Source organism: Cupressus sempervirens, chromosome 2 (assembly GCF_028749045.1).
Source record: "Cupressus sempervirens isolate cs-2001-9-10 chromosome 2, ASM2874904v1, whole genome shotgun sequence".
Lineage (NCBI taxonomy): Eukaryota > Viridiplantae > Streptophyta > Pinopsida > Cupressales > Cupressaceae > Cupressus > Cupressus sempervirens.
Window position 1 is genome coordinate 437709102 of NC_143119.1, and position 72089 is coordinate 437781190.

The 72089-nt window shown below is 34.3% G+C and overlaps 1 protein-coding gene across 1 annotated transcript; it reads right to left on the reverse strand.

The window, feature by feature from the left end:
- Nucleotides 1-29835: 29835 nt before the first annotated feature.
- On the reverse strand, nt 29836-52266 carry LOC149572957 (protein STRUBBELIG-RECEPTOR FAMILY 8-like). Its single transcript, XM_089814087.1, has 16 exons — nt 52128-52266; nt 50521-50653; nt 50344-50415; nt 50088-50153; nt 49899-49970; nt 49726-49797; nt 47278-47349; nt 47105-47170; nt 46930-46995; nt 46477-46781; nt 33624-33901; nt 31203-31474; nt 30985-31120; nt 30721-30860; nt 30484-30640; nt 29836-30309 (listed from the first exon to the last, which is right to left on the reverse strand). The coding sequence occupies exons 1-16, from the start codon at nt 52219-52221 to the stop codon at nt 30175-30177; spliced, it is 2136 nt and encodes a 711-aa protein (XP_089670213.1). The 5' UTR covers nt 52222-52266; the 3' UTR covers nt 29836-30174.
- Nucleotides 52267-72089: the final 19823 nt, after the last annotated feature.

Consider the following 72089-nt stretch of genomic DNA (forward strand, 5'->3'; position numbering starts at 1 on the left):
ACAAACTCTTGAGGGGGAATAAGTCCACCTATTATTGCTCAAGAAAGAGTGGAAGACCCAATTAGGAGCCTAGTAACTCCAAAATATGACAACCAAGAATTTTGGAAATCCTCTATTGACCCACAAGTGGTTGATGTGATACATGTGATGTTATTTTATTAACAAGTGAAAACTCAATATCCATAACTTGGGGCAAAACACATAATAAAAATAATTTGATCTTTATGTCTACTCGTATGTATATGGGGTTGTCTTAAGGTAGATGTGTATTTATTTGTTTGTGTGTATTTACCTAAGATATGGTCACACTTATGTGTGTCTGGGGGAATTTACTTGAGATTTGATGCTACTTGCTGTTGAGATAGTGGGTGTTACACAAATTGCATAATATTGTTATATTTTATTATTTTATTTTATTATGTAATGTTGTGCCTAGATGGACGTGCAACATGTAAAGATTCTCATGGAATATTCTTGATGAGTTGTATTGTAACATTGTGATGATATTTCATGTAATTATTTAATATTGGAGAAAAGAATTAAATGCCCAATATTAAATGTGGGGTTAGTGGGTTAGGTAGCACATGGTTTTAGAACATGGTTTGTGTAATACCACTTAGTGGTTTTTTGGGACTTGCTACTAAATAAGCAGCCACAAGGGTAGTTGTTGTAGAGTAAGAGTGAGAAAGGCAAGAGTCGAGCGGGACAAGGCTTGATAGGTTAGCCAAGGGAGCATTTGTGAAGGTTGAAAGCATGGCATGGGATGTGTGGATTCATGCTTGTTCACATAGTTTTCTCGGTTGTGGCTATGGCCATGAAGGCTTTCATGGTTGTATTGCAATGGTAATTTTGCAGAATAATATATGGTGATGGATGCTTTTGGAGGCTAAGTTTTTCCCTCAATGAGGGTTTCCCAAGGTATATCTTGTGTCACAATTTTGTGGGTATGTTGTCTATTCTCTTGCATGTGGATTTTAATTTCGTGTTTATTTCATATCTATTATGGGTTATGTGGAAATGATTATATTCTTTATTGCCAAGTTTCCTTACACTTGGGCTATTGAGAGAAGAGTAATGACACTCCACCTTAAGTCCCTACACTACAACTTTATAGAGTGGAGTGGTAGCCTTGACCTACTTCAAGTATTTTCATTGTGTTTGTACTCAGACTATTAGATCTTTCTTGAATCATGTATTTATTTGATACTAGAGTAGAATTTTTTCTCACATGTTTTCCTCATGTCTATAATTGGGTTACTATCTCTATGAGCATAGTAAGGTGGAACTCGGGGTTCTACATGGTAAAGTGCAAGTGTACTTTACCATTGATGGTGACCAATGTAAATTTGATGGGATTCCTCCACTATCAAATACTCCAAGCATTGAGTGCTTCCTACTATGTATCACCTAGTTCATAGTTGCATGTGTACACTTATGCTCTTTCAAGTTATGTACTTAGTATGGTTTCCTTTAGGTACATGCACATGATTTTTATTTACATGTGGTATTTTATTCTCATAGTGTTGTTTATTGTTTATGTGATTTTTTATGAAAATCAAGTGAATATTACCTCATTTTTTGTCTATCTGATACTCCTTAATATAGAGAAAGCTTGTACTTTGTGTTGTGTGTTGTTGTTAGCAAGCCTACCTGATAGTAGAACCAATATAGCCCCATTATTTACATATTTCTAGGCCAAAACATAAAAATAGAACTATTTTAGAATTGTTGACGTGGAGACTAACACTTTTGAGCCTTAGACCAATGCTTTCCCCCCATAGTTTGGTGCATGTGATTATAAGAATTGTGTTGCTAAGTATAATATTAGGACATGTAATTCTGAGAAAAAATCTTTTGGGCCTTAGATTAGCATGTGTGGCATATCCTTTAGCATATAAACATTAGCACATTTAAAATAGTGTACATTTTTGATATTGTGGCAACTAATCATGTAGTGGGTGTTGATGTTGTCAATTTTAGAGGTTTTCCTAAAACGTGTTATAAGCAGCTGAGATGCATAATGCATTGTAATGTTGGTGTACATTTTTTCTAGATAATTGAAAGGTTGTTTAGGCTATGAAGGTGGACATAGCCCAGATTTTGGGTAAACCATGTTAAATCTATTTGTTATTAGTGTTCTTTTTGTTTTCTTCTTCTATTTCTGCATATAACTATTTATTCTTATATTACTTCAAATCTATCATACCCTAACAATTGGTATTAGAGCAAGGTTTTTTTTGTAGATTGACAAGACTTTCAGATTTGAGTGGGAGAAATGGAGGATTTTAGATTCAAGATTGAAAAATTCAATGGCTAAAATTTCTAGTTCTAGAAAATGTAGATGGAAGATTACCTGTATCAAAAGGATCTATGTAAGCCATTAGAAGGAAAAGCCAAGAAATAGGGAACTATCACAGATGAAGACTATTCAACTTTGCCTTGCACCATCTATAACTTTCAACATATCAAAGGAAAAAATGATAGTAGACCTGATGGAGACATTGGCTACATTATACAAGAAACCCTCAACTTTGAATAAGGTATTTCTATGAAGCGTTTATTTAATATAAAAATGAGTGAGGGAAGATCTATAGAAAATCATTTAAATGCATTTAACACAGTTATTGGTCAGTTGTCATCTATAAAAATTTCATTCAATGAAGAGGTTAGGGATCCCTTAATCTTATGTTCTTTACTAGAAAGATGGAATAGCTTGGTTATGGTTGTAAGTAACTTTGTCTCTGGTTCAAATATTTTGAAATTTGATGAAGTTTTTGGTGTTATCCTAAGTGAGGAAATGTGATGGAAAAGCACAGGTGAAACTTCACCTCATTAGGTTCCACTTTAAATGTGAATAATAGAGGAAGAACAAGGAAAAAGAAAAATTGCCTTCACATGACAAGTCATGAGAGAAGTCAAAGAAAGGACATTCTCAATCTAAAGGAAAGAAAGATTGCTAGTACTGTGGAAATCCTAGTCACCTAAAGGATTGTTGGTCTCAAAAAAAATAAGCAAGGAGACAAAAATGAAGATGACAGTAAGGAAGCTAATGTTGCAAGTAATACTTTACAAGATTATTTAATCTTTTGTTTGGATAATGTTAATGATTCCTAGTAATAGATCATGGGGCTTCATTCCATGGTACACCGAATAGAAAATATTTTCAAGATTATGTTCAAGGTGATTTTGGACAGGTATATTTAGGTGATGATGAGCCATGTCCCATTGTTGGGAAAGGAAAAATAAAGATCATGTTGCCAAATAGAAATGACTAGATGCTACAAGAGGTAAGGTATGTCCCTAATTTAAGAAGAAATTTAATTTATACAGGACAACTGGGTAGTGAAGGCTGCATAGTCATGTTTTCAGACATATCTAGAAGGTCACTAAAGCTTCATTAGTAGTAGCTAAAGGTGTAAAGTTAGGCACATTATATATTTGTACTAGTAACACTTATTCTACCTTAGTTGCTACTGATAATTTTGTTGGCGCTAAAAATTGCATGGTCAATTTTCAGCACTACTAAAAAAATCAAGCCCTTAAAAGCTTTTAATGCCTATGTACCCGGCTGTCCATCTGAGATCCCTAAGGTGTTTAATGCTTCTAACACCCTCCATTTAGCATGTTCACATGTTCCATGAAGTTAAAACATCATTTTGAGTCATTTGGCGAAGTCTTGTTTTGAGTTGGTGTCAATTTTGCATCTTCACCTAAGTGCCAGACAGCAATAAGAGGTCTTGTTGGCAAGTGAATATCTCGCACCTAGAAATGCATCATGACTTACCCCTTTGAGAGTGTCTAGTATCCATCCAATGAACCTATGTTTCAGATTTTGAGTTGTTTCAAGTTCGTTTAACTAGGTTTCGAACCTCTCAAAGTTGGTCAGTTGCCTTTATTGTAAATCTGCAAATTGTGCATATTTCTGGGTAGCCCTGTTTGACATATCATAACTTTTGACTAGTTGACCCAAATGAGAAAATTCCTATTGCATCATATTCCAGGGGTTAGAGACTAGCTACGCTCCAGATTTGAAGTCATGACGAATCCTTTTGATCAGTTTTCAAATGCGATTTCGATTGCAATTTATAGTGTTTCACTGGTAATCAGACATGTAGATTGTTCAAGTGCCCTGTTCGTGATGCTATATCTTTTGATCCGGGATAGGTAGGACCAAATAGTTTGTTCTCTTGCATTCTACTTTGAAAATACTATAAGTGTGTCAATTTTTAAGCCTTGACGAATCCGTTTGCACACTTTTCCAGGGGCATTCTATTTGTAAAAATTGTTATGTTTTCATTGTTTCCTGTCCTACAAATCCAGGTAGCCAACTTTAGACGCTTGCCAAATTTGCCTAGTTATTCATCATGAGCCTAAATCGTAGATCCATGATGTCCTCATGATAGAGAATGAGTGTCCCAGTTTTCTTTTCCCCATGTGCTCATTTGCCTAGTTTTCCAAGCCAATTCCAGAGCCAATTTGTTGTTTTCTGACATGTTTGTTTGCAAATAAATCTGAGAAGGCGACTTTGAGGGTCAATGTCTTTTGACTCCAAATTCTTCATGAGATAGGATTTGATAGGCTGAAAGTGTGTGGAACAAAGATTCAGTGTACCAAATTTCAGAGCTTGGTTAGTTGTTCGGGGCAGTTTTTAAAGGCAATCAATGGACCTCCTGACACAAATTCATAGTTTGCAGAAAGTGACTAATTGAGTTTTTAACGATCAATCTGTGATCAAAGTTGATTCAAATCAACCTGAGAAGGTCAGTGGATTAGTTTGAGGTTTCAATTGTATAGAAACAAAAAATTTTAGCCAGACCCGCTCTGGGGCCCGACTGATTCCATCAGAGTAACATTGACAGCATAATCCACCCACCAGAGGATGAAAAGTTGCATTGTCTCATTCTTGCTCCAAAAGGATACAGAGATCCATTTCCATGGCCAAAGAGCCATGACTATGTTCCTTATGTAGATATTCCCTATAAAAGTCTTATAATAGAAAAGGTTGTGCAGAATTGAGTTCAATTCGAAGGTGATGTATTCAAGTTTTCTAGAGGAGGCACATTTGTTTCCCCAAGGCATATATAAGTATATTAGTGGCATCACTAAAGTAATCCCTCTTGCTGATGCACAATGGCAATGATAAAGCTGATTTTGAGCATCTCTTTAACAAATTCCTTGGATGGAACCTATGTTTATTGCAGTCCTCTACAGTCATGCAAATCACAGCTAAAGAGAATGGGGAAGTCGATGTTTGAAGGAAGAAGTAGCCATCAAGCATATTCGGTCTCTGGTGAACTGATTAAAAGGAAAGCTAACCCTCAGTAAAATGAAGGACCTATAGCTACAAATGCATTGTTGTGGGAAGGGTGTGAATGCCCCATGCAGGGCAGAGTTTGTTGTGGATATGGCTCAAGCAGGGGAGCAGTATAAGACATAGCAGAACACGCTAGTATTGAAGCTCCCACACCAATATCAAAGACAGCGACCATGCAAATGAAGCAAAGCACACCCATGTTTAAAGGAAACACCAGTCAATGATAAAAAAAGGTGTGTGAAAAGGGAGAATCATCACGTTAGGAGAGGCAATAGTTTTTAATAATAGAGGAGCTCACGTTGAACAAGTCCACGCATTAGAAGAACCTCCCATGGCAAACAGAATTCAACACCGATAGCAAAGTAAAAGGAAACCCATGTACACAAGAAGGCTGATGTTTTGAGATGGAGTCGCCATAAGAGGATAAAGCCATGCTTGGAAAAGAAAGGTCAGTGCCAGGCTAATTTAGAAGAACCCACACCTCTTAACAGGTAGCCCACATAGACCAATGCAAAACGCAGGAAAAGAAAATGTAGCACCAAAGTAGCCAAGGTGGCATGTTGATCACAGCAAAAATCTCCACAATAGAATACCACACTGAAAGCAGAGAACAGGAGCATGCGCTAAATCAGGAGTAGACAGGCACTAAAAAGCGTAACCTCACAAGTTCTCACACACGCTAAGAAAATAGTAAAGAGACGCCATGTAGAGCCTCACATTTTAAGTGAGGAAAAATGCCAAATGAAGAGCCCACGCTATTGGAGAGAAAATCATCCCATGCTAAAGTCCAAGCCCAGTCAAGGAACACTGCCAGATAAATAAGTAAAAATGGTTATAGAGCCCACGGCTAAAGAAAAATGCCAATCAATGGCGGAACACATAGAAGACGGTCTAAGAGGGCCAGTAAAGGAAGCCGCTCCACACAGAAAAGAAGACTTACTCGTAGTCCAAGCCGCCAAAGCATGAGAAAGATGCAAGTTAGAAACGGAGGAGTTCTTCACCATAAAAATGGGCAGAGGTATGCGAGCAGAGCAGGTGCAGACTGCAGGAAAACTTGTAAAGCCTTATATCCCACATTGGGTGGGTGAAATGTTTTCTAGTTCTTTAAATAGAAGATCACACGTAACTCAATGTGAATTGAAGCAGAAGGCTTTTGGAAGCCAACGTGCATGTGGAAGGTGGGGTCCTCGCGAGTGACGTTAGCATGACAGAGGAAACACAAAATTTTAATCGAAGCTACGCCCGCTGTGACATGGCACCAAAACTTCAGATTGCACCAGATGCTGACATGTGGTGACATCCGACGATCAGCGCATCCCCGCAAAAAGGAGTTGCGCGGTAGTTAATCAATGCAGGGAAGCACATTTCTGACAAGTAGCAAGAGGGCCCGCTCAGCGATGATGAGGCAGGTGACATGGTCATGCTAGGGGTGAGGTAAGTTGGTGATAAAGAGATTGGCTAGCCAATCAGGCGCTACCACCTGGCAGCCTAGTGGTGCCCAGTGGGCCCAGAGAGCATAGAAAAAAAATTAAATTGTTTTTCAAAAAAAAAAATTGTCTCGTTCAGATTTTTAAAATTTTTTAAAAGGGCTCATATTCTAAAGTTTGAACTTTAAGACAAATTTAAATTTTTGAAAATTTAAATTTAAAAATGAATTGCAGATAGAGTTCTACCAAGAAGGCTTTCTTCAAATCAAGATTTTGGACATTTCTGGTAAGGTAACATAGCAATGTTATATACCGTCGGAACCAGGAAAAGACAAGCTATCTATTTTTGGAGTCAGATTTTGTACAGGTAGCAATGTGTTCCTGCTACATGGGGTTTTGTCCCAAGTTTCCAGATTGCAACCATTTTCAGATCAGGAAGTTCAGATTTGATTTTTGGCAAGGTAATGAGTTGAATATCAGTAAAAGGCAATGGAAATGTAGTTAGGGTCAAATTGGTTCAAATTTACTTAGTAAAAATTCACAATTTCACCAGAATTGCATAAGGTTTCAGATATTTTAGATGCAAAAGGACTTCATCATTTGGCAGAGATATTTCAAAGGAGTTGCAATGTAATGATGAAACAGAAAATCAGATCAGATGGGTAAAGAAATGAAAGAGGTTTTTCAGTTGTAGGAGATGGATTTCTAAGTCGACAGATGGCAGTTGCATACGAGATCTAGGAATTCATCTATCCTATTTTATTCTTTCTTTCTTCCATTTTAATTGGTTCCAGTTTTTGAAAATAAAAAATTCATTGCTGTGATACCATTAGGGATTCCAATTTTTGCACTGTGAGACCATTGGTTCCAGTATTTTGACATGTTTCCATGACTGTGACACCATTTTTTTTTAGTAGAACTCTCATGTGAACAGTAGTTGTAGAGATAATATAGATAGTTCTGAGATATTAGGTTGTTTCATGCTTTAATTTTATGCATCTGAATGTATAGTTTCAAGGAAATGAATACATATGAGCAACAATTTCACTAGTTTTGTTCAAGTTCTTGTCTCCTGTCTTAGTAATCTGTAAGTCTTATGTGGTTTTGGAATAAAGATTTGAGACCCATTTGCATCCCTTTCTGGTTGTATGTTTGATGTATTTTTTTGTTGGACCAAAGGGCCAAGTAAATGCTCCATATGTTTGAACAAGGTTACTGGTTATTTGAGAAGGATGTTTTGTGAGAATGAGACCTGAATGAGCACTGATATATGAATCATAAGGTGGTTGGATAGATCTAATGTCTGGTTATATGAGATACGTCCTGATGTCACAGATGTATGTTTTGAATTCATGGAATTGCCCAATGGATTAGGCATTGATCAGTTATAGGATCACTGGTTATACTGTTGCATTTTTGAGGTTTTGTTGAATCAACATCTATAATCAAATGAATTTCCCTTTCATGTTGAAGAGCTATAAACAGAATGCCCTCACTCAGCTTATGAATTTCATTTTTTTGCATCTAGCTACTGCAGATATATGTTATTTCATAAGTTATTAGGAGAAATAAGGTTTTCTATCTGCTTTTTATTAGATTTAGTGTATGCTTTGACAACTGGTACCATATAAGGAATCTATAGGTTCACCCGCCTAGGTTTTGCAGAGCCTGAAGAAGAAGAAGGGTCATGCCTTATAGTTGCCCTGGTGTCTAAATGGATGTTTTGATAATGGGAGTTAGCTACTCCTAGATGCATCTTGTTCTCATCAGGGTAATTGGAAACCGATAACATTTTCAAACACCAACAAATGTTAATGCAGGTAAAGCTACTATAGATGTTGTAAGAACATATTAGAAACTGTGGCAACATAGGCTTGGGCACATGAGTGAGAAAGGGATGAAAATCGTTTACTCCAAAAATCTATTGCTAGGACTGAAAAATATCAATTTAGAGTTCTGTGAAAATTGTGTCTATGGAAAATAGAAAAGACTTAGATTTCTCAAGGTTCGAAAAGAAAAGAAGAGTGAGCAGTTAGAGCTAGTGCATTCAGATGTATGGGGACCAACTCAGGTATCATCTCTTGGTGGCTCTTGTTATTATGTTATTTTTATAGATGATTCAACCAGGAAAACATGGGTATGTTTCCTGAAACAAAAATTTAATGTTTTTGAAACATTTAAGAAATGGAAAACTTTGGTTGAGAATGAGACAGGAAAGAAGTTGAAGTGTCTCAAATCTGATAATGGAGGTTAGTATTGCAACACATTTTTTGAGGAATATTGTTCTATTAATGGAATTCAAAGGCATAAGACATTTCTAGGAACCCCACAAGAAAATTGGGCGTAAGAAAGAATGAATAGGACAATCATGGAACATGCAAGGAGCATGAGATTGGATGTTGGTCTGGCCCTTCATTTTTGGGTAGATGTTGCACTACTATCTATTTGATAAATAGAGGGCCTTCAATCCCATTGGATGGTAGTATTCTAGAGGAAGCATGGATTGAAAAAAAGGTAAATTGTTCATTTTTGAAAACTTTTGGTTGTGAATATTTTTCCTATGTCAATAAAGAAAATAGAACCAAGCTTGATGCTAAATCTATAAAATGCACCTTCATTGGATATGGAGTAGATGACTATGGTTATCAATTATGAGATTTTAAAAATCTTAATATAATCAGAAGCACAAATGTTATATTCAATGAGAAGGTCATGTATAAAGAATAATTGCAGGAAAAGAAGCAGGAATAGGTCAAACAAGAATATGTGGTGTCGAATCCTAAAAATGAAAAGTCACATGATGCTCAACAAGAATATGTTATTCCACAAACTCCCATAAGTGTTAGATGTTATGCAAGGTCAAGTAGAACTCCTGAAAGGTTTTCTCCTTCTTTGTATAACATTTTATTGACTGATTCTAGTGAGACAAAAGAATATGAAGAAGCAATGCAAGTGGATGCCAAACAATAGTAGAAGCTAGGCATGAAAGAGGAGATGGACTCCTTGTTGAAAAATAAGACTTGGGACTTAGTCCCTCTACCTGAAGGAAAAAGAGTCTTGCCCAACAAATGGGTTTATAGGCTGAAGGAGGAAGATGGAGGAAAGAAAAGGTATATGGCCAAACTTGAGGTAAAGGGTTTTGCACAGAAAAGGGGTATAGATTTTGATGAAATATACTTCCCCATTGTAAAAATGACTTCAATTAGAATTGTACTGAGTCTTGTGGTTGTAGATGACTTGCATCTTGAACAACTAGATGTCAAGGCATCTTTTCCATGGAGATTTGGAGGAAGAAATTTGCATGCAACAACTAGAGGGATATGAGGTCAAGGGTAAGGAGAATTCAATGTGCAAGTTAAGGAAAAGTTTTTATCATATTTAAAATTTGATAGTTTCATAGTTGAACAAGGGTACCATAGATGTCATTTTGATCATTGTGTGTATTTTAAGAGAGTGGATAATGGGAGTTGCATTATCATGTTACTCTATGTTGATGAAATTCTTGTTGTTGGTTCTAATATGCAACAAATAAATGAACTTAAACAAAAATTAGCAAGGTCATTTGCTATGAAGGATTTGGGTGTTGCAAAAAAAATCCTTGGTATGAGGATTACATGGGACAGGAAAAATAGAACCTTGAATTTGTCCCAAAGTGAGTATATAAATAAGGTGATGAAAAGATTTAATATGCAGGATGCAAAAGCAATCAGTGTACCTTTGGCTAGTCATTTCAAATTGACTAAGGAAATGTGCCCAAAGGCACAGGAAGAGGTAGATAAATGGTTTAACATCCTATATTCATCAATTATTGGCAGTCTAATGTATGCAATGGTATGCACATGGCCAGATATTTCTCATGCAATAGGAGTTGTCAGATGGTATATGAGCAAACTAGGTATGAAACATTGGAATGTTGTCAAATGCATTCTTCAATATTTGAAAGGTACTATTACAAAGGCATTATGTTTCATAGGATCTAGTTCTGCTTTGAGTGATTTGTTGACTCTAATCTGGCAGGAGATATTGATACAAGGAGTACTATAGGCTATGTTTTCACTATAGGGGTCATTACAGTCAGTTGGATTTCTAGACTACAGAAGGTTAATGCACTTTCAACCATTGAAGTTGAGTATGTAGCTGCTACAGAAGCTAGCAAGGAGATGATTTGGTTACAATTTTTTCTGAAGGAATTGGGTCAAAAGTAGGAAGGTCGCCCATTATATAGTGATAGCTAGAGTGTCATTCATCTTGCAAAGAATTTTACCTTTCACTCAAGGACAAAGCACATACAATACAAGTACCATTTTATAAGATTTATTTTGGAAGATGGCCAACTGTGGCTTGAAAATATTCACACAAGTGAAAATCCTGCTAACATGTTCATGAAGTCAGTCCCCAAGGAGAAATTGGTTTCTTTCTCAGCTTCTATTAGGCTTCTTGACTGATGATTCTAGAGGTAATACATAGCAAAGTCTTTTATCCAATGGGAGTTGCATGTACTACATCATTGTCTAGTTTCAGTCTCCAAGTGGGAGATTGTTTGGTGTGGAGCTTGATCAGTCTCCAAGTGGGAGATTGTTGATATTGTGGTGACTGACCATATAGTGGGTGTTGATGTTATGGCAACTTCTTTGGTAGTTGCTAGAGGTGAGGAGTGGTAGGCCCGAATCTCTGGCTAGCACATAGCATTGAAATTTTTTTGTGCTTTTTCAGGAAAAGAAAACTTGACAACATTGTAAAACACTAAAAAAATTTATTTTAGAGGTTTCGCTAAAACATTTTTATAAGAATCTAAGATGCATAATGCATTGTAATGTTGGTGAATATTTTTGTTGGATAATAGAAAACTTGAAGACTTTGTAGGTGGATGTAGCCCAAGTTTTGGGTGAACCACGTTAAATCTGTGTGTTATATATGTTGTTTGTGTTTTCTTCTTCTGTTTTCGCATATAACTGTTTATTCTTATATTGTTCCAAATTTGTCAAGCCCTAACATACTCTTCTTGAGGGTCTATAAAAATGTAATTACATATTTTCATACCCTTTATCCCCAAGAGGTATTCTTAGTCATAATAATCAAGTTTTTTGATTCAGTAAAATAGGTTTTATAGGGATCTTGAAACCCGAAAGTATTATAGCATATCAAAAATAGAAGTATTCAGTAGAGTCCAACATAAACAGTACAGCTAAACAAAAGCCAACCAAAAAATTGGCCTACAGCCAAGAACAAATAACCAATAAAACTAGAACAAAAAGAACTAGCAAACAACCTAACTATTAATTAACTTTGTCAAGAACCTGTAGGGATTCTGCAGCTTCAATAGTCTTCCTATTGTCTGCATCCTCCTAGTCCTGGTTCTAAGCATCCACCTGGTCCTAGTTCTGAGTATCCACTTGGTCCTTGGTCTCTTTTGGATAATCCTTAGCCTACCCATTGTCCAGGTTGGCCTTCTCCATAATTTCCCTTCCAAATCCAACACTAATCAATGATTCACCCAGGCTGTTAATATTTTCATTTAGGGTGTTCAAGGTAGTGATCACTTGATTCACTAGGCTGTGGTGGAAGAACTCCATCCTTTGGACTCTTTTTTCCACCTTTGTGCTTTTGTCCACCTGGTTGGCCCTGTGATCCTGGACGTAGATTTTTTGTTGGCTTCCATCTTGGCTTCTACCCTCTTCAGTGTTCCCCTAATCGTTGCCTTTGTTTTGGTCACCTTCCTGGCTTTTTCTCCCCTTGAGTTCTTCAGTTTCATGGAACAACCACTTGATAGACTGGAAATAAGGGTAGTTATGTTTACCCTCGATGGGTGTTTTTCAACTTCTTGTATTGACTTGTTATGACCTCCTGGTCATAACAATCAAGTTTTGAATAAGGTTAGTTATGTTTACCCTTGATGGGTGTTTTTCAACTTCTTGTATTGACTTGTCATGAGGATGTAGTAGTCCTGTAAATGGGTGACAGTTGATGAAGGTTTGGTCATGATCTATGGGGTTAATGGAAGAAGTCTAAAATCTTGTGAGATTTCTTGAATTTTCCTATTCAATTCATGCTTTAGTTTTAGGTTTCTTGGGAACCTTATGAAGAGTTCAGAATTTATTTTCTTGTGAGTGATATGTAGACTATTAAATCATACCCTGACACTTATATTAATGTATTTAATACTTCTCATAATATTATAATTATTTATTTATAATTTTTTTTTATTTGACTACATATTTAATTGAATTTATTTGATTAAATACATTAATTTCCCTGATGTGTTTGAATTTAATTCAAATACTATCCCCTAATATATTAAATTAATTTAATACATGTTGCTCCATAAATCCCTTTTTAAAATATTTATATTATTTAATTCATACACATGACTCAGTTCTTCCTAAACCACTATTTTAATTTAATCTTAATATGGCCCTAGATTCTACCCTACTAACATCCCTTTCTATATAATAACCCTATACATTAATCAACTAAGGTTAATTAAGCTAATTTCATCTTCCTACAACTATTAGTCCTAATTATTTTCTCACACATGCGAGAAAGTATCCAAAAGCTGACTTTTCAAATCAAAATACCTTATTTCCTTCAAACAAGGGACTCTCACACCCCTTATGACATCTCTTACACTTTCTAAAATTATTTAGTAGCATGTTTCTCTTACACCTATTTGGATTCCATAAAGATGCCACCTCCTCATGCCTCCCTAAAATCCTATAAATAGAGATCTTGTCTCAAGTAATTCTCATCTCCAATTTTGAATTAGAGTTATAAAGTCATTTTGCATTTAGATCACTTGGTGTTTTCTTGAGCATTCAATTGTTTGTATACCAACTTGGTTTGGTAGATGTCTCTATAGTTCTTAGAATTGTAGTTGCATTTACACATATAGATTTAGTTGTATTCAATACTTGTTGGATCTTGCATTTACTATCATATTCATCCTAGATTCTCGTTCTCATCCATCTTCATCATCAACGTTCAATGTATCAAGAGTAGTTGATTTCATAACTACCTCTTCAAGCATTCAATCATCATCATCCTAATTCAATATTTCTTTGCATTTATATTTTTGCATTCATCTTAAATCATTTGTAGGATTTAAAATAGTGTTTGATAGAGAACATCCACAAACCCTGTCCATGAGTAAACCAACAAGGTTTGGGTGCCTTATTAAGCTCCTTTGAGGTTGTGTGTGAAGTTGATTTATTGACTTCAAGTTACAGTCTCTTGCAATGTTTTATTTAGTTGAGTTATTTGATTTTATATGTGTATGTGTTTGTTAACTCACCCCTTTCATTGTTTGAGCTTGATCCCAATAACTAGGTTTTTCATGTATATCCATGCTCATGTGATGATCATTATATTTATTCTTAGCATGTTTATTGCTATTTTTTGGTTATGAGATGCATATTGAAATTCACATATGGTATTAAAGCTCATGTTCATAAACTAAGATCTCTATGTTATGCTCCTATTTTGTTTGTTACATGTGATCTTGACCTGTGCCTTCTTCTCTCTTAAGAATTCCTCATAGACATGGATGTGATCAACAAAACTCCTATTAGAATGACCATGAGGAGGATCGCGATGATGAGGAAAATCATGAGGAAGAGCATTGAAAAGAAGAGAAGCATGAGAAACATCGTGAAGACATTTGAAATGGTCATGATGGTAGTGATGAGAACCTCTAGTTAGTTTATTTTGTATAGGATCTTATAGCTTATTTGGGACCCTATCAAGAGGACTCTCACCATGGGGACTCATGTAAATTTGAGCATGGAGAGCACTAAGAGAGGACAGAGCATGAGTGATCTCAATATCCACTTTTTTTTGAGATGGTCATAGGAGAGGAAAAGTAGACATGGATGAGGATTCAATTCATATTGGACACATGAGAGACAGTATGAGGTCTCATGCACCTTTTTTAAGGTATAGGCAACATTAAGGTTGGGACTTGGTTGTTGGACCTTAGATGTTGCTTCTCTATGCACTCATATGCAAGGAAAATTGGAGCCATGTGTTTCATCGTGCACTAGAGAGATTTTCCATCTATTTGGCAATACATGGAAGAGAAGAAGGTCCAGTTGGATATAGAGACTGTCTCTTGGAAACTTGCTTTATATGAGATGTTTGCATGCATGAGCCTAAGAAACTTGGTTTAGTTGTTGCAAAGGAGAGATTAGCTGAGAGAAATATTAATAGAGGTTTTAGTAGCATGATAGGTGCATAGGTTCATAGTGTTTTGGGTTAGGAACTCAGGATACACAAGTACAACCCACAAGATCTTTCCAAACACATTTGGCATTCAAGTCTAATGAAGTGGCCTATTTTGAGGGCATGCACTTCACATGATGTTAATAATCACAATAAGGTAAGTCTTCCCCTATGTTGCAAACATAAAAGATAGTTCATGTGTTAGTTTCCAACCTCTCATGACTTTATTTTTGAATTTTGAAAGCTAAATCCAAATTTATTCATATTTCACTATAAGTAGTGAAAAGTTGTTATTTTTCATGGGCCAAAACCAAATGTATTTTACTTTGCTTTTACATATGTAGTGTCAAAAGGCTTTAGAATGGTCATCTTCAACCATTGTATCATATTGAAAATAAAATTTGGCAAGGACCCTTTACACGTTTATTCCTTGTACTTAAATGAATTAATGTGTTGAGTGGTGATATCTCAAGTTCATTTTAACAGTTTATGTTGATGGAAGAATAGAATGGCCTAAACATGTGAAGATGGATGAAGGCCTAAAAAAATTTTAAATCATTTATTATGATCTAAAATATTTGAATAGTGCACCACTAAGGAAAAAAAAGAATTTTTTTTTAAACATTTTAATTGAAGTATTATTTTATACACTATGTGTTGTCACACACACACACACACACACACACACACACACACAGAGGTGGCCCAATTCAATGAATGAAGAAGAAAGTGAAATAGAACAAAAAATATTTTGTAGTTTTATGTGTCATTTTATTGCTCAATCACAGGGCAATGGAAGGAAATCGAATGGAAATAATAAAATAGTTTCTAAGGTTTTCTATCTAAATAAAGATTGACATATGGACCAAAAATAAGTATCTAGCAAGATAAAGTTGAACACAAATAGCCATGTTAGGTTTTTAATTTAGGACCACTCCTAAATTGAAAACCTCAAATGGCTATTTGATGTTGATTTTCATGAGGATCGCTACAAATGTATTTGCACTGGCTATTAAGGTATGTACTTTTTGAATGGCAATGTCCTCTTGTATTTGTATGAAGAATAAACCAAGAGCCCCTTCATGGGACATGTCTATTCATTAATATAATTAATATAATGATAATTTTAATTATAGTTGTGTGTGTGTGTGAAACATTATTATATTAATTAACCTCACGATTTATCCTACTAAAGCTACCAAACATCAACATTTGACTTATATTTTGAAAAATAAATGTTATATCTATTAATTAAATGGATAAGACATGATGGTTGCATCACAATAGTAAGTAATTTAAGATAACAACTTAATTATTTTCTTACTTTACTTAGTTATGTAAGTAGAAAAAATAAAATATCATTAATACAATGATAAACTATATTTAAAAATATCAATAATAAAAAGACATGATAAACTTTAGCTAAATCTGTTAGAATTAATAATTTAGTCACTTATGTGTGAGAATTTACGTCAATCTCATTTTCACTATGGTTTAGTGGTTGGTGTATCATTATTTTTATTTTTTATTTTTGAATTAACTATAGTTTTTTTTTTTTTTAATATTATTTTTTAGCTTTACTAGTTGTTATGAGTTGCTTTAAACTTATTCAAAGAAGAAGTAAAAAAAAACTACACACTTAGTTGTTATTTCCACTTTAACTCATAGTTTTTCCTATTTATTTAAATTGTAATTTTTAAAATTTTGAAAGATCCCTAATGGATCTCTTCTGCTGATCTGTTGTAAATTTATATTTTTAAATTTGTTTTCCCTGTTTATTAAAATTTTCTTGCAGAGCTAGACAGAAGTTGCAGAAGGGTTTGATAGTTTTTTATTTTTGATGATTTTCAATAAGTAATAACAGAAGTACAATAACATGAACCAGATTTGAAAATGTATTCCAAATATATTTAAAACAAAGTCGCTTCAAGCAGATTTTCCTGAATATACACCTAACAAGTAACTAGATGAAGATTTATAATCATATCTGGATGAACACAACCAAGGACAAAGCCAACCTGAAAGTGTGAATGAGAAATATGAGCCTAAAAGAAGTTATGGCCAAATTCTAGCTCTTCAAGTGTTGCACGTGGGAAAGAATATGGCTACCAAGCGCAGTCGTACAGCTGCAAAGTGCCCCCACGTGGATAAAATGTCCAAACCCTAGCTAAAACTCTGACTCAATATTGTGTTCCCCTGAAGAAACAATGCACAATCTCCAAGATGTTTCTGACTGCTAAGAATTCAAACCACTGTTTTGGGGCCTATGTCCCAAACAGGCAAAGCAAGTGGGTTTGGCATCCCAAATGCTAAAAGCTCAATCAGAGCCCAAAACCCAAATCCAAAATGTAATATGTCAATAATGCCTTCGAACTTTTTCTTTACCTCCTTATAACCCACCAAACTTAGCTCAAACCCTAAAAGTGTCTCCATGTGGTGTTGGGTTATAAAATAATATATTTCTCATTTTTAAAATGGTCAAGTTTCCAGAAAATGACCTTTTTCCCAATAGAAAGAAATTCATTCACCAAAATGCTCTGAGTCAAAAGAGAAATATTTTAAAAAGTTCAAGACCTTTCCAACGAGCTATTACACCAAGGGATATTCACCCAAATGAGGCCAAAAAACCCCCTTATTACTCCAAAATGGCTATAACTTAACCTTATTTAAATTATTAAAATGCTAACTTAGGAGAATATTTAAATATATTAAAATATTTCCCAAATAGCGAACTGATAGCCAAAACACCTCTTCAAGGTGAAATTGATATCGTCACCTCTTGTGACTAATGCTGAATAATCTAAAATAACTGATAGTCTCATCCCTCAAAAATAGGGATACTCCTAAAAAATAGGAATGTCTCCAAAACTCTCGAAACCGAAACCATAGAATGATCTTGTAGGGACTCAAGAATGTAATCCATCTCCACCTCCTAAAATGTAGGAACCTCCTACAACTAAGGAACTGCTCTCAACTGCTCTCCTACTATCTGAAACTCCAAATTCAAACATTGTGTACCCTGACTGAGTCCCTAAACACCATTGCCAGCCTACGAGACTCTAATGATAGGCCAACTCTATCGTCTCTGATGTCCACTCTAGAAATGGGACATGACAAATTTATTTAAGCTGACTTTAAATTAGTTTTTTTTTTTAGGTTTTTAAATTAGTTTACTTTTTTAGTTTTTATAAAAAATTAAAAATTAAAAATTCCTCTTTACCATTTTTTATATTATTTTCTTAATAATTTTTCATAATTGTGAAAAAAAATTAGATAATCAATGTATTAGTATATGATAGATTAAATTAAAAAAAATATTTATTTAATTTAACTGATAGACTAATAGGCTATTTGTAGAAAGTTTGTTTGTAGAAATTAAATTTTTGATGAAAAAGTTGTCAGTTGGCTAAAAAATTGTCTTTTTGGCTCAAAGATTTGTAAATCATTTCCGTTAATTATTTACCAGCCAATTTTTATCTCACTCCTTATTGTTTTGGTATTTATTAATTGTTATTTTCACATTAACTCATGTTGTGATCTCTATTTATTTAATTTTTCGTTTATAATATTGATTTAGATTTTATTTTTCAAATTATTTCAATTTATTTTTTATATTAGTTTTTTTTTTCCTTAAAATGTTGTTTTTTAATTGATTTTTTTCAATTGAATTTAAATAAATAATATTTATTAATTCATTTAAAAGATTTTAGTAAATATTATGTTATTTAAATTAAAAATTATTAATAATCTAATTTATTTAAAACATAATTACTTGTCTCCACATTAGCTCATGTTGTGATCTTTATGTTTACACACATTATTTTTTCTTATTTCTCTTATTAAATTTTCATAATAGATTTTTTGATGGGGTTTTTTAAATGATTTTTTTTCCATATTTGATAAATTAAATTTAAATAAATAATATTTATTAATCTCTTTAAATATTTTAGTAAATATTATGTTATTTAAATTAAAATTTATTAATAATATAATTTATTCACATAAGATTAATTATCTTTATATATATATATATATATATATATATATATATATATATATATATATATATATATATATATATATATATATATATATATATATATATATATATATATATATATATATATATATCGGCTTATCATTGCAAGCACAAAGGCACGCAATTGTTAGTTTATTTAGTAGATAGACTATTTGTGTGAACTTTGTTCCCGAAAATTGAATTTTTAACGGAAAAATTGTCAGTTGGTCAGAAAAGTTGTCAATTCCATTGAAAATTTGTAAATCCTTCTCGTCAATTATTTACTTGCTAATTTTAATCTCACTCCACTTTTAACTCTTGTTTTGATATTTATTAGTTGTTATCTCCACTTTTAACTATTATTTATTTATTTATTTAAAAATAATAATTACTTGTATGCCCACATTAGCTTATGTTTTGATCTTTATTTATGTAACTTTTGATTTTTTAAATTGATTTAGATTTTAGTTTTTAAATTATTTTTTATATTAGTTTTTTTCTCTTTAAATATTATTTTTAAATTTTTATAATTTATTTAGTCAATAGAATATTTGTTAGAGATATGATTTTTGCATATATTTTTTTTTGTATTTCTCTTATTAATTTTTCATAATATATTTTTTTATGAGATTTTTTAATGATTTTTTTTTCATAAATTAAATTTAAATAAATAATATTTATTAATCTATTTAAAATATTTTAGTAAATATTATGTTATTTAAATTGAAAAATATGAATAATCTAATTTATTTACATTAAAAAAAATTTAAAATAATATTATTATCGAGCAACTATCGACTTATCGTTGCAAGCAAAAAGCGTGCAACTACTAGATTAAAAAATTATTTCATTTAAATTAAAAATTAAAAATTAATCTAATCTATACACATAAAATTATAGTTTTTAAAACTACTAGCAAAGTGTCAATTACAATTCATTAGAGAAATCTAAACTTAACTCTCATATATATATATATATATATATATATATATATATATATATATATATATATATATATATATATATATATATAACGAAAGAAAAGAAAATCTAAAGGAGGAATTTGAATTAAAAGAAATAATATAATATAATTATAACTTTCCTGATTTAATATGATTTAATATGAAGGATCCTTGGTTTCTAACTTCCCAAAACAAATTAGTTCAAGTTAATAACGTTCCAAGTATAATGCGAGGAATATAAGGAAAGATGTCGCTCCATACATGGTGTTGCTATGTTTTAAAGTCATGCAGCTATCATTCTGAATTATTACAGTAATTAAATGAATTAAAACAATAATCCCATTAATAACTTAAAACAAAAAGCTCAAAGTAATTAAAACAATGAGATGAAGGATAAAAGGAGTGTCCATTAACAATAACAACATTGTATCCAAGAAAGAAGAAGCCAAGGATTCACAAAAGAAAAATAGAAATATGGGTACAAAATAAGCCCAAAGGCTAACTGCCCCACTTGGGATTAATTAGGCTACTCTCGGTGAGTTATTTTTAAATCAAATAATCGAGAGAACAAAAAGAAGTTATTTTTAATTATTTTTAGATAATACTTTCTTAAACTATTATTTATTTCTATTTAATTTAATGAAACTTTTGTTTTATTCTATTTTAAACTTTCTTTATTAAAATTTGCCATCATATCTATTTATTTTTTAATTTACTTTATTGTTTAAATTTAATACTATTCAAAAAAAAGGTTTTAAGTACTTAAAGTAAAAACTATTCTAGAAGTTATAATATATTGATTTTTTAACTATTATAATTTTTATAATTATAATATAAATAATAATAAAAATTATAATTCACAAATAGTAATTAAAACATAACACCAATATAGTTAAAATTTTAAGAACTAAAACTATTATGTCATAACTTAATTTTGAATAAATGTATTTTAATTCATAAATCAATTTCATAATTATAATTATTTATTTTATTATAATTAAATAACATTTTTTTAGTATTATTATTATTTAAATATATATAATCTATAATTAATTCAAATATTTATTTTATTAATATATTTTTAATTATATATAATCAATAAAAATTATATTTTAAAGAATGACTAAAATTTGTAAACAAAGTTATTCTAAAAATAATACAATAATTTATATTTATTATATTTTAAATTATATATTTTTAAGTTGAAAGACTTTTTACATTGGAAGCATTCATCAATGTAAACTTTTATTGTTTAAAAAAAAAATTGAAGCACATTTAAGTGTCGTATATTTTATAGTTATTTTTACATCTTTTCATTGCAATGTAACTGATAATAATGCATGCAATCAAAATGTAATAGCAAAGATTTAATGAGAATGGAGGAGAGTGGATGGAATAGTAGATTAAGTTTATTCATAACTAGTGCCTCTGAAAAAGATGACTGGAGAGTATTATTCAGCTCTGCAACAGATTTTATTTCATATTTTGGGCAAAGATATCCTTCTTGAGGCACCTATTGTCATAAATTATCTCAGTACAACACTTGAGAAAGATATCTCTCGGCTTATTTTATATAAATATATATAAGCTAGTTTTAAATATCTTATAGACTAAAATGAGTTCATGTAGTTTTTAATTTAAATATTTAATATATCAAAAATAATAATAATAATGTTAAATTCAATAAATAATATCTCAAGGATGGAGCGACCTTTTTAGCAGACATGAGCGAACTTTAGCAGACCTTGCAAACTGTAGCAGTATTTTTAATTTTTCATTCTCTGGCTCTGTTTTTTTGTTGGATTCTCCCGGCTGGCAAAGTGGCCTCGACAGGGGGTAATGGGATCAGCAGCGTCGGACAAGCGGATATCTCCGTACGCATGAAGGATACTAGTGGTATTTCTAACCCAAACACATTTATGTCACATATCTCTGTGAATCCTCCAGTAGGCAATTTGGCACCTCATGTGCCTCCATCCTCAGCACCCAGCATTAATGGAGACCCTGTGGTTTCTGATCCTATGGATTCGAATGCTCCCCTCAAAGCTAAATCCTTCTCTGAGGCAGTTACTCATTCGGCCACAAATATTGACACCAATGTGAGGTTTGTTATTGATGAATCTAGTTGCAATGAGGTCGCCATCAACGATAAGAGCCCCTTGGCTTCCTCTATGCCTTTTCCCTTAATTCCTAATTTAGAGATGATTGCTGAGATAGTTAAAGAAAAGAATAGACTCAAAGATACTGCTATTTTCTTTGCTATTGTTGAAATTGATAAATGCCCTCCTCGAAATTTTTTGGATGATTAGTTTCACAATTACTGGAATATTAAATTAGGGTATCATATATCCTTTTGTAGACAAGTCCAAAAAAGTATATTTGTTATATTCTTTGCTAATCAAGATGCTCAAAAAGAAGTTCTTAAAAGACAGTATTGGGCAGTTGGTTCATCATCTTTCCATGCCCTGGCTTGGACCCCTGAAGCCGTTCATGAAGAAGTCTTAGCTCTGTCCACCCTTAGGTGGATTCTGGTTAAAAATGTCCTACCACTTCTTTGGTGATTTCTACCACAGTTATTGGAAACCCTAGGCAAAACTATTCGGATGGACGACACTGTTAGGCTTGTGCCTCATATGGATGCCAGGGTTCTCATCTCATTGCTACCTGGTAGAGAAATTCCCTCTAAAATCTCTATTAATGTGTTTAATGAAAGTATTGTGTGCCCTGTTGAAGTTCTAGGAGGTTTAAATGTGTGTTTCCTTTGTAGGAAAGAAGGTCATAGCAAAAGAGATTGTCCTATTATCAATAAATCTTCCTTTAAACCCTCTAGTAATCTGAGTCACCTTCTTAAACCTTTTGATGATCCTTTGCCAGCCAATTTTCCTGCTAAGAAGGTTCCTAATAGTGTCCAAAAGGATCCTCCGCTTAATCACCCTCCAAAGAAGGCATCGGAACCAAATCTTGATGATGGTTTCATGGTTGTGAGAAATAGGAAGAAGAGGAAGGGGAATGCCTACTCTATTCCTAAAACCAAAAAGCTTAGTGACAAACCCATCTCCCTTCAAATGGTTGCTCCCTCCCTAGGTTATGATTTGGTTGAGTCCCCTACCCCATCTATTGAGTTTGTTAAACCATCCTTGAACCCTCCGAATGTGCAACCAAAAGTCTTTAAGGAAATTGAGATGATTACATTTTTTAGATTATTCCTGCTTCAAGTTTGACTCAATAGGATATTAATATGGATATGGATTCTACTAACATAGATTTCAATACCTTAAAACAACGTGGTAGACCTCTTGGGTCAAAAATTAAAAATGGGAATAAGAAATCTGGGGATAACCCTAGTAGTCTTAGTACGTCTATTGAAGATGTGTGCCAAGATTTCTTTAACTTATCTCAATGAATTTTCTATCTTGGAATGTTAGGGGGCTCGAGTCCCCTAATAAGAAATTCGTTGTCAAGCATTTTTTAAAGTCATTTCACTCTGTTGATTCATTTATGATGCAAGAGATTAAGGCTACTGGTTTCATTCTAGAATCTAGTCTTAACTTTATTTGGAAGGATGCTATAAAATTATGTACCAATCACAATGGGGGTAAAGGAGGTATTGTTGTCCTTATTAATCCCATTTGGGGGAATCAAATTTCTAACAATGGTGTCTATCCCTACCAAAGAGCGGTTTGGTTTATTATGAATATTAATAATTGCCCTATTGGTTTTTGTTCTATATATGCCCCTAATGATGCTAATAATAGAATCTCTCTTTGGAACTGGTTATCCACGCTTCTTGATATTCCTTGGTTTTTTGGAGGGGATTTTAGCATGGTTGAATCCCAAGATGATAAAATGGGGGGCAATCCTTTCAGATGGAAGGATGTGGAGAATGTGCATTGGTCTAAATTTATTAATACTAAGAATTTGTTTGATCCTCTTGCCAACAATAACGATGCTCATTCTAGAATATGGTACACTTGGTGCAATTTTCAGCAAGGGCACTCTAGGATCTACTCGAGATTAGACCGATTTTATGCCAACAAGGATTTCTTTTATTTTCTCCCTGATAACAATGGCAGTGTTGTCTTTGCCACTGCTACCACCTTATCTGATCACCATCCTATCTTTCCTCATATTAATATTAACTCTGCCCCTGTTAGATAGAAGTCTACCTCATCCAAATTCCTTTTAAACACTAAGCTTCTTCAGGATGATGACATTCTTTGTGCTATTCAAATTATTAGAAATATCAATTTTGTTAATCTTAAAGAGTTTTCCATGGTTGACAAATGGAAATCTAATTTATTGGCCTAGAAAAAATTTCTTCAAACTATAGGTTAGAAGTATGCCAAAGATTATAGATACACTGAAGGATGTCTCCAATCTGCTCTTCAAACTGTTGAAAATGATGTGCAGACTGATCCTTCCAACCTTGGTCTTTTAAATCAAATGTTTGCAGTCAAAGATGCCCTAAGAAAGCATCAACAAACCAAAATTCAAGGTGCTAGAATTAGATCTAGGGTTAATTGGTTCCAGCAAGAAGATCGGGGGTCTAAGTTTTTCTTTAACCTTCTTAAGCATAAGCAGATCAAGGAGTCTATTGATAAACTTGTGATTGACAATAAAGAAGTTTCTGATCCTTCTAGCATTGTGGTGGCCTTTGCTAATTATTATAGTAAACTTTTTTCTTCTGAGGATTCTATGGAAGCGGATGTTCTGAGATCTAAATGCATATCCCTTATTGCTATTAAACTAGAGTTAATGATATTACTGCTCTAGCTAAACCTATTTACATTGATGAGATCAAAGATGCTATTAGAGCCCTCAAAGACGACAAGGCTCTCGGACTTGATGGGCTTCTAATCAAGTTTTATAAAGTTAATATTAATTGGATCAGTAAAGATTTATATGATCTATATAATGAGGCCCTTAGTATTGGCTCCCTCAGTCCTGATATTAACAAGGGTATTATTAAACTCCTTCCCAAAGAAGGGGATAAATCTCTTATAAAAAATTGGAGACCTATAACACTCCTCAATGTTTCTTATAAAATTTTAGCGAAAGTCTTAGCCATTAGATTGATTCACATTCTCCCTAAGCTTATTAGTAAAACTCAAACTAGTTTTATTAAAGGTAGATACATTCTCAAGAATCTGATTACTGCCTGGGAGGCCATGGATTGGGCTAAGTGTTCTCATCAGAATTTTTCTCTACTCCTCTTGGGTTTTGAGAAAGCCTATGACAGAGTTGAATGGAAATTTATTATTATGGTGTTACATTCTTTTGGTTTTCCTCCCTATTTCTATAATGTTGTTCAAACCTTGCTTCAAGATGCTTGTGCTCAAATTGAGATTAATGGATCTCTCTCTAATCCTTTTCCTCTCGGTCGCTCCATCAGACAGGGTTTTCCCCTAGCTCCGGCTCTGTTTGTCATTGTTGTCGAAGCTTTATACTATATTCTGCAGGATAACACCCTTTCCCCAGAGGTTAGAGGTTTATACCTTCCTAATAATGAGAAGCTTATTAATAGTCATTTTGCTAATGATACCACATTTTTTTTTGAACTCTCTGCCAACAATTTTAAGCATCTTCTAACGAAATTGGATCTATTTTGTACTATATCTGGTGCCCATATCTCTCAATCCAAGTCTATTTGCCTGGGGTGGGATGATCAACCCCCTGATTAGTTCTCTCAATACCAGTATCAATGGGGAGGCCCTAATAAAGTTGTCAAATATCTTAGTATTCCCTACTCCGTTGATCCTTCTCTTAAGGACATGTGGGCCTGGGTTAAGGCTAAAATTGTGAACAAGCTTAACAAATGGCACAATAAATCTTTATCTCTAACGGGGAGAATTCAAGTTTGTCAAAAACTTATGTCTTCTTATAGTATATATTACTCCTCTACCTGGATGTTCAGCAATTGTCAAATTTTTGAAATTCAAAAGGCTACCAGGATGTTTCTCTAGTCTGATGGCAAGAGTAAAAGGAAATTTCATGCTGTTAAATGGAATTGGTGTCATGCTGATAAGACCCTGGGAGGGCTAGGTTTAATTGATCTTAGCCATCAAGGTATAGCTCTTTCTGCCAAATGGATCTTTCAATCTATGGAGGGTGATAGTCCTTGGAAAGTTCTTGTTAGACACAACATCAAGAGAGATTTCCCCAAGCAGGCTAGATCTTGGAAAAATCTCCCTTTATGCCACCTTATTGTTGGTAAGTTTCTAGTTGTGGTCCAAGGGTCGCCCATCTTCAGATCCATCTGGCAAGCTTGGGAGCATGTTCGAAAATTTATCACCAATAAGGATTTTTTTATTGATAATATCCTTCATGGAGAGAGATCCATTTGGTGGAATCTGAGCTTGAATAACAAACCCCTAGCCCTCTACCAGGGTTGTTTTGCCAAGTCCTGGGCTAAAGCTGGTATTACTCAATTTGTTGATATCTTTAAACATGACTTTCTTATCCCTTGGGAAGATCTCAAGAACAAGTTTAATTTACTTCAATCTCAAAAGAAGACTTATAATTTAATTTCTCTAGCTACTAAGGATATTCCTTCTCTTTGCCATGTGGACTCTTATAAATACATTAAATGCAAGTGGCCAAATGGAATTGTTTTAGATAAGCTTAAAGCTAAGAATATTTATAAGGTTATTGCTCATAACGAAGATATTATTACCCATGTCAATAAAATCTGGTATTGCTCTTTTGATATTAAAGTTTGGAATAAGTTGCTAGTTTCTATCTGGAAAGGTCCTTTTGAGCCTAAAATTTAGTGTTTTAAATGGTTGTTAATTGATAGACTTCCTATTAGAAGAGATTTTCAGCATGCTGATATTTGTAATATTTGCAGGTTACTCGAAACAGGTAGACATATTTTATTTGATTGCCTCTTTGCTAAATAAATTTGGAATTTATTCGGTATTTACTATCCCATTAGTGTGAGCATCATTGATATTGTTACTGGTCACATTAATGGGCTTAGTAAGGATGCTAATTTTTTCTGGAATATGCTATCCTCTAACATTCTTCGGCAAATTTGGAAATGCAGGAATGAGGAAAAGTACCAAGGTAAGCCAAGGGTTCTTATTGAGTGTTTTCGAAAACTCACACATTTTAAAATCTTTTTGCAAGTGCAAACCACCATGATAATCGAAAAGGACAAATTGCGAAGATTTCTTAAGGATGGGCAGGTTACCATCTTTGTTCACGAACTTAATTATGGCTTTCAGTTGCAAAGGACAACGGATAATCTGTGTGTGTTCGAGCACACATGTTGGAAGCTGAACCAAACTATTAAGAAGAACCATAACGCCAGGAAGGATGAGACCTTTATGTTGTCCCAAATTCAAGAGCGGAAGAGTGTTGTTTGGATGGAAGGCCCACTCAATTGGACCGCTTGGGTTGATTTGTACTGTGATATTTTGTACTAGCCTTGTGTTGTTCAGCTTTAGTTATTTTTGCTAGGCTCTAGCTGTTATCTTGTTTTGATGATTTTGGTTTGAGGCTTTGCCTCTTTTGTGATTCTCAGTGAACTGTGTTATTATTTTTTTACCTCTCTATATCTAATAGAAAAAAATTGTTAAATTATTTATTGTTTAAAATAGATTTAGATTTTAGTTTTTAAATTATTTTTATTTATTTTTATACTAGTTTAATTTATTTTTTAAATATAAATTTTTGGTTTCTATAATTTATTTAGTTTTTGTTATTTTTTCATTGTTTTTTTATTTTTCTTATTAATCTTTAATAATAGAATTTTTATTTGAATTTTTTTAATGATTATTTTATTCATATATTATAAATTCAAATAATAATAATAATAATTGATCACAACACAATAATTAACCTTGGCTTCCTAGTTATTTTGTAAGCAATAATTTTACCAAAATTTATGCAATATGGTAGTACGACTCAAGAATAAGACCTGAGAGGATTTAACCAATCAAATGACCAATATATGATTTTTTTAATATAATAAGCTTAAAATATCAATTTCATTATATAAAATATGAAGTGTATAATTAATTAGAATTAATATTATAAGCTTAAAATATCAAATTCATTATATAAAATATAGTGTAAAATTAATAAGAAAAATGGTAACTTATAATTGATTTATAAATATAATTGTAATCGTTACTAGAGCTATTTAAAAAGTAATACAATAGTACTTAGCTTATTGGAAAGTATAATAATAACATCTCCATTACATCATGATCATATTCAAGGGATTACATTATCAAACGTCAATTATATTCACATGTTTCAAAAGTACTCATTTCATAAGAAGACACGCACAAACAAGAACCTACAACATAACATTAAGTTGTGAGCTTCTCATTTGAAAGGTCTTGAATTCGAATATAATGAATGCATTATAATAATTAAACTCCCCAAAAAAGGTAAATTAAAATAAATATAAAATAAAGAGAATATATGCACACATAGACATACACTTATGCATATATATGCATACATATGTTTGTGTGTACACATATACACAGATATGTGCGTGTGTTTATATGTATAGTGTATCTATAAATATGTAAATGCATACATGTGGAAAAAGTAAGTGTACTTAAAAGAAGAGGAGAAAGAAAAAAATCGTGGAAAATGGATAAAAATAACAAATGATAAAAAAATAAGATAAAAGAAGAAGAAAAGAATCACCCAAAAAAATGAAAACAAAAAGAAAAGAAAGTTAAAAAGAAAAGAAAATTGATAATAAATACAACAAAAATTTTGATGAAAAAAAATTAAACATTCTTTAAAAAAATAGAAAAATTAAGGGAAAAAGGAAAAGCAATGAATAAATTTAAAAAGGACACAATGAACCAGAGAACAACCCAAAGCAAAATAATGGGGGGAGAGAGAGATTGTCAAAGAAGAAAGGAATCAAAATATAGAGAAAACTGGGAGGGGGCAAGGGAGTAAAGAAAAGAAAGTTAAAAAGCGAGGGGAGAGAATAGAAACAAGAAAAAGAGTCGAAAGAGGAAAAGAAGGCCAAGGAGAGGGATGGTAAGGGGTTCTTTGCCTAGAAAGAAGAGGATGCCAAAATTGAGATTGTCAAACACAAGACTAATGAAGAAGACTTACAAAGAAGACGATGACAAAATACACAAGACTAATGAAGAAGACCTACAAAGAAGAGGATGACAAAATTGAGATTGCCAAACACAAGACTAATAAAGAAGTACATCCACTCTCTTTTCTTTCCAGAGTGTGATTTATGAACAAGTAGATGGTGAAGCTGTGAGTTTCCCCCTCTCCCACTACAGCTAATCCTCTACACAATAATAAATATACTCTGGATGTCTAATGTTTCAGATTAGTGGTTTCACCCATATAGGTTTTTGATGACTCCATGCTTACACTTGTATCTCATGATCTATTGATCATTTGTGATAGAACGTGCCCAGCATAGATAGGCTATAATCTCTTCTATAATAATGCATGATGTTCTTGGTAGATGGACAAAAAATATTCCAAAGGATCTTTTGAGTTGTTTCTCTTTCAAATTTTCGTCCTTCTATCATTTACACAAAGTAACAGATGTGAACTCTTATTCACAAGAACTGTATCAAGAATTTTAAGTATTTTTGCGCCCTTCCTGGAACATAAACTGCACGTAGCTTTTAACCTCCACAAATCATGATTTAATCAGCTTAAATATCAATCGCAAACAACAGGAGTGCAACACAAACTACTTAGCCTTCAACCTTCTTAAATTGTGATGATCAATTGCATATAACAATCGCTTTGTTCTATTTACCTTCAACCGTCGTTGTTTCACTAAATTCCATCGGGTGTGACCAAAATTGAAAAGAATGATGCTCAACTTTCTACATAATAAACGAACATTCTTGATATTTAACTTGTAAAGGAGATGAGGCCATTTCCACATTCGAAGAAAACGGATGATGTAACTTCCATTCAATTTGAAATCCAATCGAAATATGAAAATTGTCATTTTGAAACATAACACGTGCAACTAAATCACGTGGACTTACATATCAGAATGGTACCATTTCAATTGGTATGTTCATTATGGCAAAAACTTATTTAACATAACATATGAATAAAATACATCCAGAAATAGGATAGCCTTAAAAGGATGTTAACAACTCTACAGCTTGGCTTCATGGCAGAATCTTGCTTAAAGCCCTCAGTCCACCGTTTCTTCAGCTGGTAATAACAAAGGTTAAAAGTCTTTCCAAGTACAAGGATGCGGCCTCTTTGCGTCTACGAATCTAAAGAATCCGTATGAGGACCTCCCAGGTCATCTCCCATCATTCTCTTGTTAAGGCTAGCCCGTTGCATTAATCGCACCATTGACTGCACAACTTCTGACATTGGAGGTCGGAATTCCGGTTCAGGCTGCCAAGACAAATGATGAATTGATAGTCAAATTCAAATTTTCTAAGCCTAGACCCCATGCTCTCATAATTTATGAATCACTAATTTTGAGTATCATGTTCCTGCTTTTGATTACAGTATGCTTGAAAATAATCGATCACAGAATGCTTGAAAATTTTGATTTGTGTTGGATACCTGACAACAGAGGGCGACAATATCAGCAAAACGTGATAAGGATTTAGCAGGGTAAATTCCCTTCATTGCTGGATCAACCATTTTGGACAAGGCATCGATATCATGAAGTTGAGGGGTAGCCCATCTCACCAATGATTGTTCTGACCTTGGTCTTGAACTATAAACAGCAGAAATTCAATCAGTGTAAAGGTATCATTGAAGAACCAAATTCCACTCTCAAAACAAGAGAAAACTTACCTATCCAGAGGCTTCCGGCCAGTCAAAAGCTCTAGCATAACCACCCCAAAACTATAAACATCACTCTTCACAGTATAGACTCCTGACATGGAATACTCAGGAGCACTGTACCCAAAGGAACTGAGCATCTGAGTTGAAACCTGAAAAGGATTATCATTAGAAATTCAAGTTCTATTGTGTTGTTTCCAATACCCTTTCCTGATTAGTGACTGCATCAGAAAATTGAGATAAACATAAGTTGATCTGAACAGAAGAGTTTAAAACCTGACGGTCAGAACTCGGATTAAGAGCAGCAACACCGCAGTCAGAGAGATGAGGATTTAGGTCATCGTCAAGCAAAATGTTAGCAGACTTGAAATTCCTATGCACAATGGGTGGAGAGCAAATTTCATGCAAATACCTGTACAGAAAAAATTGTGTGAATACAAATTGGATTCCAGAACTTCAACAGCCATAACCTGACCCAATAACATTGAACTTACTCTAAGGCCCTTGCTATCCCCAGTGCAATCTTTACACGAATATTCCATGTCAAATTATTTGTTGTCTCATCTGCCATATGCAATATGTCATATAAAGATCCGCTGGCAAAATATGCATAGGTTAGAAGATAATGGCCATGTTCTGTGCAATAACCCTCAAGCTCAGTGATGTTTGAATGATGTAAGCGTGACATGGTAGAAACTGCTTCCAGAAAGTCTTCAGGTTTTTGTAGGGAGAGAGCTGAAGTGTCCATTTTTTTCACTGCCAAAACCTGGAGGCTGATCCGAGAATTAGTCAATCTATATTTCTTGAGGATAAAACATAATTGCATTTCTCTAGAATAAATCATGAGAGAAGATTTTGCACAGATTTCCACTCATTCGTCTATAGTTATTTGGTGTGCAAAATGCACTAATATGAATATCTCATGAGCTATGAATCATAAATGCAGAGAGGTTTACATATTTAAGGTGCAAGCTATCCATGATCCAACCAACCCATGATTTGTGAATGGCAGGTTGCTTCACACCCAAGGCAATATTTCATTCTAGAATTATACAGCATACATATATCCAGGAGCAGGATAAAATAAAGAAGCGTGAGACATGAATTACAATTTGCTTCATGCCTAAGGAAATCTCTTCATTGCAGAATTCTATGGCATATTGATATTTTCACCCAAGATTGTTGTCAAATTTAAGTAAAGTAATTGTTAACATTAACACACTCACAGCATCACATTCCACTCTTCCTACCATTGTAGAATGCCTGGAATCATAATTTTTTATAGAAAATATTGGTGAATCTCAAAAATAATAGAAATTTCATTAATCACCATAGAATATTACAAATGAAAATTAAATATTTTTTAACTCATGAATTATTATGAGGATCAAGTGAAAACTAAATATTGATGAATTAATTTTAATTTCTTCAATTAGGTGAATCAAATCTAATCATATATCAAATATTATGGCAAATCTTTGAACATTAAATTTTTAGTGAAATAAATTATTGAGCGATTTTAAATATTTTAAAGCTAAAATTTATGTAAATATGACGATTTAGATTGGCATTAAATCTTAAATTATTAGCCAAATCACCAGTTTCTAAAACTAGCCAATTTATGAAACTAAAAAATACCTATATGGGCTCATCTTCAAAGTCTGAAGCCCTAAAAAAATGTTTCACATTTTACAAAGAAAATTATTATTGAAATTTAAAAAATAATTGTATGTAGTTATCATTTATGCACTATGCAGCATTCATTGTCCACTGCTAGTAATCAGCAATACAAACATAAATGAAAATAAATCTTTCTTCCACTGTTCATGACCTAAACTCATTTTTCTCTTCTTTCTATATCTCAATGCTAATAAAATGTCATTTAAATAATTAAAATGGCAGATTTCCCTCTTATGTTTCCAAGTTTCCTTGAAAATCTGATTTATTCCCAACGTTTTGAAAAAATATTAATATTTTCGTTTGCCAATTTTTCCCCAAAAGATTTTTTGCTTCATTGGTGTTATGAATTAAGTTTTTATGATAAGATAGATAGTCTTAATGAGCTTCAAAGAAAATATTGATGCCACATGGACACAACATGCAGGATGCTAATATTGGCATGTTCTGAAACTCTATCTAGATGGAGTTTCTTCAATAACTCCCAAAAAAGTCTACTCGACTCTTATGGGCCTCTTTTAAAACATTGTAAATTAGAATTGTTGACCAAAGGGAATCGTACTGATGCAATACAGGTGTTGACATGAAACCAATTTTGATTCCATCATCATGTTCATTCGGACAGCATCGACAATCTACTCATAACCCCCATGCTTGAAATAAAAGAAGCTCTCTTTGTAGAATTGATTAAGTTTCCAATGAGCCCATCTGTTGAAAACCTAAAACATCTACTGGTGATATGCTCAACAAGCAAGCTTTAGATTATGCGCCAAACCCAACGATTAAACTAAGACCAGATATGTCACTCAGAGATCTGCAATGACCAAAACATGGTAATTTTTTTATATGGGTGCATTGCTTGAAGCTATCAAAATGGTCCAGTTCTACAACCGCAACAAGTGACAAACAGTCCTTTGTGAGTATAAAAAGTTGTGACAAACATCTTGAGAGTTAAATCCGTGGAAACAGGCATTCCTACATAACCTTCCTATTGAATGAATACCTTTTATTCTCCAAACTAAAAACCTTCATCCAGAAACTTGAATCTCTAGGTGCATGTTGGAGATACCTATTGAGCACCATTTATCCTCGTTTATTTTACTTAAAACTTATAATTTCATTTTTATATTCTTCCACTTTCCGGTCTCTAGTACACATTTCAGATTCAAAGAGAAATACATTTTCAAGACAAAAGAAGTAACTCATAAGTTTTACCAACATAAATATATTTACACTACCTTTCCATTGGGAAATTCCGCTCTGTAAACACGTCCAAGAGAACCCTCACCAATAAGATTTTCTTGACTGAAACTCCCTGTTGCCATCTGGAGGTCTGCAATAGAGTACTCTGTTGCCGTAATTGGGTTTTTTGTCTTTTTACTAGCGAAAATACTTCCAAAACCTTTATCTCCAGATGGCTTGTTACGATCTGAAGGAGGAGGCTTCAGAGTAATCTCAGGTGGTGGTGGTGATGGTCTGAGCTTTTGCTCAGGGTTCTCTTTTGGTTCTGCAGAAACTAGTAATTTAAGAAAAAAACAAAACATGTTATTAGTCATTGCACATGGCCAAGGACCAAAACTAAATAATTATTATAGTTTGAAAGCCATTAATAAAACAAAATCAATTGTTAATCTAATAAGATGCCATTCACGTATTAAGCAGTGTAAAAACAATGACACAGTTCAATAATTACACTTTGTGCCACTTTTCAGTAAAATGACTATAGCTAAACCAACCAAAAATGCATGGAATATTGTCTACAGTTAGAAGAATCTTGCATTGTGTATATGAATATCTCATCAGGCTATGCCTTGCGCGTGCTGTACAGACTCACGAACACAGACACAGAGACATCTCTCTTTTTCATCAGTGCTTTGAGCTTTGAACTTTCCTAAATGACTAAAAGTCAAAAATAGTTGTTTCAAAAATGGTAATTCCTATAGGAAAGAATATGTTCTCATTTCATTTCACTTTCTTCAGTTTCTTTACTACCAAATATTAAAGCCACTAAGTCTGTCATTTTTATTTGCTATAATTTATCATATTTTAGTAAGGCCCGTTTGCACTTCAGTTAATTTTTCATTTCCCTTTTCGTAATCTTAATTTTCATTATTCAATCCAATGAGTTATGCCAATCACAATCTCTAGCTTTTCTGTGATTATTTATCAGTCCTAAGCTCCAACACATAGCTGTTATTGATGATCCTATGTTACATCTAGCATTCAAATGGTTTGCAGGTTGACAGTAGTAGGGTTGATTCTAGTTGCAATGTGTGTACACTAGACACTTGTTTGCTACAAAAAGATCATTCTGATTCTTTTACAAAGCAATGGGCATCATAGAATTCTTATGAACATCTTATTCAATAGAGACACCTGCCAGTAGTAGTTACTCACAATTGTTTGGGAACCCTTTAGCACCCAACATCACAATCATTGTACTGAAATATAAGAATGAAAATATCAGGTGATCAGCCCACCTCACCTTGTTGTAACAATGTAGACCACTTATGGGGTATGTCAGCCCACCCAACTTCTGATGAGCGGGCATAGGCACCTCTTTGGACAATTACCTTAGCACCTAAGATTTTGGTATATGTGTTCAGGTTCAATTTATCAAAAACTTGGAAGTGTTTGATGTGATTATGTAAAGGATAAGATAACCAGGATGTGCTACTGTAAAATCCACGAAAGAAGCTAGTTTCTTTTGAAGAAAGGTCAGATTACATCTTCTAGAACATTTTCTCTATGGCAATGATACTGAACAATTTTCTAGCCAAGTGCAGCATCTAATCCCCTTTTGAAGTTAGCTTGAACATGCAACCAAAAACTGTCAAGAAATTGGTAGTTTTATGTTCTACTTTCAGATTTTTTTATCCAAGTGATGCATTATCTATAATCTTAATTTTCTATTCACTCAAATCGTCAGTTTCAAGTTTTAAGAATTTAACATTTAAAGCTTTAGCTGTAAGTTTCCATTTTTACTGAACATATATTTGCCTACAAATGTGACAAGGAGTTCTATATTCTTGTAGAATTTACAAAGATTCTAGCAGTTTGCGTGGTTGGATTTCTGAAAAACTACTCACAATATTAGCCAAAACAATGGCAGAGGTTCTAAGCAGCTATTTCTATTTGGCAGAAGTTGTGCCCTAATGCTAGCCGTAGGGATAGCAGGTGACATTTGCAGGATAAAGACTTTGAAATTATCTATGCATGGGGATTATACCTAAAAGCGCTGCAGGAATTTCATCACCTAAACCACTACCATTTTCAAGACAACCACTAGCATTAAAAATCTTCATCTTTTGAGGGTTTCAATAATTGTTACTTCATTTTATAGACTCGTAAGTTGTAACAGCTCCATATCTTTATGCATGCATGGGTAATTGCTACAACAGCACCAAGGACTCATTCGCAACATCATTTTTTGTTCAACTCTTATAGGCACTTGACTATGTGAAGGATAATATGTTACATTGAAATAATTGATTGTATCTAGGAAACATTCAAGCGATAGATTTGAATTGATCTTGACCACTGTAAATAAAAGATTAAGGGTTTGAAGGATTAATGTGCTTAGTATCATTTCAAGGACGTACTATTGGAGGATTCACAATTGAGGGATCTTTACCCAAACCCTTATGTGATGTGCAATAACATTGTCCAAATCGTAATGCATTAGCACAAAAAAATTGCACAGCAGCTAGTTTTGTTGAGGTGGACTATTCACACATCTTTTGGACACCTTGTACTATCCATTTGCTCAACCTTATACTACAAGAGATTGGCAACAAAATTAAGTGGATCAAACAAGTGTTTACCAAGGCTAAAGAGATTTAAACGTTCATCACTAACCACCATATGCCACAAGCCATACCTAAATCATTCTTCAAATGGCGGCTGCAGGGTAATTGAAACAATAGAATTTTATGTATCACTTTTAGAAAATCATCTTTCAAAACTTAGGTTCTCTTCTTTGTCTTTAGGTTTTGAAATTTGTAGTTTTAATTTTCAATAGGTTGTTCGGAGTCAATTCACCTCCAACACTCACCCTCAACTGACTTGTTAAGGTTTAAGAGGCATTTCCTAACATAGATCAAACCAACTTTTGTGGGCACTAAGAGTAGCTTCTTGGTGGGATGGTGTAGAATATCTTCTTAGTTTGGTCAAGGCCATCATGAGTATGATCAGTTATACTGACTTGGATAAGCTAATGACATATAATGTCGTTTATTTTGTCAATACATACAATTAAATTTTGTGAAAAATCATTTTGTTTGTCATGACTCATTTTCTATGAAATGAACACATCAATTGAACTCCAATATTATGTATTAAGGTTCTATGATGTATATGATGATTGCCTTACTAATGTTATCATATGAATATTTGAAATTTTCTATATTTTTAAAATTTTCCCTTCTAATTAATACATGTTTCCTAAAAAATGGCTCCCTTCCATTCCTGTCCTCGAGATGCATCCCCTAATCCCAGCTCTTCCATACAAAAAAAAACTCTTGCACTCCTTGGGCAGCATTCATTGAGTACAGCCACAACTACCATAAAAAGGGTTTGTAAAATTTCATTTATAACACATGTTTGAATGACTTACCAAGATGACCTTCGTATAGAGGCTATTAGCGACGGTTTGGCTCTCTTCGTGCCCTAAGGCCTTTCCTTTTGTTCTGAATTTCTCCTCTATTGCTCGCAGCAGCTAGTGGGGTGGTGTACGTATTATAAGGTCCAAGATTACTAAGAGGGGTGTGAATCAATCTACCAAACCCAAACTTTTATTAACTGTGAAACCAAAATCAGATCTTATCATTAACCATTCAACCACATGCATTAACTTATTAACTTGTGTAGCAACAAATAATGCGACAAATGAAACCATCCACAAATGCAACACAAGAACACAGATTTTTATCGTGAAAACCTTTGGTCAAATGGAAAAACCACAATGGGAATTAGCACCCACAAGTATTTGCACTCTTTTGAAGTACACCTAGTTAAAGGCCTAGCCTTGTTAGGAGTTCACAATAATGTTTGATTAAGAGGAAACTCTATTAGTAGGAGTCAGATAGTTGAGGGATTTGCCTCTAGCCTTGTTAAGAGTAACCTTGATAAAGGATTTCAAACTCAAATTAATGAGCCACTTGATTAAGGCATTTAACACCAGACCTATTAGGATTATGCTCGCCTCGTTAAGAGTGACTTGGTTAAGGGATTTAGCTTGGAGAACTTGTTAGGATCCAACGAGTGAAATGATCAGAAAGTATCTCTTCTCCTTTACTTGTACAAATTCAATTAAGCACTTCCTTCTCTTGTAGACAATCCACACACTGATTAATCGCACCCAACATTTACAACCTACAACTTTGCAAATACATCAAACTGGCATAAATACATTCTCCACTTGTTAGGGCGGCCACTACTTTAAACAAAATGTGTTACATTTGAATTTCACTTTTGGCCCGCAAAAACATATCACAATACCCCTAATCCATTGTTTGCAAAAAATTGTTGCCTCCAAATGCAATCACTCATCAATTGGATCAAGAATAGTTCAAGCCTTTTCACTCTTTCCAATATACTTCCATAACTTTGAGGAATTCAATCATCGTGATCGAGGTGAGACCATCTCCCAATTACATATCATACTACCACATCACCCAACACTTGGATCACGAAAGATTCACCGTTCCAACCATCTCATCACCGACTGAGAATCAAACATCAACTATTCTAAATATTTTGTGAACACATTACAAAACGATCTTCAATCCACTAAACCTTTGTCTTCAAATAAACCAATTATTGTGTAATTGAAACATCAATCACACGGATGAGTCTGGATAATATATTTTGAACCACAACATTTGAATCCTCACAAATTTGATAAACCAATCAAATCAATCATCAACTATCATCGACTGTCCTTCTAGCTGCTTTGACAATCTTCAATCAATCATAACTATTTCAAGATAAATTACCAACATGTGTAATCCAACACACAACATCTTGAGACATTGCTAAAACTCCCATTCGAGTTGCATACGCCAATTCAACTCACAACACAACCTCAACACTAGATGCAACTGCACTTTATCAATTCTCCATGTAAAAACATCAACCAACACAAACCAAGTTGACATCAATGACAACACAATAACTGATCTCTTAGGCATCAAACCTGCACTACAACACTCCTTAATACATATTTGTATCAATTATGCTAACAATCATCACAAGACATAAGATAGTCATCACAAGGCATAGGCTTAAGAAATAACGTTTGCTCCCCTTGGATTGAAACTTCTTTAACTCTCTTAATCTTTTGTTGCTCTTCTTCCTAGTAGTAGTCTTCTCCCCCTTTGACAATAATGCCAAAGGTGTCATACAACATAGGTCATCTTTAACTGCAATAATCTTTCATCACCTCCAACTGCTCCCCCTAAGGAATAATCACAATAACATCAATCCATAGTGAATGCCATCCAATGGTTTTACTAGATTGATGTTGCAACATCTTAGTTCCATTCTGATAGGGGTATCACCCCTAGATTACCTCTCAAATACTCAAAAGAATTCTTAGGTAGTGACTTAATAAAGATATCTGCTATATGTTTCTTGGTTGGCACATATTCCATCTTGACTTCCTTCCCCTGCACTGTTTCTCTCAAGAAAAGGATAGTTTAATACAATTTATTGGTTTTGGGATACATTACCGAGTTCTTGAAAACGTTGATTGCACTAGTATTATCACAGGAGATGGTCACTAATCCAGTTACCTTCTCTTGGATTCCTTCTAATATTTGCTTCATCCATATAGCCTTTAAACAATTATTAGAAGTTGCCACATACTCAACTTCTGCAATAGATTGGGAAATGCAACTTTGTTTCTTGCTTATCCATGATACAATTCTTCCACAAAGGAAGAATGCACCACCACTTGTGCTTTTACTATCATCAATGTTTCATGTCCAATCTGCATCAATGAACACACTCAAAGAAATTGCCTTTATGTGGATACAATAGACCATAATTTGTAGTTCCTTTCAAGTACCAAAAATTTCTCTACACCACCACCATATGGGATTCCTTAGGGTTCAATTGAAATTTTGCCACTATCCCAACTACTTGAGCAGTATCTAGTCTACTATGAGCAACATAATGCAATTTCCCTATCATAGACCGGTATAGAGTTTCATTCATTGCACTTCACTCATCATCCTCTCACCATGGGGGTTGCAATAGGTTTGGAGTTTTCCATTCCAAAGGTTTTCAGCACTACCTTCACATACTTAGACTGACTGGTGTAAATGCCATCCCTTAATTGCATAACCTACAATCCAATAAAGAACTTAATCTCTCCAGTCATTGACATTTCAAATTCTTTCTTCGTCTCCTCTCCAAATGCCAAATTCATCTCATCATCACCGCCAAAGATTATGTTATCTACAAACACTTATGATGGCAGCAACTTATCCCCTACAAGTCTTGCCACTAGTGCAAAAGTCTCTCCATAGTCCAATCCCCCTTCATGTGCATAACCTTTGCATATTAGTCTTGCCTTGTTTTGGATGACCTTTCCATATTCATTCTATTTGTTTCTTAAAACTCACTTTGAGCCAATCACAATCTTATATATCGGTCTAGGAACAAGTGTCCATGTATCATTCTTCTCAATTTGATCAAGTTCCTCTTTCATAACCTTAATCCAATCATCATTCCTTAATGCTTTATTAGCAATCTTGGGCTCAAATTCAAAAATCAAACATGTACTTTCTCTTATTTTTCTTCTCTATTTGTCTAGCAATCTCATCTCCTATGCTTTGATCAATAAAGTGATTCATCTTTACATACCTTGGTATAATCAGTTCAGGTCTAGGATCTTCTACCGGTTGAACCACTTCTTCCTTATTGTCCTATTCAATAGTATCTTGTACCTCCAATTGCACATATACAATCTTCTAAACATCTTCTGCTTCTTGTTGGCTGGATTCATCAGATTTTTTAGATCTTTCTAGGTATTCATCCACTTTCACATCTTTCAGTCATCTTATTTGTTCTTTTATTGAAACACTTGTATGCCTTGCTTTTGGTTACCCCAAGAAAATGCCTTCACCACTCTTAGGATCAAACTTGTTTGTGAACTCATCTCTCTTGATATAACATCTTCTACCAAAAACCTTGAAATGCTTAACACTAGGAGTATGTCCATACCACAATTGATAAGGTGTCTTGTAAAGTTTCCTTTCTTTACTTGTACTCAATTCATTGTGTATATTGCAGTACTTATGACTTCTCTCCAATACATCTTGGCTACATCTCCTTGGATCATCATAGTTCTAGAAGCATCAACTATGGTCTTATTCCTTCTTTCTACAATCCCATTTTGATGTGGAGTCCTTGGTGCAGACATTTGCCTTTTGATTCCATTCTTCTTGTAGTCTTCAACAATCTCCCACGAACTATATTCTCCACCTTTGTCTAATATAAGACACTTTATGTTCTTATCGGTTTCCTTCTCAACAAGTGCTTTGAATACTTTGAACTTATGGAAGACTTCAAATTTATCCTTCAAAAAGGTCACCCATATCATTCTTGAGTAATCATCAACAAATAACACATTTAGTACTTATCATCATGATAACTTCATGTCCTCATAGGTCCACACAAATCAATATGAACCAAAACCAATACATTCTCAAATGAATATATCTTACTACAGAAAGTAGAATTTGTTAATTTACCCAACTAACATTCTTGCACATAACGTTGTTTGGCTTAACTAGTTAACTGCATTTGACTTACTCACTTTGACCAAGCTATCGAAATTCACAAGCCGGAATCTTTTATGCCACAACCAACTATCTTCAACTCTAGCAACCAGACAACTATTAACAGTAGTATTCAGATGGAATAAATTACCTTTAATTTGTCTCTCACTAGCAATCAGATCTCTTGAGCGTCCAAGTATTCGACACACACCTCCTTTGAATTCTAGATGATATCCTTTATCATTCAACTGACCAACATTCAACAAGTTATGTTTCAGACCTTCTACAAAGACATCATCAACATTACTCTTTCCATTCAAAGCAATAGAACCTTTAACCAAACAAGGTGGGTTGTTTCCAAACCTAACCACACCACCATCAAATTCTTCTAACTTAAAGAACTTTCTCATGTCACTAATCATGTGATGTGAGCATCCATTGTCAATGACCCAATCATTACTATGTTCCATTTGTGAGACTAACGCCTTTTCATCTTTTGTGGTCTCTTCTTTAACTGCAGCAAAGACCACATCTTCTTCATTATCTTTTGACTCCTCATTTCTCATTTGTTACACCTTCATCCATTGCAACAAGCAATATTTCTTTCCCTTTTTCTTTAGATCTTCTAATCTTATCCTTTTGCTCACCATTAGGACACCTAGCAGCAATATGTCTTATCTTGTTGCATGAAAAACACTTCAATGGTAATTTGTCTTTGTACTTACTAGTACCTCTAGGAAAACTCTTTGCAAGTAGGGCTTCAAGTTCATCTTGATTTCTTTCTTCATCAAAAACTGATTCAAGTTCCCAGTAACCAAAAACCAAAACCAAAAACTGATTCTCTTTCACTTTCTTCCCCGAAACCAAAAACCAAGAGGCCTTGAAAGCTCCTTCAACTCATGAATGGAAGAAACTCAAATGGTATAAGCAGGTAGTAAGGTTCTTAGAATTTTACTTACCACATCTTCTTCTATAGTACCATCGGCCCTTCTAATAGCACCAACAACTTCTTTTATCCTTTGACCATATTGTGCACCATTCTCTCCTTCTACCTTCTCCATGTCATCATACTTGCCCTACAAGCTATCTACCCTAGCTCTTAGCACATGCTTATCTCCACCATAGACTAATTTGAGCTTTTCCCAAACTTCATAAGCAATCTCAAGTCAACGAATATCAATATACTCAGTATCAGATAGAGTACTTACAATGGCTTCCAATGCTTGCATGTTCTCCTTCTGCTCCTTTAATTGATATGCGCTAAGAGTCTCAACAATCACTACAAATTTATTCTCAACATGATTCCAAGATTGTGGCCCCATGCCTTTGAGATAGATCTTCATCTAGTCTCTCCATATGGTGTAGTTATCCCTTGTGAACTCTGGACCATCCTTCTTCATCATTTGATCTTTTCCTCAAGTTGTTAAGCTTTTCACAAAGAGAACCAAGGTTGTAAGAACGATTGTAAGTATTATAATGTCCAAGATTACAGGGGGGTGAATCAGTAATCTACCAAATCCAAACTTTATTAACTATGCAACCCAAATCAGATCTTATCATTAACCATTCAACCACATGCATTAATTTATAACTTGTAAAGCAACATATAATGAGTCTAATGAAACCATCCACAAATGCAACACAAGAACAACAAGATTTTTATCGTGGAAACCCTTAGTCAGAGGGAAAAACCATAGTGGGAATAAGCACCCACAGGTATTTGCACTCTTTTTGAAATATGCTCAATTGGCCTAGCCATGTTAGGAGCTTACAATAGTGCCCGGTTAAGAGCAAACTCTATTAGGAGTCACTCGGTTAAGGGATTTGCCTCCTGCCCTATTAGGAGCTTTACCTTGCTAGGAGTGACTTTTTTTGGATTTCACACTCAAATTAATGTGCCACCCAATTAAGGGATTTAACTTCAGACCTATTAGGATCCTGCTCACCTTGTTAAGAGTGTCCTAAATAAGGGATTTAAGTCGGAAAACTTGTTAGGATCCAAAAATTAAAATGATTTGAAAGTAGCAGTTCTCCTTTGCTTGCACAAATCTAGTTAAGCACAACTTATGCTTCTCTTTTAGACAATCCACATACTGCTCGACCACACCTAGCATTCACGACCTACAACTTTGCAAATACATCAAACTGGGCATAAGTACAATCTTCAATTGTTAGGGAAGCCACTACCTTAGATATTATGTGCTACATTTGAATTTCACTTCTGGCCTACCAAAACATATCACAAGACCCTAATCTATCAATTGTCAAAACTTTGTCGCCCTCCAAATGCAATCAATCGTTGATCTGATCAAGAACAGTTCAAACCTTTTCACTCTTTCCAATATACTTCATAACTTCGAGAAATTTGATCATCATGATCAAGCGAGGCCATCTCACAATTACACATCCTACTGCCACATCACCATGACACTTGGATCACAAAATATTCACGGGGACCAACAAAATCATCACTGGTTGAGAATCAAACATCAACTGTTCTAAATATTTTATGAACTCTTTTCAAAACAATCTTCAATCCACTTAAACCTATGTCTTCCAGTACATCAATCATTGTGCTATCGAAACATCAATCACACAGCTGAGTTTAAATAATATTTACTAAGCCACAACACTTGAAACCTTGCAGATTTGATTAACCAGTCAAATCATTCATTGCATGCCACTGACTGTTCTTCCCGGTTGCTCTGACAATCTTCAGTTGATCATAACTCTTTCCAGATGAATTGCCAGCCTGTGCGATTGGACACACAACATCTCGACACAAAATTGAAACTCCCATTCAAGTAGCACACACCAATTTACGACCACAACGATTGATTCAACTGCACTTTATCAATTCACTTGGTAAACTATCAACCAAGGTTGCCCAGGGACAGGGTTACTTGGGGTACTTAGGGTACCTATACGGGTACTGGTACAGCTATTTTTCATAATAGGGGACAGGGGTACTTGGGTATGTCAAACTTTATTTTTAATTTTACTTTTATATTTATAGAAAAACCGAATTATGAGCCATGACAATGGTTTTTCAAAACAAGAACAATGATAAAGTTTGCAAATGTAGTGTATTGTTTTCAGTTTCGAATTAGGTATATGTTTGTAATAATAATATATGATAAAATGTTTAGATGCATAACAGAGAAGGCAGACTTTAAACATGAAGAAGAAGATCATAAATCATATGACAATGACATATTGCAAATAATAAACTTCTGACTTGAACAGTGATAAAGTTTATTGTTAATCAATATTGTATCAAAGTTTCAAACTGATTAGGTATTGAATTAAGCTTGATAACTAACAAGCTGATATGCAAACAAAAAAACAAAAAACTCTGAGATCTAATTCAAGATCCTTTGCTATGATGATCTCCACCAAGTACCTGGTACTTGGGTACATGGGTACTAGTACCAGGGGTGTGGGTACAAGTACCCATGCAACCTTGCTATCAACCAACACAAACCAAGTTGGTATCAATGACAACACAATAACCGATCTCTTGGGCATCAAACCTGCACTCATTACTCCTCAATACAATTTGCATCAGTTATACTAACGGGTGATTTGGTTTCATTTTGGTTTGCGAGCTCTTGCTTTTGTTGTTTTGTTTTCTTCCCCTAGACACTGTTTAGCGTTTCTGTTGTAGGCTTTCCCTTGGCCAAGCTTTTGTAGTCCCTTGGACCGACTTGTTGGTCTATTGTTGTTCTAGGTAATGTTTTAAAAACAATTTGTAGGAGGTAGGACTTGATTCCATCTCAAGTGCTTTAAGCTAGGTACAAATCGGCTCAAGAAGTTGATACAGCAAACCATGCAAATATCACCAACTGCATAAGAGAAGTGTTTCGTTGTAGCCTAAGAATGGTAAGATCTAATACATGGGATTTCAATTTAACCAAGAATGAAGGTTTTGTTTCCATGCATGCTAGAAATGAAAGAGGACTACAAGTGAAGCAGTGACAAGGATCTCTATGTCAATATGTTGTGAAGAGTTATCAGTATTTATTATTTAGAAAATGTTATTGAAGGTATCTGAAGAGAAAGCATTGGATTTCTCTCGAAACTTCTTTGAAATGTTAAAACTGTATGGTTGAAATTGAGTAGGCTAGGTGTTAGCAATAAATTCATCTTTTCCTAAAAGAGATGGTATGGTCATATGACAGCAAATGGGAGCTGGTTCAATGCAAGGCATTTGGTAATTGATGTATTGTAAGGGAACTTACTTTTGTATCTCTTATTAGGTACTTCTACAATAAAGAGATAATATCCTAAAATGCAAATTCGTTTCTCTTATCATGTTGTGCATTCCTGAAAATGCAAAATTAAAGGACATAAAGATACAATGAAGATTTTGTAGTACTAAAAAGATGAGATAAATTTGGTAATGTCCAACAACAGACAACCCCAAAATTATTTTGCATAAAAGCAATGCGACAATATTATAAAAGGCTATATAGCACACATGAACTTTGTCATGAGTTAATATAATAACAACAATTGAATCCTAGTTGATTGGATCGTAGCTCACAAACTCCTAAATACACCATACTTTGTCCAAACTACATATAAATAAAGGCATTGAGCTCCAGTTGAACATGATAAGTGAAGTCAATGCAATATGGAACCTAGCTCTAGAAGAAAGTAACATTTCCTACATCCTTGAGAGCTAGCTTACAGGACAAGGGACATTCCTTCTGAATGTTATGCTGGCTGAGCACATGCTTGGAATCACACTAAATTTTACAGTCTGCCGGGACTGCCTTCAGGGCACAAGAAAATTGCACAATGAATGTTTTATCAAAGAAGTTACTCAAAGGTAACGATGCCGACTCCTTGTAAAACATTTGCTTAGGACAGCATTGTTGTACGAGATACTTAGCAAAAGACAGCTTCTTAGAAGTACAACAATTTAAAGACTGAGGTCCTTGGACAAAATTCAGTTGGTAAAACCGCATAACCATTGTTGCAAAGTACAAGCAACTGTCTTAAATTGTCAATAAATGCATTGAGGACAGACCACGTGATGAATAGAACCAATGGGCAGAAAGACATCAGAAAATTCATAAACATCATGGAAGAAAAGGACACGAATAAAATTCAGTACTTGATTATGGAATCCAAGGAGATTTTCTTCAAAACACAAAAGCCATCCTGGGCCTCATAAGGCTCTAAGAATGTGAACACAGAACCCACCTTAGTTATACCGTGTCCAAACAAACAACTAAAGAACAAAATAAAGACCAACACTGATACAATAAGATTATTGGTGGAAGAGTATAAGTGATACCTTTAGGGGTGAGAGGTTCAAGTGGGCTGAAAGGTGAATCAATGCGTAGTTTTTCTTCATCGTGTGATTTTTTATTCTTCTTCCGTGCAAAAACAATAATTCCCAGTACAACACCAACAGCAACCAAAACTCCTATTACTATACCCACAATTTTCCCAGCACTTGAAGATTTCTTATTGTTGCCTTCATTGCCTGATGTATCAGATGAACCTTTGGTGGGCGACCTGTTTGATTGCCTCCTAGGGGGTGGAGTGTATGGTGGAGGGGGGGGAGCAGGACCTGCAGAGAAATTGTTGCCGCCATATCTGCAAGGAAAATTCATGTGCAACCAATACAGTTAATGCATCCAAGAGTGTGCAGTTTACAATAATATAGCAAATAAGTTATGGCAATTATTTCAATTCAGATTCAAAAATATAATAAGCAAAAGAAAAACGCAAATTGAAAACTTACTGAAAATTTTGTTTGGACTTCCACTGATTAGGAATCCAGCCACTAAAATGGTTATTTTCAATGTTCCTGAAACCAACAAAGAGTAAGTTGTAAAGTCATATATTAAATTCATTTTTCTTATGTCTGGATAATTCCAAAAAATCAGTAAAGTCAATAAGTTTGAACTTTATCTTACAAATCTCCAAGTTGAAGATTGGCGAGTACATTAACAGTCCCCGTAAGCTGATTATTTTGCAGCTGGCTGCAAGGGTGATAAAACTCTTGTCACTGAAATAAAAAAGAAATGTTCACAAAAATAAAATTAACTTTCTGTCTCTTAGAGATGCTTGATAAGGCAAATTCACTCACAGAGAATTAAGATTTGACAATGCACTGAAACTCTGTGGTAGATTGTCACTCAGATTGTTGAAAGACAAATCACTGCAGCACAAAATATCATTCTACTTAAGGAACAAAATAGCAAACTATGATATCCTACAAGAGTAAAAAGTTATAAACTGTTGAGAAAAATAGATGGGTAATTTGATTTAAAATTTTATTAGTTTGTTGTTATATATCAAACTAATAATCCCCACAATTCTGAAGCATATATGTAAATCAGCAACAATGAAAATAAACAAAAAGAACGCATAGAGCTCACATTACACCAAAATTTGAAATTTCCATGAGAAATCCATTTTGGAAAAACCCTAGCATCAAAAATATACTCCTCACTATACTGTCCACAAAAACATATTACATACAAAGTGAAATTAGATTTGAATGTCTCCATTTTATGACCCAAACCTAATAGAATTCCAGCATGACTTCCACAGAGCTTCATTTTAAAAGCAAGTATTTGAAATGACCGGTGCAATACTTCTATTTATAAGGTTGAGAGAGACGAAATCAACCAATGATTACCAAAACCATAAATCCAAATCTCTGAGTTCATATCACATAGGGGAACTTCATATGTGACCCTTCATGTGCTTTTGAGACCAGTCACATGCCCCTAGTAACCATTCACCTTCCAAGGCCAAATACATCCACCTAGACAATAGCATCCAACTCGTGTGATCTTATTTCTCTTGTTGCAACCCCAATGTGATATGCAAGGTCAATGTCATGGTCCATGTCATACACATTGCAAAATTATTTTGTATATTCGGAGAACAATACCTAGTGAAGAATCAGTATTATTGAAAATCACAACAAACAATATGAAAAGATTTCATTTTACTCAAGATATGAAAAATCCATACAATTGGGTAAACTCATAAGAAAGATGAATACCATAAATCCCTTCATTTTAGGCAAACTTATGGAAGCAATATATGCCCATGGGACTATTTTAGATAATTGATACAAATTGGCAAACTCATCAAATGAGATGTATATTCGTTACATCCTTTCCTTATGAATGTCTTAATAACTGCAATAATCGTTTCAGCTGAAGTATGATGATAATCAGTCAAATAGATTTCATTTATATTAGTTAAGGAATTGTGATTCAGATCTCATTTATGTGGAATATTTAGAAATGATTTATATTTGGGATTTTATTCCTGAATGGATAATGTATTTACAATACTATAAATGGTTTATTGTTATAATTTTGTAATGATGATGGCAACTAATCCTTCCTTTAGCAGATGCAGGAGAAGATCAATCACACAAGCTGAGCTGGTATACAAACCAATACTTATCTTTAGGGATGCCCCTATCAGTAACAGGTGATCCAGTCGCCATAGTTATTTCTTTTTAGGGATGGGTGGAGTTGTCTGCTCCTTGATGTTAGTATCAACAAAATTTACCTTCTTGTACAGCCTCTGCAGCTGTACAACAAAATTTACCTTTCCTTGCCTGGGAAAGAGTATCATCAAAGTGAGGGGATGTGGACAAATCATTAAGGTAAAAATTGCCATCCAAGCAGGAACCATCCTGAATAATCGAGCATTAGGCCTGGGATGAGGTGTTGCCTTGGTTATGTCTAACTGGTGGTTTTTTCTCATCTGTTGTTTAATAAAGAAGATTGACCCCATAATTAATTTAAGTGCATTGGATCCTGTCCTATCAATTCAAAGGAACAAACATGATAATCTCTTCATTCATATTCATTCGGGAGTGTGTAATACTCATCTGTGTGTGTGCATGTGTGTGATCAAATCACTATGATTCAATGTAAGCTTCAGCCCAAAGGACAGTCTAAGTCAAATCAATAAAGTACTGCATGTATATATAATCAGGCAACTGCATAACAAATGGCAATTATCTCTTGGCAGTTGAAACAGTCCACACTTTTTGGCAAATTGGCATACTGTAAGTATAAATATTGAATAATGGTTGTTGCCTAATATTCTTAGCATACCCTATAATATATAGTTATCAAGCTGGAACAAATTTCACATTTATGTACCAAAGTGATGACAAAAAACACACCTGTTCTCTTTTCTTAATCACTCTTAGTCAGTCCTGAAAAGTTTTCCTTATGCAGAGTACACTCTTTGAAGGTGTATAGAGAATTTGGACTCTTTAATATCAAGGTCTAGATGACCCCTTTGCATGTGATGGAGATTTAACTTCATTTCCATTGCACTACATTAGATAGAGCATATTCACTTTACTGGATATGATCGAAAAACCATTTTTATGAATATTAATGTCCACAAGCATGCAATATCAGATGTCTGCATTTTAGAGATAGTTGCGAAACATCTGATGAAACCACTTAACATTAGGTAATGAAAATCATATTTTGCAATGTGCTTTGAAACAGCATAATCTGATTCTGTAATTATACTTAAAGAACCTTACAGGGTTGAGAGACTCGAAAGCTGTTGAAATGCATCTACAATCTGACCTGAAAGGTGATTGTGACTCAAATCCCTGCAGTCATCCCCATCCGTGATTAGGAGGGTTATGTCAACTATTGCAATTAAAATATGTTATATATAATGGAATCGAATAACCATCTCACTAGAACTTACACAGAATTCAGTGCAGTCATGCTTGAAAAGGAATAAGGTATACTCCCATCGAGATTATTGTTAGCAAGGTTTCTGCCAGTCAACATCAAATTGCCAAAGTTATTTCATCAAAGGGAAAACATGAGCTAACTAGAATAAACTAAACCTAAGCAATCCAACAAAATATTTCACCAATATTCTTTAACTCACAGATTCTGAAGTTTTGGAGGAAGAGAATAAGGAATGTTGCCATGAATGTTGTTGTTGCTCAAATCCCTTCATCAGAGTCGGACATGATACAACAGGCATATAAGAATATATATATATATTGATTCTCAGACAATTTAGATAAGTGCATTTAACTTCCTATGAAATGAGAAATGAAGAAGGAAATATAGGTGGATGTAAATTGCACTGACTGTAATGTAAAAGAATAATTAATTAGGAAAAAGCCTGATCATCTTACAGAGTTGTCAATGATGAAAGGCTTGAAAGCTGGTAATATAGTATTCCTGTCAATCCTAAGCCAGACAAATTTCTGTTCGATTTACAAAAAGAAAGAAAAAGTTCTGTTAGACTTTATGCTAAACTTAAGAACCGGTAGAGAGGACAACCATAGAGCAGGATTAATATAAAATACTACATTGAAGTGACAGAAGATCCAGAGCAGGAAACCCCTTTCCATGACTGGCCACATGGATCAGCTCCATTCGCACTCCATCCGTTAAGTTGCTGTGGAGAACCTAGATTGGTATAGATGCCTTGAAGTGCAGTACCTGGAAAGATCATACACTGAATGAGATAAGGTTAACAATTACAATCTAATGCTAATAATTTATTTTTGCTTCAATACACTTAGCAATGCGGAATTTGCAGACCTTAAAACTAATGAAGTTAAGAACTTCTTATGATTCATTAAGTCTTTTAGAACCTCTGTTAATATGTAGTTCAGGTCTGAGAAAATCAGTTCATTGATGGTTTGATCTAAGGAATTACATTGGTATTCTCTCATTACGATTATAGACACCAGTTCTGACCTCTTGTTTCAAATAAACTGCACATAAATCAGTGGTTGTTGCTTGCCTAATAAAATGTAATATGTTTAATAGAAAACGTGATGTTAAACAAAAATCAACTAAATCTAGTTATTTCGGAAGGCCAGTCTTGCAATAAAATCAACTGGCATCGACGCAAATGGAAATTATTTTTTAACAAGCCTCTAGTGATCGACTGAAAAACAAAATTTACCTTTCGACAGAACCTTTGATAAATTGAACGTAAAATGTTACTGCTAAGGTTTTTGATGTCTTAACGAGGGTTAGCATACCACTGTTATTCAGTACATAGCCTCAACTGAATCTATTAATCCCTTTTCCAATTCTTAAGTGGAGGGGAAAGGACCTTTGTGCCCTTCTTTCCAAACAACTTCGGGTCAAAGATGTCAGCACAACAGCGAGTATGCTACGCCAGCAACCATCAGAAGGCGCCTGATGACTATCCCAGGTCGATTCTACATGAATATCAACTTGCATATCTCCTCCTAGGAAATACAGCAATTCTTTATGGCGGAAAGGTATCTTGACGGGTAATTGAATGTATATTTTCTCTGCATTTTGTTTTTTGTTTGTGCAATTTCTCTGCATTATTTTGCTGTTTGTTTTGCTTCAGCTACAACACGCTAAAATCTGCATTTATTTATTGCATGTGATGTGTCCCATCTATTTTCCCAGATTCTGAAACAGTACTACCATGATTTCAATTGACAGGCTACTCGGAATTGTCATTATTTTTCAACTTGTAGAATAGAGATGATTGTTGCGCTCATAGGCTAGAGGAGAAGAAATAAGTGGCCATAATTGAATAGGACTAGTTCGTCGGTCTTAAAGAAGCAAAGGGAAAGTGTAAATCCGGAAATTGCAGGGCCAAACACCGCAGCAATCAATGGTGTCACATTTATACATTGTTTAAGTTCAGGATTACAATAAAAGCTTTCTGTTTAGACAAATTCCCCAAATTGTCACATCATTGATCTTTCAATTTTTCTCAAGAGGGATCTGGAAAGCCATATTATTGATCGTGTAAGGTCTCCGAAGACTGATCTCTGAATAAACAACGCCAATCAGTGTAATGCAGCTACGTGACTTTATATTACTATGAAAATCTAAAATCTTAATATCGAGAACATTTCATATCCGTCTGCTGACACCTTGCAAGCATTAAGGTACTAAGAAAGGAAACAAAACAAAATACCGTCTTGCTGATCAGTAGCCGCGTGCAATCCACCAGTGATCGCTGCCAAAATGACCACAATCGCAAACAACCACCGAAAAGTGCCCTGTGCCATTTCACAGGGCTTTCTTCAACAAATAACAATTCCAGAAAGCTCGGCGCACTCGTCTCTCCTGCACAAACAAATGTCCGGCTGCAGCTGAACAAAACAAGCTCCACTCCCAATCTTCACTTGCATTACTAAACTTAACCAAATCGCCCCTTCCACATTTACCGTGAATATAAGCAAAGAAGCACACCACACCACAGCATTTGTTTCATCCCCCGGTAAAATGAAAATAAACGCGCTGCTGAGCTGACTGCTAAATCGGGAATCGCACACATGCAATTCCTCCAGCTCAGCTAGAGCCGTACTGCCAGGGTGTTCTCCTTGGGTTCCAAATGTGCACCGTATTTCACTCCAAATGTAGAGCATTCATAACTCAAAGATTTCACGTTTTACGAGCGGTGCTTACACTTTCATAACCTCCACCAAATCCGCCGCATTAGAACTTGTTTCTACAGATTTAGCTCCGGCTTTGCCAGATCTGTGCGCCTCACATTGCCACAAATTGTTGCCTCAGAATAGTCAGGATAAAATATAAACACGCTTTCAACACCCAGTTTTTCACTGGTCCTCTTCACATTTCACATTTCTGGCGACAGACATCGGATTAGCTTAGATAAGCCAGCCAGCCTACAACTGTCCCTCGCCTTATTTTGCGCAAATATTCTCCTCTTACTAACAAGTCGACGTCCATTGTAACACGTTACCCTCAAATTTTCAACATATTATTGCTTCCCAACGTTACAACGCGGAAAGGGAACACCGACCTGAATCCCTTGTATTAAGAATCTTTTTATTTAATTTGATTTGATTTTTGTTTGGTATTTATGCTTTCATTTTACTTGCCTTTATTTTAATTATGAAGGCATCTCATCTCATGTGTTTCATTTCCACTTTTTTCTCCCTTTTGCTTTCTTGGCTGTCTCTCTCCCCACCACCTTGCCTGCCTTATTGTCTCCATGTGGAGGGTGGACCAACACTAATTCTTTTGTTATATCAAACGCACACCTCTTGTGTTCCCCACGTTTAGCTATTCATGTTTATCTTCTCAAAGACGTTGACACGTGGAACTATTTCCTAATAAATTAAAGAATAACAAACTCCAATTAATTGAATTGGGAAACGTATTGTTGTCAAAAACACACCACCAGCTTCCATTTAGAGTTTTGAAATAATTTTTGTAACGGTGGGTGTAAAGGAAAATAATGTTTTCTTTGAACTTAATTTAGTATTAAAATAAGTTTGATCAAATAATTGTGATTACTTCAAGGTGATATATGTGTGAGAGTAAACATAATGAAAAGTTGTATGCAATACAACGATTGAATAGTGTTAAATTGAGGAAGACCCTTTAAAAAAATTAAAGACTTCATATTATTTATTAATATTTGTGTTCGAAATACTTTTAATATTAAAGTAGTAAAAAATAAGACGATTGATCTTTTATACAACTAAAAATGATAGTAGAAAAACTACTATAAAAATAAGTTAAGATAGCACTAAAGAAAAACCATTAAAAAGTAATAGCAATAATAGGAGATAGCAAGCTTCACCCGTTAACAACATATCTGCAATAAATAGTAGCCACCCAAATTAATATTAAAATCATAGTATTCGGGTGGTAGAAGAAGATAACCATTATAAAAAAAACATCCCCAGCGTCATCCAAATATATGCATTATAAGTCTTCATAATATAAGTTTTAAAACCAACTACGCAACTATTAACATGCATAGAACCAGTGCTTATAAAAGTATGAGCAATCCAACTACTGACAAAAACATAAAATAAATGAGTCTTAAAAGCCACATTGGGTAACACCAAAAGGATCCTCGTGGATCAGCCAGATACAAAAAACTAGAATTTAACCACATTGTAACTGAACCAAATGGGCACTCAAACTGCCTAAGAAGATCAAATTTCTTTATCTTTCCCACTCCAACCTTGTTTAGACAAAAACAACTTTGTCTAGTCATCAGTGACGAAGTGGAACAACTCTGTATGTTTATTATCACTAGTCTCCTTATTGTTATGTGATTCTTGGTGATGGCAAAGGGTAGTTGCAGAAGAATGCATAACCTTCAACACAAAGTAAGTGATGTAATGCCCTGCTTGGATTCCTTGGAAACAAGGATAAACAAATACTAACATATTTTTTTAAAGGTAACATGCAACAACAACAACAACTTACACCATAAAGCAATAGAAGACTAACATAAACCAAACACCAAAGATCCCCAAGTGTCACTACTTACCAACTTAGAATCAAAGATCACACATATCATAAGAATACTCAAAGGAGATCCGAACAACATCCATAGATCCCAAGAGGGGAATATTGAACTATCAATACCAAACAAGATGTTCTTTTTAAGTCCAAAGAAAAAGTTCCTAGCATGGTTAAAAAATGCATGTCCATTTCTGATTAGCCATAACATAATCAAGAATAATAAGCATAGACCCTCAAATGGTCATGCACAAGATGAGGGCTCAATATTACAACCACTTATCTATTAGATGGTGCCATGTTGAAAGACAAATGTTGAATCCTAAACTTTGGCTAAGTCTAAAATCCTGAAACCCTGAAATTAGGCTAAGTCTAAAATCCTATCAACTTTAGAAATCTGGAATCTTTACCTTAACTACTAGAGGGATGGAACCTATCTTAAATGAATTGTCATATATATAAAATATATCTTACTTATACTTGAATGATATATTTTATACATCCTATAACTGAATGGTCAATGTATGTAGAGTAAGAACTCCCAAAGGCTATCCAAATCACCTTCTAGAACACACTAAACAAGTTCGGAAGTACCCATTGTTTGGTTGAACAGGTCTTCCAATAGACCCAATATGATACTTTACATAACTACTAGATGATAGACTATACTAAGGCCATATGATAGTTTTCATAATTTCAATACAATACTCATCCAGTATCATATGATATTATATATAGTACCAGTACCGTACAATAATTTACAAAGGTGAGTATGATACTTATCCAATATCGTATGATAATCCTCAAGGAAGCAGTACAATACTAGGACAACATCATATAGTGCTGGAAAATGGTTGCTCAAGATACTCACAAGGCCAATTGGTTGACTCAGAAGGCAAAGTAGTGTAAGAACCTCCACATTGGGGAGTACCAAAACCACTAAAGTAGAGGAGTGATCACTCAAAAGCATAAAAAAGATTAAATAACCCTAATATAATAGAATATCGAAATAATAACATATATCGATCTAAATCATAGTATCATAAGCAAAACATGAACATAAGAAACACCACAATGAAAGGAAGGCACAAGCAAAGAAGCAACCAAACTAAAATTGATGTGCTTGTTTCCTTCCTACCATAATGGCATCATGAGATCTCATTGTTGATCTCTAAGCCATGTTGCCTATTAGTGTTAAATACTTACCTATTTCCTAGGCAATGTTGGTCAGTCATCAATGTGACTATGTCATCCAATAAAGTTTGAGCGATGTATGATAGACTTGTTCACATTTTAGTTTGAGTTGAGCAGGTCTTCGGTTGTTGAGTACTCCATTTTGGAACGAGTGATAGTGCATGTTGAGCATGTCAGAAGTCAATAAATGTTAAGCGAAGAAGAGAAATTTATGCCAAGTAAGACAACTATTGTTGAGCATTTAGAAGCTAGGGGACAACATGTATATCAATATGGACCGAGCATCTATATATTCAAGTGCTAGCTAAACTAGTTTTGACATATGTGTTTGTGACGACACAACCACTTATGTAACTATTTTAGGCCAACATCTACACTTTATTTGTGGATTATAGAGATAGCTAAGAAGGTAATTATGCATTTTGTTAGAGGACGTCAATCCCTATGAAGGCAGTGTAACCAATTAGAAAAATTAAAGGTCTAAACGACAAAAGGGATGAATCTAGATCATTGATCTTGATCTAAAAGGTTCATCAATTGTTTATTTAAAGAGGGACCCAAACCCTAAATCATAAGGATGCAAGTAGAGACAAAGTGATAGCGAAGGAGGCTATGTTTTGTTAGAAGCAAAGAGATCATATAGAGCACCCAAATAGAGTAGTGAAGGGCGAAACAATATATATATGATAATGAGATCAAATCAAGATCGGAAAGAGAAGATATGTAACCTAGCAATAGAGTGTTAACCAAAGGACCAAGTACTAAGACATTCTAACTAGTGTATCAAGGTAAATATCTTAACAGAGTGGTCCTAATAGGACTATTTAAATCTCTTAATAGAGTGCTTAGTATCAAGTTTAAATCCTTTAATCAAGGTAAACTAAATAATTCTTGTAAGATCCAAACAGGGCAAATCCCTCACAGGGTAGATCACCAGAAGTGATCAAATATTGTAGCCTTAACAAGCACACTTTATTACAGATGTAGTGAAGATTTGTGGGTGTCATCCCCACCCCAGTTTTACCTTTACCTTGGAGGGTTTTTTGGTAACCAAACTTATTGTGTTATGTGTGTACATTTACTTTCATGCTTATGGATATAATGCATACTTATATCTATTGAAACATAACAATTATATGATTAGTGATCTAGATATGAGATGGGTAAATGGTGAGTGCATTTGATTTAGCATAAGAAGTTAAAAAATTTATAGATCCTAATTCAAATCCCCCCCCACACCAACCCCCCCCCGCCTCGCTCTTGGTATCTCACTTCCTAATAAGACTTCCAACACTCAAGGATCCTAACCATATCCTTGAGCATGAATCTCAATTCACCAACAAGGTCATTGGTGTTACCTTAAGAGATCTATCTTACCAATAAACATCGCATGAACAAGTACATCTAAAATGTTAATCCACCAATAGCATCGCTAATCCATACTAGTGGTAAGAAACATCAACTAAGAAATAATTTCTAACATCATGATAAAGTAATGCAACAAGTACACATACTAAACATCTAAAACATGATAATATTAATGCATCCAAAGTAAAGTATAATCACAAGGAAACATACTCCAGATACACCCAAAATCCAAGTGAACATCCAGCATCAGCCTCAAACAAGAAGTGGATCATATTTGTACATCAGTCCCTAGTAATGATATGGGTAGCTACGCCTCCCAACTATGTGGTACCCATAGGCCCACACCTGTCATGTTGATGGAGATAATGACCTTACCACAATCACATAAGACAATAACCCATAACTAACACACACACCAATAAAGGATAATACCAACATCTATATGCTTATGAAACCAATGTAGTACATTAGGTTGCTAGTCAGACCCACTAAAGATAACTATGTTTGGAATCTAGTGGAGTGTAGGCACTTGGCATCGGAAAGCCCAAGCTATATCCTGTGTGCCACGAATCCCTTGGGAAACTATCACACCATACCCTCAAATTAATTGCACAGGCACACACCCTCTAATTAATCGTACCAAGACACACTCTTAGATTAACCACTCAAGTGTTCACTTATCTTATATTAAGTTTCATTACCCATTTATTAATTTAGCTATCATGGTTAGAACTTCTTCATGCTATCTTGTCACAATATACATCAGGATATGCAAGATAAGCCGCTCCACATGTCTACCCTACATACCCATGCTCATCACATGATGGGTGCCCAAAGTCAATGCAAGTTCCCAACCCAACCCCCAAATGAAAAATACCTCAATCGACCTATATTCAAGAGTTTGGGTCTCACAAGATCCTGTCATACACACATGCATGTTATCGTGTGTGGGCATTGTTAAAACAGGCCATAAACAACATAAAAACCAAAGTAATGACTGTTGTAATGCAAATGGTAGGGCAAAACAAAGCCAAAAAAAAAAAAGATATATAACCGATAAACAATAATATATTAATCTAGCTTGCTTACATACATCAGATCTTCAAATGTCTTCTAACAATGCACAACTTGTATGTGCACATCACATATTTATACATGTAAGACCAAAATCTAGAAACTCCTTTTCTAGAGTATTTTATATCCTAGAATGTTATACATCTAATCTAGACTATACAATAGAAGGCTCAAGGAAGCCTCTTAACAATCTTAACCCTTAACAAGAACAATCAAATTCATAAATGTAATCACATAATACTAATGCAAGGGTTTGATATGAGAACAATAACAAATGATACAAGTATAACGAGCTCACTCAACTATCCTATATCCAGGAGGATGAGTATAGATTTGACATGAACCCAAATGAAGAAAAAGTAAAATTATGGTTGAATTGGAAACTAAACATGCATTCCAAATCTATGACCTAAATTGGTGCCAAGAAATACCTGAGAAAATTGGGTGATACACAAAATGAGGCAATGCAAAAATTGCTCAAAAAAGAAGGTTGTAAAAAATTGATGAAATTAAAACCCATTATCCAAATGGTTGCCAAACTCCCAATAATCAAATGAAAATCAAGTTCCAAGCTTGTATGCAAAAACGGTCAGCATAATGACTCAAAAATTTTAAATTTCAAAGCTACAAACCCCAATTTACTCACACACACTCGATTGGGCCAAATAAACATATGAAAATGGAGGAGGACACTAATTCTCAACCTCCAACCCTAAAGAAATCAAAAATAGAAGTTGAAACAAGCCAAAACTATTAAAACAGAAAAGCACTACCTCATAGCCAAAAGGGAAGAAATGAAAACTGATGCCAGAAAATAATGAACACATCAAAGTTGACAAAATGCTCAACAAAGGAGGAGTTTCCTGCTAAGAATCCAACGAGCCTATAATTGTGGCAATTCCACGAGCACATCTCACCCAACAAACAAAACATTGAAAAGCTCACAAAGGGTTTTGGAGGAATTTCTTGAAAAATCTTGAATTAAAATATGAGAAGTGAGAATAAACTCACTTTTAGCCAATATATGCACTTTTCACAAAGTGATGTATAAATTAGATTATTTAAATTAAGTAATCTAATTAGCTCCCATAACGCAAATAAATTTGGCAATACCAAATTTTTTTTAAAAAAATTGATCGTTAAACAACTAAGGCCTTGATTATTTTATTAATACAAAAGATAAAAAGTACAACAACTTTCTCTATTCAAACAGGCACTAGTAGGAAAGAACGGAGAAGAAAACCTCCAATCTAGCTCGGGACAAACATCCTTTATTATTACAACTTAAAAGGGGCATACCCCAGTCAAATATCATCATATTTAAAATACATCAAAACAGTATATAGGGAAGGGACCCCAAATTAATTACATAATTATTTAATTGGAACATATGCTTTGTCAGGAGCTTCTATGTTGCTTCAAATAGGTACATAGTCGCCTTGTGTTGACATTCTTCCCAATCTGATAAAAGCATACAACCCTCTCTATAGTCTACTCAATTAATAAGGTTAGTGACAAATAATAACTATATTAATTAATGGCAGCCTTTCGAAGTCACCAAATTATCCTAATCTGTAAATCTTCCATAAACAAAACAGTACCAATTGATTACAATGCCAAATAGTGATTGACAAATATAAAATTAAGCTAACCACAAAAGTATTAATTAATCTATTGATCATAACATATAAACCATTGTTATCAAGTTAAGCATATTAATAATAATGTTGATAATCTGCCATGTGACAAAGAGATTAATATAATACAAGCCCCTGACCAAGGAGATATCCGAAAGCTCACTAGCCTATTTAATTAAGGAAGAGAAGACAAAATTTGTCTAAAGACTAAGTTGCTTAGTCAGATCTAAACCGGAGCACCATGGATGATTATTTCAATGTCACAAGCCAACAAACTTAACCTCTATCATAGACATCACATCTAAATTTCAACTCACCCAAACATAAATAGTAGCCTAAACACAGGGAATGCACTACATCTTAGATGCCTCTAGCCCAATGAAAGAATATTAATAAAATACCCATATCAATTAAACTGAATAGCTAAATTGAGAGTCTCAATAAGAAATTCAAACAGAAAACTTAGCCACAGAATGCTAATCTAGAGCAACCCCAATCAACGAGTCCAACATAATTAAAGAAAATGCAAGCCCATAGTTATGGGGAGAAATTATCCAAATGGGAGGCAGATGGTAAATTAACCTGTGTAGAACCTCCTCAATATAGAATGGATCCATGATAAACTAAAACTATCTACATACAATCATCTACCGTCTACAACTATCAAGTAAAAGAAACATAGAGATAAGTCCTATGATATTACAGAATAGAGTAGGGAGTCTGAACCGCAAGGGCTTAAATTCAACCAAGTTAATACCACGCATCCAAATAAAGTATTTAATAAGATTAAAATGCAATTAGCCTAATACACCATTAGCAGAGAGTCGTAAGAATCGAGAGCTCACAATATAATCAAAATATAGCCAAGATCAACTACCCAAATACCAAACAAACTAAATATCTCAACCAAGATAAAACCAAACCGAGATAGGAAACACATACCATTATACGTTAACCCAAGCTTTCCATAGGAACCATATAGCATAATATTATCATTACATTGTCTGTTTGAAAGTAGAGGAGCTAGTATCTCCATACAACTGTAAAGAACTATAAATAACCCTATCATAAAGTGCCCACTAAACACACTGAAATATATACAGTCTAGTACAAACCAAAACATAGTGTAAGGCTATACAGTAAATGCTAACCCTAACATCATATCGGTCTGAATGATACCAACTCAAACATATAGTCAAACTAAACCAACAAAACTTCCTTATTTCTAGTATACCATTATGACATTAGAGATGTCATTAGGATTTTCTAAATGAAAATTAGGGGGAAATTCGAAATCAAATTTATCCCTACTTGTCTTCTCCATGTTTGGAGTGTAGAAGTTTAGGGCTTCCAGATCCTCAAAAGTAACCCCTGGCTGAATGTAAGCATTAAAAGCTTTCAGGTAATTGAGTAATCAATCTCTATTCTCCTCTACAATACCCCTCCAATGAAGAAGGAATTGGATACTGGTCTCCATTTTCGGCCATTCTCTATAAAAGGCATAATTTTTCTCGAATAACTAAGGATGGACAACGAAAAGAAACTTCCAGCTCTAGTGACCCCAGCGGGAGATCCATGTATTTCTTTGGAAGTGGAATCCTCATCTTTTTGTCAATACTAAAAACCACTTGTTCTAACCCCTTCCTCCATGTAGGGTTGAAGATACTGCAACAAAGATGAATGATAGCATCAGAATTCACCCTTTCCCTCGCCATACATCTAATGAAGGAATCAATTGTGTCACTCTTTGTTCTCCACGTATACTTGTAATTGAAGACACCCTCCCCAATTGCTCTGCTCACTACAATCCTTGACATGTCATCCATAGGATTCAGAATCTAGCTCCAACGTTCAGGTTTGACGTTGCCACAAAATGCCATGGTGCAGGATTCTGAAGTATGGAAGACATATACATTCAAATTCATACTTAAAGAACTCAATCAAATAGTGAGCAGAGAAAACGACACCAATAAAAGACATAAAAATGAACCCTCTAGAAGTCCAGGCTGTCATGACCTCATCTTGCTAACAATAGCAAACCTAATCATGGGAACAATACCATAATGATAATGCCAAACCACAAAATCATATCACAAAGATTAAAAGGTAGAAAGAAAGCCACCCCTCCTAATGTTAGGCAAAAAAAGGATATTATTAGCTCATATCCTAAACCCAAAACACGACCAAGAAAGCATATAAAAACAAAACAAAAGATGCACATCCCCGTATCAAGGTCGAACAAAATAACAAATATTTAAAAGAAAATAAAATAGTAAAAAATAAACCTAAAATAAAGAGAGTGAATACATAGACCTATTCGACAGAACTCATTAGGATGAAATATGAACTATACATCATTATAGACTTGAAAATTAACCCGCTAGCTCCTTTGTTTGCTAAATAATCCACTTTCTGATTACCTCCTCAAAAAATATGACTAATTTGAATATCCACAAACTGGTCTAGAAGAATGAGAACTTCGCATAATTTTGAATTCAGGACCCAATTGTGGGTAGCACGCTTCCTAACCGCATTTAGGATAATCTGAGAGTCACCTTCTATGATGACCCTAGTAAATCCTAAATCAAGACACAATTGCAAACCTTTGTCCAAGGCTTCAAGTTCTGCCAGGTTATTAGAGGTAGGAGTAATGGACATAGCTTTCTTCGCTACCTAATTACCAGTATCATCATTAATGATACAACCTATTCCTGCCGCACCAGGATTACCTCTAGCTACTCTGTCAAAATTGAGTTTAAACCATCCATATGGGGGAGGTGCCCATTTGCACCTATCCCTAGCCTCCTTGCTTTTCTTGAGATATACAAGAGGTAGATTAATCAAGTTGGTCCATTTCTTCTTCATGAGACCATCCTAAATAGAGAAAGATCCTTCCTCTTTCATGGATTTTTTGAGATGGGAATTTATTACTTCCACTATGCTAGCCTCAATTTTTAATAACAACTCTTCTAATTTCATTTTGGTTTCTCAAAAAATGCATCGATTTCTCTCCTTCCAGATTTCCCATGCCACAATAGAGGGGCATATATTCCATAGTTTATTGTAGACTCCTTTTACCATGCTTGTAGGCCATGCTTTAAGGAAATCTAGGAAAGATTTTGGCATTGGTGTTGACCACCCTAACCTGAGTTTAAGCCATTCCCAATAGTCCTGGGAAAAAGAACATCTATATAAAAGATGATACATATCCTCGCTGTTATATTTACATAACTCACACGAAGATGGACCTAGAATGCCAAATTTGGATAATCTATCCACTGTCAAGATTCTATTTTGGAATGCAAGCCATAAAAAGAAATTTGCCTTAGGGAGACAAGCAGCATCCTAACAGAGTTTGGTATTTCAACTTTATTCCAACTTTGTGAGTGGACTAATGCTTTATATCCATTTTTCACACTATACCTTCCATCATTTAATGCAACCCAAATAAGTTCATCTTTCCTTTCTAATTGCTTAATCTTCCTATTTGACAAAATCTTCTCATAAACCTTAATAGACAAAGGGTCTATCCCCAACCCTTCCAAAGATCTCTAAACTCACCGATAGGTACCTTTTGAAGAAATTTTAGTCTTATAATTGTTGACTTAATCACCCCATAATGAGACCAATTTATCTTTGAGAACCTTAGGGAAGGGACAAGAAGTAAGCAGGGGGAGTCCATCCCAGGAGTCTTCCCAAAATAAGGCTTCATCACCCAGACCCACATCCTAGGTGAGAAACTTGTAGACTAAATGCCAACATTTCGTCATATAATTTCAACTCTCTGACCCTCTAGGAAGATTTTTCATTCTAAATGTTGACAAAGGGTCATTCGGATTAAGATATTTGTTGTAAAATATCTTAGCCCACTTATGGTCTCTTTCATTATAAAGACGTCAAATTAATTTCACACCTAAAGCTTCATTTTACCATTGTAGATTCTTAATCCCTAACACTACTACATTTGACCTCATTTTTCTACCAAAAATTTTGACCATCAACTAAAAAAATTTAGATTGGTCAGAATGTAGAAGGCAAAAATTTCTTTTTTTTACATCTAAGCCCCATGTTGGTCGAAATTTCGACCAACACAAGGCTTAGATGTAAAAAACAAAAACATTTTCACACGTACAGGTTCATTTGCATTTTGTTGGTTTTGATCGCAGCGGGCATTGAGGGAATGGAGATTGTTGCTACAGATCTGTTTTCTATTGTCCAGGTAAGTGTGGACTTATCTGATCTGAACAACTTTACATGCATGATCTGAACAACTTGTTATAAACAAAATTGTGAGTTTCAATCCATACTTGCAAAGTCAATACGTGGGTTCATGTGTTTATTAGTAGTTTTAAATCGAGGGTTTATTATTTTTGTTTTACCAATGTGTAATCTCACTACAATATATTTTAAATCAGAGGCACAATCCCTAACTCTGTGAAGGAGTTTGAATGACATGGGTTTTCCTACATCCATAGTGGCACTCATGGTGGTGAATGAGATCTCTGCCTCCATTTTCTCCACTACATCTTCCATTGGTCGTGGATCCAAAACCCCCCTCGAAAGGTTACACATTTATGCTTTGCATGTCTCTCCCCATTTATACTTGTGGTCTTCAATATCAAAATATTCACCCTCTGAATTAAAGCTTATGTTTCTCATATTGATCACTGTATCTTGGGTGATCAATTGGGAGCTGGTAGAAGTAACCACAAGACTGGCATCTAGTGTCACAATGGTCCACAGAATCTTCTTTTTTAGTGTGAACATGTGGACCTTCATGTTTTCTTTCGTAGGGAGGAATGGAAATGCCACAACACTTGTGCAGGCCATTTTGCTCCAACACAAGTTCATACTCAAAGGACCCCATTTGGCCTGAAAACCCCTAGTTCATTTCACTACCTCAGAGAAGATTTCACATATTCCTGACATCTCACATTCATGGCTACAAACATGCTCATTTTCACACAAATGGACTGCATTTTGATCCAAATCATGGAAGTGATCTTTGATACCACATGTCTTGCTACAATCATCTATCATGCACTTGCTCTAGCAATATCTCTTGTAATACTAACGCATTTAATGGTTGGATTCAATAGCCATAGCACATGGATTATTGCACCTTGGAAGAGAACATTTTGTGCTAGAAATGTGTTGAGAACTGCATTTATGCTGGCCTAGGTGCCCTGGCCCAAGAGAACATTGCTCGTTAAAATTTGAAGACATATCACATAAGTAGAAGCTCTCGCTACATGCATGATTTTTCTTTTTGCAATTGTGATTTCCTTCATGCCTTGCTAAATCCCCACATAAGCTTAAATTGTCTCCTTCTCGAGCACAATAACTGTAATTTTCTATACACAAATGGCTCCCCATGCAAGAATGTTGATCACTATGGCCTTTCTCCATCACACACCTCCAAAAGAAAATAGAACATTTGCATCTACAAACTGATAGGCCTTGCTTTACTTTGTTAAGAGCTGCATCGGCCTCTAGCTACAATCTTTGGACCTCATCATTATTAGAGAAATCTATGGTCTCTGGACTTATCCCCTAGTGAACTCTTGCATACCTTTTGTCTGCCAATGCCTCTAGGAAGCTCTCAAATGATGAATGCCACTCCTTGCTGTTGCTATCATTCTAGGGTAAAGAAATCTCCAATTTTAACCTGATTTGAGAAAAAATGTCTCTTATAGTAACACGAGTTTCTGACATTGTCTGACATTGTACACGGTGAGAGATACAATCCTGAATCTCTTAAGTTCCATGAAGAGTCGCCAACAACAAAAGGTAAATCAAAAACTTCTTCCTATGTGTAAAAATTAGACAAAACCTTCAATTCTCCATTTGTGTTTGTCACAAAAAGGTATCCCATGTGGACTGCAAGCATGAGATTTTTCCTCAGAATTTGAACTGTCACAGCGACTCACTTGGTGTTAATAGAAGTCTAATCTTTGGTTGCAATTTGGGCTATTATAAGCTTTAGATCCCTTAGGAAGGTGAATCCACTATCATAGAAAGAATCAATTCTTTCTACCACTATTTTTGCTATTTCACTCAGACTCTCTCCATAATACTCTGATCTATTATAAGGAGCCATGGCAGCAATCTCAACCTTTCCATCGTACATTTTCAAAATGAAATTTTTTTGCGATTGGCTGTATAATTCAAAAATCTTCTAATGAAACTCTTGCATAAGATGTTCTACATCAGATGTTTCCACATCCTTGATGGCGATGTGAAATATGCCTTTAAATAACATTTTGTCCTGCTTCAGCAGATTGATCCCACTTCGAGTCTGTAACCGGCTGAAAGAGACTTCTGTGTCTTTATCTAAGTCAAAATCCTATAATACCAAAATAAATTTCATGGTAGAAATGAAAAAATATTCATGTTTTCTATTTTATACAAACTGAATTCCCCCCTCCCTTCGACTTATTACACTATCTCTAGGAGACCACGGTTTAATTAAAAATTGAAGAAAAGTTGTTGGTTATAGAGAAATGACCATTTTGTTGAATATTGTAATGTTTCTAACAATGGCATTGAAAATAGAGAGAAGCATGTCTTCCTATTCACTTATCTCAAAACTGTCGAGTCCCTCAAAATCTAAGAGCACATACAAGTAGCTCCTTCCCTCGCTGCCATCTCCATCTTCATCCATTGCAATGGTCATCCATACACCATCTGTGCACTTGTCACCTGCAACATCAAGAAGAGACCCTGATAGATAATTTAACAAATATGATTTTCGACTACTTTGCTTCCCCATGGAAGAAATGACCTTAATCTTTCCCTTCCAACTATTGAGGATTGCATCATAGAACCCAAAGTGTATAGAGTAAACAAGTGATACATTATCCATGTAACTAACATTAGGGGGTATTTGAAGTCCATCCTTCAGAGCTACCATTGCATTGTTTCCTACATGAGCAATTTGGATGGGAACAAGGGAAATAAGCTTCTAAACCCACACTCGCATTTTCACATGTTTCTGCTGCTCCGCTAAAGCTGAAATTGAGTATTTCTCTACATTATTCACTTCAAATTGAATCTTCATTCCTAAAAAATCTTTATTATTTCTGACCATTAATTGTCTAATTAGTGCTTCTAGATATGTGAGACAATGATCCTCCTCATGAGATCTCTGATGACCTCCTTGTCCCAATACTTGGCTAGAAGCTTATATAGTCTTGTCTCGACCACTTTCTTGTTGGTATCAAATTTCCTTGGAATGAAAGTTGAGTTTCCATTTGTCCATTAAGACCGAGTAGCCATTGAACTTCTGATTGCCTTGACTGATAATAAAATTTCTCTATCATCCACTGATGGGAGTGTGTTCATTGAAAAGTCATTTGGGAGTTTCTAGATTTTATATCCATGGTTTCACTTTGATAATAACTGGGGAGGTTGTTCAATGAGATAAATGTTTATATCTTATGCATGCTTATTGAAAATCATGTTTAGAGTAGATCATCCAATGCAATACAATGACAACCATTTACATGTAATTCTTATGTTGGAACATATAATGTTTCTTTTAAGTTCATTTCAAATCTTTTAACTCATTATTAAGCTGAAGAGTATGTGCTTTGGGGATCACTTTGAAATTTTTCTTGTAAAACTTAATGAAAGATTCCAGAAAAAGAAACAGTTACAAGAAGCAGATATAGAACCAAAAGGACAATTGGGTAGATCTATAATTATGTAATTTGAAAAACTAAAGAGGTAGATATTTATGATCCCTCTCATGTTGTGAGATGTGAGTGCAAATCGATTAGAAGGGCTTCTTATGTTTCAGGAGGGAGAGTAGCAGTATGATTTCTTTCAAAAAATAATATTTTGTATAGGGATTTCAAGTTTGTGAATAGAATTTTCATCAAAGAAATAGAGTGGATTGCTTAGAATCTTTGTGTCTATTTTCATTTCCTTTAGTTTGTCAATGTCTTGTGTGTCTTTGCAATTACTCTTGTTTCTCTTTGTTATCATCAAATTATGAATATGTTAATTACTGGATCTATGAATCTTAATTTGTCCATATTACTTTGAGGGAAATTATTGTTTATCCTCTTGGTTTTCTATTGCAAGTTCAAAAGGGATGATCTGTGTGTTTTCTTCTTTGTTCTCTTTATGCTAAAATTTTAGTTGCATATGTGGCATAGCTATGCACTTTTCTTAGTTTGCTTGCTCTACTTTCTAGTTTAAAGCATACCCTAGAATATCAAACTATATTATACGAGGGAGCTCCCTCTTTCAAAATGCAGAGGAAGATCCCCAATGCAATGGTGATCTCTCAACTATTGTTAGGGTTTTTTTTTTTTTTTTTGGGTAAATGAAGTTGACATTTAATTAAATATTATAAAATCAAATTCATTCACCAACATTTTATAAGCTTCAAGATTCATAAAGCCTATATTTGATGCAACTACTAATGTAGTTGGCTTGTTAACATTACTGGTGAATCAAAACAAAAGATCATTTAATAAAAAGTAATTCAATTTTCGCTTATTCAACGAGACCTAAAAATCTAATTGGGATGGGTGGCGAAAATAGAGGATGATAATGTCCACATCAAATCTCAAGAGAAGAGTTTACAATGCACTTAGAACTTCCAAGAGAATAAGATCTACAAATTTTTCCAAAGGTGGTGATAATGTGAATTGCAAGCATTAGGGTGCCAGTTGCATGGTTGTTGAAATGGAAAATCATGTTCTCATGATGTTTTTGATACAATCAAAGAAGATATTCTTATATTTGTTGATAATTTTGTTGAAAGTTGGTATATAACTTCATGGGTTACTAAACTAGGATATCGTGAATTTCATGATTTTGTGAAACTAGATCACACAACTTTTGGTGTAATCTTTTGTGTTTAGAGCTAAAGCTTCAGGCTTTGAAGGGTGTCTAGACTCTAAAGTGGTCAGAAGTTTTCATTGGTAAATTAAAGATATTCAAAAGGAACTTTAGATAGGAATTTTAAACCAAAAACTATATTCAATTCTATTATTAACAAAAACTTTTTAATCATAATGCCTAAGGAAATCTACTCAAATCTATAGTTCTTTCCTAGTTTTAGACTCTCTCTTTTATTTACTTTGAACTATGATTGTTCAATGCTATCATCAACCCAATAAAAACATTTTCATCATAATGTTCAAGCAAATCAGCTCAAATCTGTAGAGGTTCCTTCCTAGTTTTACATTCTCTATCTTATTTACTTTGATCTATGATTGTTCAATGTGTTGTTGTCAAAAAAAAAAAATTCATCATAATGTTCAAGGAAATCTGTAGGACTCTTTCCTCATTTTAGATTCTCTCTTTTATTTGAGATGTCTAAGAGTGATCAAACAAATATTTGAAATAGACATTTGTAAAAATGTATCTTATGTTATCAATTTTGTTAGTTGGTTGAGCTTAAACAAGTGGTATATTCTACTAAATCTGGCCGCTATTTACTTGGAAGGTCATTAGTCAATATTGCAATTTTTGATCTTCATAGTGAACCAACATTTCAAATACAACCTATGCAAATCCAATTGAAATCTCGTAAAAGCTTGTAGAAGACACAATCTTAATTTTAAAGAAAATCATAATTACCTTGAGGAAATGTTTTGTAAAATTAGATAGTAGAATGAGATATGGTAGTCAAATTTGACATAAGCCCCAAGGTCACATGGGTCATTCCATCCATAGCTAAAATCCCATTGTGAAACTCATCCCATCCTTCAAGTCTAAAGAAGGAACATTGGTATTGAAGCCTGGGGTCTTTTTTTTTGAACTTATAAAAGATATCCTTCAATTTTGGAACAGATCTGTCATACATGCCCTTATTTGCAAATGATATATTTGTATTTTGTGAGTCAAGATGTGACCTTTTTTTGATTTGTTGCCGACATGCATAATATGGTTATAGAGTTGCATGGAGTTAGCATTGGCCTCTGTGAACAAACATGGCCCTTTTGGGTGTTGTGAGAAGAAATGGATGTTTGGGGTTTTGTATTTTATAGTCACTATGTGATTTCAGAATGGTCTTTCTTGGCTGTCTTGTTTGACAATTTTACCAAAATATCACGAAAATCTGAGCTCCATTCCTTATAAATGGAAGAGCAACCATATAATTGCTTACATCACTGCAATTCAAAAAACACCTAATTGCTGAAACATTTGCTTGTCTTATTACCAAAAACCATCTTGATGTTGATGTGCTTTTTAAACTAATTGAAACCTTGTAGTCATTGTAAATTCAAATGCTCAATTGCTAAAACATTACCTCTTCAACTTTTTATCAAATACTCAATTACTAATATTGATGTTGATTTAAAACTAATCCATGAAATTGCTTCCATTGGTGTAATTTAAATGCCCAATTACTGAAACATTAACTATTTTAACATTTTATGAGCTTTCAATATTTAATCAAATACCACTTTGATATTGATGTGATTAAAAAACTAATTGGAACCATTTGTTTGGTAAATCAAAGATGGCCATGCAATTGCATTTCATGTTTCAAATCAACTGAAATTTATTTCAGAATGAGAGAGAAACTCAGATTTGAGAGTAGCTTTAGAAGAGAAGCATTCTCACACACACGTGCACTTTTCTTCACCACTTAAACCCATTCCTCTTTTTGGGATAACAAGATATAGTCTTTCGCCATCTCCACCTATGTCTTTTAGTGATGAGGAGGATATTTTTAGCTCTTCAGAGTGCAAGACTTCAATGAATGATGCAGGACCTCTATCACCTTCTCATTTGCCACAAGATATTAAGCATTTTATGTGTGGTGGAAAGAAAACATCTCAATTTATAGATTTAGTAAGGGCTAGAAAGCTTGATGATGAATCCAGAAGCTCCATAGATCATGCAAAGGACTGCACATAGTCATCTGGAAGGATAGCTTTGCATATCAATGAGGAAGTGAAGAAGCCACATGTATTAAGTGGCCATTCAAAAGAGAGTGAGCATCCACTTGACTATACTGACCATCCAAGTCCTAAAAAATATGGTGCAAGTGACAATGAACAAGTAGGCTGCATGTAAATTTACATGATGGAAGAGAGCTTCTTGAGTTTTGATATCCATTGCAAGCATCCCAGGTTACTTCATGAAAATGTTAGAAAAATGTACAGATCATTACATGTACCAATTCCTCGGCCCCTTTTTTCATTATTGGACCTTGCAAATATCACCAAGCGACCTAAAATCCAAAACTCTCAAAGTTAATTAGATGAAAAGAAATCACTATGGCTTCTCATTCGAACTCCTTTCCTGCTCATTTGCTAGATAAAAATTGGAGTCTAGATTAAGATAGTAGCATTTCATTCTATTATTCATTATTATAATGATTGTGTAAATTACCTCATTCTATGTACTATGATAATTATATTTTCTTATCAAGAATGTCATGACACTCAATTGCTTCAGCTCAGTGGGGCTGGTTGTATACTAGTTGAAACATTTAGTTGTACTCCAATGTAGTCCAGTCTGAAATTTAGTCAAATATTCATTGTTCAAAAGCTATTATTATTCTACATAATATCATATTCTTTTGAATTCAAGTGCATTTAATATCGACTCAGTCTTCATGCTTATTAGTCAAAAATAGTATTAGAAAGAAATTGTGTAAAATCTGGCAGCATGGAGTTCCTGACGCTTGCTACAATGAATGTTTAAAAGAGAGCAATTCTTATGCAGTAGCTAAATGGTTATATCTTCCAGATCAACATGGTTATATCTTCCAGATCAACAAGACCTGAACATTAGTAATGCATTTAAGCACCATACTTGAAAAGGGTTGTTGATTTGTCTTATCAAAAGAAGTTTCCTTGAATCTAAGAAAAGGATTTGACAAATGTTTATTTTGCATATGGTACCCATGTGGTGATACATAACATAATTAATTGTACTTGGCACAAATACAAATGTCGATTTCACTGCCATTTTTGCGAACAATATATTTTTTGTGCTCGCAATCAATGTCCCTTACTAATGTTTTTCATCCTAATTGTATAAACTAAGTCTTTTCTTGTAAACCATATTGAATTAAAGCATGCTTTTCCTTGAACAGGGTGTTATGATTTTAGCAGATGTATAAACTATCATTGTTGGAGCTTTATTTCTCATGAAAGATTTTGAGTTTTTGATCACTTCATGTATAAATCTTTCAGGCTCTAAAGAAATTTTTGGATGGAGATGCCATATTAACATTAGATCCAAAAATAAATAGAAACCCTGCTGCAAACTTGGTGATAGAGAAAGTGCTATTAAGGAGTGGTTAAAAGGCTTGGCAGTGATTTGAAAATGATTAATCAGGTACGCTTCATGTGTCCAGACTTTGTCTACTCAGAATTTAGCTCTTGTTTATGGACTATTAT

Bases quoted from the DNA above. Each gene is read 5' to 3' on its own strand.
- LOC149572957 (XM_089814087.1), bottom strand. From the start codon at position 52,221: ATGGCACAGGGCACTTTTCGGTGGTTGTTTGCGATTGTGGTCATTTTG. The intron at 50,654-52,127 runs GTATTTTGTTTT...TGATCTTTCCAG, and splicing joins GGCTACTGATCAGCAAGACG to GTACTGCACTTCAAGGCATC. The intron at 49,798-49,898 runs GTAAGTTCTAGT...GGATGACTGCAG, and splicing joins ATGACTGCACTGAATTCTGT to GGATTTGAGTCACAATCACC.